This window comes from Abramis brama (assembly GCF_963993115.1).
Source record: "Abramis brama genome assembly, chromosome: 20".
NCBI classification, from domain to species: domain Eukaryota; kingdom Metazoa; phylum Chordata; class Actinopteri; order Cypriniformes; family Leuciscidae; genus Abramis; species Abramis brama.
Genome location: NC_139982.1, coordinates 31,556,289 through 31,628,377, shown reverse-complemented (window position 1 = coordinate 31,628,377; position 72,089 = coordinate 31,556,289). Strand labels below are relative to the sequence as shown.

The 72,089-nt window shown below is 38.4% G+C and overlaps 4 protein-coding genes across 10 annotated transcripts; 2 read left to right on the top strand and 2 right to left on the bottom strand.

Moving 5' to 3' along the window:
- Positions 1-42,803: 42,803 nt before the first annotated feature.
- Positions 42,804-46,298, top strand: rxfp3.3b (relaxin family peptide receptor 3.3b). Its single transcript, XM_084095127.1, has 2 exons — positions 42,804-44,123; positions 46,159-46,298. The coding sequence occupies exons 1-2, from the start codon at positions 42,964-42,966 to the stop codon at positions 46,166-46,168; spliced, it is 1,170 nt and encodes a 389-aa protein (XP_083951253.1). The 5' UTR covers positions 42,804-42,963; the 3' UTR covers positions 46,169-46,298.
- calml4b (calmodulin-like 4b) lies at positions 46,158-53,628 on the bottom strand. 2 transcript variants are annotated; one of them, XM_084095128.1, is made up of 5 exons: positions 53,578-53,628; positions 53,450-53,480; positions 51,903-52,043; positions 50,017-50,205; positions 46,158-46,295 (listed from the first exon to the last, which is right to left on the bottom strand). In XM_084095128.1, exons 1-5 carry the CDS (start codon positions 53,578-53,580, stop codon positions 46,177-46,179), a joined length of 483 nt encoding a protein of 160 aa, XP_083951254.1. In that variant the 5' UTR covers positions 53,581-53,628; the 3' UTR covers positions 46,158-46,176. The 2 variants fall into 2 exon arrangements, with proteins under 2 accessions (XP_083951254.1, XP_083951255.1); XM_084095129.1 differs by lacking the exons at positions 53,450-53,480; positions 53,578-53,628 and adding an exon at positions 52,268-52,361.
- Positions 53,629-54,226: 598 nt separating this feature from the next.
- Positions 54,227-63,936, bottom strand: cln6b (CLN6 transmembrane ER protein b). 6 transcript variants are annotated; one of them, XM_084095126.1, is made up of 8 exons: positions 63,545-63,936; positions 63,063-63,287; positions 61,261-61,375; positions 60,821-60,919; positions 57,963-58,151; positions 56,354-56,409; positions 55,661-55,783; positions 54,227-55,101 (listed from the first exon to the last, which is right to left on the bottom strand). In XM_084095126.1, the coding sequence occupies exons 3-8, from the start codon at positions 61,324-61,326 to the stop codon at positions 54,816-54,818; spliced, it is 819 nt and encodes a 272-aa protein (XP_083951252.1). In that variant the 5' UTR covers positions 61,327-61,375; positions 63,063-63,287; positions 63,545-63,936; the 3' UTR covers positions 54,227-54,815. The 6 variants fall into 6 exon arrangements, with proteins under 6 accessions (XP_083951252.1, XP_083951247.1, XP_083951248.1 ...); XM_084095121.1 differs by having other exon boundaries at positions 57,907-58,151; positions 60,821-60,934; positions 63,545-63,929; XM_084095122.1 differs by having other exon boundaries at positions 57,907-58,151; positions 63,545-63,929.
- A 714-nt stretch (positions 63,937-64,650) lies between these two features.
- On the top strand, positions 64,651-71,601 carry fem1b (fem-1 homolog b). The gene is made up of 2 exons (XM_084095807.1): positions 64,651-65,524; positions 69,012-71,601. Exons 1-2 carry the CDS (start codon positions 65,250-65,252, stop codon positions 70,645-70,647), a joined length of 1,911 nt encoding a protein of 636 aa, XP_083951933.1. The 5' UTR covers positions 64,651-65,249; the 3' UTR covers positions 70,648-71,601.
- Positions 71,602-72,089: the final 488 nt, after the last annotated feature.

Below are 72,089 nucleotides of genomic sequence, written 5' to 3'. Positions count from 1 at the left end.
CACAGATACGAGATACGTGGCGAAAGTGGTTGCGTGAATGTTTGGTTTGCTTGAAGCCGGTGGTGGATGCGTGTGCGTGCAGGCATGTGTGTGTGTGTGAAAGTGCGTTGGCCGATAATGGCAGGAAGGAAAGTTTTCGAAGTGAGGGTAAAACAGGGAATAACCTGGAGAACTTGCTCACTCGCCAGCCTTAAAGACAAGCTTCGCTGTGCAGCCGGTGTACAGAGGTGCAGCGCACTCTCAGTGCCAATCGCTAGGCAACTCCCGCTCACTCTAGATCCACGCACAGCCCAAACACAGCGTCTCGCGTCTCACTGACTGTGGATTCGTCTCAGGTAACCCGTTCCTTTTTTCTCTCTTTTTTTAACTCCACCTTATATACTCATTTCCTCACTTCCGGATAATTGATTTCCCTCCTCCTTCCAGTCACGCACCTTACGTTTTTCCTTATCGCCACAAGTACAGTAGTGCGCAGTAGAGGTAGAGTACAGTAGTGTACAGTAGAGGTAGAGTACAGTAGTGCACAGTAGAGGTAGAGTACAGTAGTGTACAGTAGAGGTAGAGTACAGTAGCATAGAGTACAGTAGTATACCGTAGATGTAGAGTACAGTAGAGGTAGAGTACAGTAGTGTACAGTAGAGGTAGAGTACAGTAGCATAGAGTACAGTAGTATACCGTAGATGTAGAGTACAGTAGAGGTAGAGTACAGTAGTGCATAGTAGAGGCAGAGTACAGTAGAGGTAGAGTACAGTAGTGCACAGTAGAGTACAGTGGAGGTAGAGTACAGTAGTGTACAGTAGAGGTAGAGTACAGTATTGTACAGTAGAGGTAGAGTACAGTAGTGTACAGTAGAGGTAGAGTACAGTAGAGGTGGAGTACAGTAGAGTAGCTGCTCAGACAAACCTTTCAGCCATTCTGGATTAAAGAATCAGATACAGGAGAAGGAAGTTTAACACTTATTTCTAAATCTAATCTAAAGTAATTTTTGCTTATTAGTATGGTTGAATTAGATCATCGAAGGTCAGCAGCAAAGACATTGGTTAATAAAGTGAGATTAAACACAAAGTATACTTGTGTAATTTAATATAGTTAATTATAAAAGTTTTGCGTAAAATTCTGAGATTGCATTTTACTGTTTTTATTCATTTTGAGGAATACTGAATGTTTTCTTGCAAGTGAGATGAGTAAATGCATGTTTAGTCTAGAACTAAAATACCCATCATGTTCACACACACACACACACACACACACACACACACACACACACACACACACACACACACACACACACACACACACACACACACACACACACACACCCCACATCCCCCCACTTTATTTCTCTAAACATGAGGACAGGAGAGCTGTCAGTTAATAAATGTGAAAAAGTAACTAGTGTTACTTATTTGAAAAAGTAACTTATTTTGAAACTTATTTGATATTTTTTGTTGATACTTTACTAGTTACTTGAAAAAGTAATCTGATTACGTAACTCAAGTTACTTGTAATGAGTTACCCCTAACCAGGGGCATAGCACAAGATCCTGGGCCCTATGCATAGGCAGTCCTGATGGGCCCCCATGTTCCTCAAAAAAATAAATAATAATAATAATATGGCCTCTGCACACATGAATCTATAGACCTAGATATTTATAGCGTAATAACTATTAACTGTAAATGCTTAGAGTAGCCTGATAATTTGTCATGTGTGCACACACATTTCAAACCTCCTTTCAACATTCTCTAGCCTACTTTACTGTGGTTACTAAGTTTAAGCTAAATGATATTACAATTTTTTTGTATATAACACTCAACGTAGGCTATATAATTGCTAATTATTGCTAATTTTAGATATTATAGCCTATTAATTTAATTTAATTTAATTTAAACAGGTTTCAATTTAGGCTATTATAATGGTGTGTTGTGCAAACAGCATTGTTAGTGTACAGTTTATTTATTTAGCCTTTACCTCAGATTACATGTATAACCAAATTATCATCGGAAAGTGTATGTTCTGCTCTTTCAATGGGTCGTCTCAGTTGATTTTTAGCACTAGCGATCGCGGAGATATTCAAGCAGTTTAGCACTACAGATTTCGTGTTCTAGATTGTGCTCACCTTTCTTTGAAAATAAGTCAGTTACCAATTGTTCCCCTCATTTTGTTTTCTTTCCTTCTAATGTCGTTCCTTTCATTTTGGGGGGCCTGATTTGCCTTGCTTTAAGAAAGACATTTCTACAGCAGAAGTTTGCGCTCCACCAGATGCTGAACTAACTAACATAAACAAAATGCGTGCAGATGGACTAAACCATTTGGCGCATTAGCAAGGGGTGGGACCAGTCAATCAATCAACAAAGTTATTCAGCCAATACACTCATTTTACATTTCATCTGACATTCATTATGAAATTTAATTAGGAAATGAAAATATCCAGGTAACATAAAACATATTCCAGACTTTTCAAGGGCCCTCTCTCCCTTTAGGGCCCTGGTAATCAGTACTGGTTTTACCCCCAGTCCGACGCCCCTGCCCCTAACACTGTATACACCAAGTTTTTATTGAGACTGATTGAGCAAGGCAGCCAAGACCTGTCAGAGCGATGATGGCCACTTCTGAGTAAAATGCCCATCTCATCTTTAAAAGCTCCATCGTGTGGAATAAGGGGCAATTTTCTGACTATCTGGGGCCGATGGGTCCCTTTCTGGCCTGATCGTTCCTCCTGAATAACCGTAATCCATCAAATCTATTCAGTCTGTCAGCGCCGAAGCCCGACTCCCGTTCCAAACCGTTTCCTCTGAACAATGTTTTTTCTTAACATTCCCACGTCTGCACCTCAGATCTCCGATGGGAACAGTGTGATTGACAGAGATTTTCTTTTAGTGCCGTGTGCCACAGGGCAGAGAAAAAGGCAATTTTTTTTGCTCATTCCTTTCAAAAGGTCATTTGATTGTGTCATGTCAAGTCACCTTTATTTATATAGCGCTTCTAACAATACAGATTGTTTTAAAGCAGCTTTACAGAGATAACAGGCAAATAATGCAACAAAGTATGTTACTAGAAGAAAATAGCATCATAGTCACAGCTTAAGTTCAGTGATGTTTAATTTTTTGTTGTAAAAAAGTTATTAATTTAGTTCATTTACACTGAATAGATCTGTGTTATTGCACAGGTGTGCCTTAGGCTGGCCACAATAAAAGGCCACTCTAAAAGGTGCAGTTTTACTGTTTTGGGAAAAAAAAGAAAAAAAAAGGTTGTTGATTGTGGCCTGTGGAATGTTCCCAAATCCCAAACACTGTCATGATTCCTGTCCTGTGTTTCCCTTGTCTGGTGTGCATTTTTGTTATTTCCTGTTCTGTGCCATGTTTTGTAGTCCTTTGTAGTCTTTCTTGTTTATTAGTCTCCCCAGGTGTTTCAGATTAACCACGCCCCCTTGTTATCGTGTTTAGCTTGTTAGTCTCTGTATTTAAACCCTGTATCTTGTTTCAGTGTTTGTGGGTTCTTGTTTGTGTATGTTGGCTGTTTGGTTCCTGTGTCCTGTTTCCCGAGTCTGAGTTTGTCTAGTTTTTGGTTTATTAAATAAAGTTTGCTGCATGTGGATCCTGCTTCCTCCTATCATTCAGCCAGCAGCGTTACAGAAGAACCCACCACTTAATGGATCCAGCAGCAGCTTTGGGGAGTCTCCAGCCAAGATGGCAGCCACGTCTGATTCTGGTTCCCAGGATGGCCACCACCACGTTGTCTGAGAATCTCCAGCCAAGAAGGCGGCCACGCCTGATTCTGGTTCCAAGGATGGCCGCCGCCACGCTTCCTGAGCCTCTGTCTGTTCCTGAGACCGCATCTGTTCCTGAGTCTGAGCCTGTTCCTGAACCTGAGCTTCTTCACGTCGCTTCTGCTGATCCAGAGACTGTTCACGTCGCTTCTGCTGATCCAGAGACTGTTCACGTCGCTTCTGCTGATCCAGAGACTGTTCACGTCGCTTCTGCTGATCCAGAGACTGTTCACGTCGCTTCTGCTGATCCAGAGACTGTTCACGTCACTTCTGCTGATCTAGAGACTGTTCACGTCACTTCTGCTGATCCAGAGACTGTTCACGTCACTTCTGCCGATCAAGAGCTTCACGCCAGCTCAGTGCCCTCTTCGCCGCTGGTCCTGCCCAGCTCAGTGCCCTCTTCGCCGCTGGTCCTGCCCAGCTCAAAGCCCTCTTCGCCGCTGGTCCTGCCCAGTTCAGAGCCCTCTTCGCCGCTGGTCCTGCCCAGTTCAGAGCCCTCTTCGCCGCTGGTCCTGCCCAGCTCAGTGCCCTCTTCGCCGCTGGTCCTGCCCAGCTCAAAGCCCTCTTCATCGCTGGTCCAGGACTCTTTACCGGGGAGCCTCCCCAAGAAAATTTTGGGGGGGGGCAATACACCTCCGGACCAGCCCGATCCGCCAGGACCGCCAGAGGGGTGGTCTCCTGTTCCGCCCTGGCCGCCTGAAGGGTCGTCTCCGCCGTGGCCGCCTGAAGGGTCGTCTCCGCCGTGGCCGCCTGAAGGGTCGTCTCCGCCGTGGCCGCCTGAAGGGTCGTCTCCGCCGTGGCCGCCTGAAGGGTCGTCTCCGCCCTGGCCACCTGAAGGGTCGTCTCCACCGTGGCCGCCTGAAGGGTCGTCTCCGCCCTGGCCGCCTGAAGGGTCGTCTCCGCCGTGGCCGCCCGAAGGGTCGTCTCCGCCCTGGCCGCCCGAAGGGTCGTCTCCGCCGTGGCCGCCCGAAGGGTCGTCTCCGCCGTGGCCGCCCGAAGGGTCGTCTCCGCCGTGGCCGCCCGAAGGGTCGTCTCCGCCGTGGCCGTCTCCTCAGCCAGCACCGCCCTGGCCGCCTGCACAGCCTGGTCCGCCCTGGTCGCCTGCACAGCCTGATCCGCCCTGGTCTCCCGTTCTGCCACAGTCTCCAGGCCCTCTGCCGTTCCATGGGCCTGGCACTCAATCCCGCCCCCGGGTCCGCCTCCGCTCCACCACCCTCCTGAACTATTTCCTGAGGAGCATCTGGAATCTGCTCCTTAAGTGGGGGGCTATGTCATGATTCCTGTCCTGTGTTTCCCTTGTCTGGTGTGCATTTTTGTTATTTCCTGTTCTGTGCCATGTTTTGTAGTCCTTTGTAGTCTTTCTTGTTTATTAGTCTCCCCAGGTGTTTCAGATTAACCACGCCCCCTTGTTATCTTGTTTAGCTTGTTAGTCTCTGTATTTAAACCCTGTATCTTGTTTCAGTGTTTGTGGGTTCTTGTTTGTGTATGTTGGCTGTTTGGTTCCTGTGTCCTGTTTCCCGAGTCTGAGTTTGTCTAGTTTTTGGTTTATTAAATAAAGTTTGCTGCATGTGGATCCTGCTTCCTCCTATCATTCAGCCAGCAGCGTTACAAACACATTCATTCATGCTGACTGCAGGAATGTCCACCAGAGCTGTTGCCCGTGAATTGAATGTTCATTTCTCTACCATAAGCCGTCTCAAAGGTGTTTCAGAGAATTTGGCAGTACATCCAACCGGCCTTACAACCACATACCGCATGTAACCACACCAGCCCACGTTCAGCTCATGAAACATGGGGGCAAAAACAAAAGTGTTGCGTTTATAATTTTGTTCAGTGTATGTATATAGCCGGGCTGGAGAAAACCGTGATGTCATCGTCCAGCTCAGTTCAGTTCTCATATAATGGTCTCAATGGTCTCTCCAGGAATTATAGATGTCCTTCATTAGTAGTGAAAATCATTAATGCATTAAAAAGCACTCAGAGCTTTTTACAAGAATGTAAACCAAGAAATATACTTTTATATCTTATACATAATCTTTACCAAGAAATGTAATGAAAACCTCGTCTAGCTGTTAGGTTAAACAGTGCATAAAAACTGCATCATGCGCAGCAAAAAACACCACTTCAGATTGCAAAAACACACCTGCTGGCTAACTTTCCATGAAGAGTGTAATGTAAATAGTTACTTTTGACAGGTTTACTTATATAAAAATGGTTTACGTTCGACATAAGCTGCTGTAATGCTGACCGCTAAAGCATTTGTCTGGGAATCTCTTTGGCCTGAATAATTGTGTTAAAGTCAAAAAGGGTTAAAAGTCTACAAGTTCAACGAGATGGGAGTGTGTGAATGAGGGAGAGACAGTTGTTTCATGATGGTTTTGGGCTGTTGGTTTGAGCAATCACGGTCACTACACATGACATGAGAAAATATAAGACTTCAGGGTAACACTTTACAATACGATTCATTAGGTAACATTATTTAATGTATTAACTAACATGAACTAACTATGAGCAATACATTTGTTACAATATTTATTAATCTTTGGTAATGTTAGTTAATAAAAAATACAGCTGTTCAGTGATTGTGCATGTTAGTTCACAGTGCATTAACTAATGTTAACAAATACAACCTTTGATTTTAAAAATGTATTAGTAAATGTTGAAATTAATATTAGTAATAAGTGCCCCATTATGCTTTTTTGGATAATACCTTTCATGTAGCGTGTAATATAGCAGTTTCTGAATATAAAGGTCTGCAAAGTTTCAACGATTGAAGTGCAGGATACAGTGAGGAAAATAAGTTTTTGAACACCCTGCTATTTTGCAAGTTCTCCCACTTGGAAATCATGGAGGGGTCTGAAATTGTCATCGTAGGTGCATGTCCACTGTGAGAGACATAATCGAAAAAAAAAAATCCAGAAATCACAATATATGATTTTTTAACTATTTATTTGTATGATACAGCTGCAAATAAGTATTTGAACACCTGTCTATCAGCTAGAATTCTGACCCTCAAAGACCTGTTAGTCTGCCTTTAAAATGTCCACCTCCACTCCATTTATTATCCTAAATTGGATGCACCTGTTTGAGGTCGTTAGCTGCATAAAGACACCTGTCCACCCCATACAATCAGTAAGAATCCAACTACTAACATGGCCAAGACCAAAGAGCTGTCCAAAGACACTAGAGACAAAATTGTACACCTCCACAAGGCTGGAAAGGGCTACGGGGAAATTGCCAAGCAGCTTGGTGAAAAAAGGTCCACTGTTGGAGCAATCATTAGAAAATGGAAGAAGCTAAACATGACTGTCAATCTCCCTCGGACTGGGGCTCCATGCAAGATCTCACCTCGTGGGGTCTCAATGATCCTAAGAAAGGTGAGAAATCAGCCCAGAACTACACGGGAGGAGCTGGTCAATGACCTGAAAAGAGCTGGGACCACCGTTTCCAAGGTTACTGTTGGTAATACACTAAGACGTCATGGTTTGAAATCATGCATGGCACGTAAGGTTCCCCTGCTTAAACAAGCACATGTCAAGGCCCGTCTTAAGTTTGCCAATGACCATTTGGATGATCCAGAGGAGTCATGGGAGAAAGTCATGTGGTCAGATGAGACCAAAATAGAACTTTTTGGTCATAATTTCACTAAACGTGTTTGGAGGAAGAAGAATGATGAGTACCATCCCAAGAACACCATCCCTACTGTGAAGCATGGGGGTGGTAGCATCATGCTTTGGGGGTGTTTTTCTGCACATGGGACAGGGCGACTGCACTGTATTAAGGAGAGGATGACCGGGGCCATGTATTGCGAGATTTTGGGGAACAACCTCCTTCCCTCAGTTAGAGCATTGAAGATGGGTCGAGGCTGGGTCTTCCAACATGACAATGACCCGAAGCACACAGCCAGGATAACCAAGGAGTGGCTCTGTAAGAAGCATATCAAGGTTCTGGCGTGGCCTAGCCAGTCTCCAGACCTAAACCCAATAGAGAATCTTTGGAGGGAGCTCAAACTCTGTGTTTCTCAGCGACAGCCCAGAAACCTGACTGATCTAGAGAAGATCTGTGTGGAGGAGTGGGCCAAAATCCCTCCTGCAGTGTGTGCAAACCTGGTGAAAAACTACAGGAAACGTTTGACCTCTGTAATTGCAAACAAAGGCTACTGTACCAAATATTAACATTGATTTTCTCAGGTGTTCAAATACTTATTTGCAGCTGTATCATACAAATAAATAGTTAAAAAATCATACATTGTGATTTCTGGATTTTTTTATTTAGATTATGTCTCTCACAGTGGACATGCACCTACGATGACAATTTCAGACCCCTCCATGATTTCCAAGTGGGAGAACTTGCAGAATAGCAGGGTGTTCAAATACTTATTTTCCTCACTGTAAATGGAGTAACACATTTGCATAATTCCCGCCAATGATCTTCATTGGCTGCCTGCGAACAATGACATCAGATATGGTAATGGCCATTTGGTTTCCGACACGTAGTGCAAGCGATCGACCAATCACAACACACTGGGACATCTGACCAATCAGAGCATGCTCTTTTAGAAAGGCGGGGTTTAGAGAAACCGAATCTTCAAACTAACCGTTTTAGACACAGTGAGAAAAGAGCTGATAGAAAAGAAAAAAGAGAAAAGAGCTGAAAAGAGAAAAGACCTGAAAATTAAAGTGTTTTTTGACCTTGGATGCATGTAAACCTATTAAAACTCATCAAATGTGTACCTTGAATGTAATAAAAGTGGCTTTTATGCTAAATGCATGAATGTAAACAAAATAATTTGTCTATTTGGCTGGTTAGCATTCGCAGTTAGCCCTATGTTTAACTATATATTTATATTTTTCCTGTTACAGGTTTGAGACTGTGTGTGTTTTTGTGCCATCGGTGAATCGAAAGCAATTGATGGTTGACCTTGGATACATGTAAACCTGTTGTAAGAGACACCAAAACTAAATTAGGAACCTTTAAGATGTTGGACATGGACATGAGCAAACATGAACCAAGAATTGTTTGTTAATGTTAGTTAATGCATTAACCATCCTATTTAATGAGACCTTATTATAAAGTGTTAACAATATATTAACCCATATATTAACCAGAGTCTGTTCTGTTTTACTGCGAATATGCCTCGAGATCGAAGGTTCATATCGCTTCAGTTCATCTCTGATCAAACGTCTTTGGCAAATGAGACAAAGTTTTCGTGGCTCCCATCTAAAGACGTGGGAGTTTAACAGAGGCCGAGGCCAAGCTGATAAAACGTTCTGGCTTGAACTGTAAAAAGCAGCTCTCATATCATTCATGAGCTCCTGCCAAACGTCTCCACTGCTTTAAAGTCGCTCTAGTTAAGATTTCAAAGAAACTAAGCACCCTTGAGAGTGACAGAAGTAGAAGTGAGGAGCAAAAATCAGCTAAAAACAATATATCCACACCAGCTTGCGTAATGCAAGAGTATTTATGCCACAACGCAGATGTGTTTTTAGCCTAAATAAATAAGAAATGCCACAATGAGTGTTTCTTAAAGTCTGTTTCCTGACAAGCACTCGAATCCCGAGTGAAAGATGAAAGCGGCGCATTCGTATTAAACTGAAGGAGAAACTCTAAATCTCCTGTTGTGACTGAGTCCTCGTGAATGGAAGAGGAGTTTTTACATAATTACTGAAACACCGAGTCAGAGATTAACTCCAGGAACATGTGATTTAGGATAGGCCATCAGCTCCTCTCGGTGTTGAAGAATCCCGTCGGGTCATTACCGGCGACTCTTTCTCAGAGCCGACTGAGGCATCATCGCATTTAAAACGCTTAGCCGTAGAAAAGGCTCGGGCAAACCCTGCGAAACTGGCACTGAACAGATCAAAGACGTCAGGAACAGCACGCAGGGTTTGGTTTACGTCTGCGAATGAGGATCAAAGACAGAATTCATTCGAGTCCATCTGTCGAGCCGAGGTGCTCAGAAGAGCTGAACGCCATCCAGAGCCGAAGGCTGGGTTTTATAATCACTGAGGTCACAGATTTGATCTGGTTTGGGGGGAATGCTAGCCTAAAGGCCAGAAAATGGAGAAGAAATAGCTTTAAAACCATGTCAGTTGGCAATAGATTACTGTTCAATTCCTGCTTTCTTCTCATCTCCATCACTCGTTCTTTTTTTCTCTCAGTCTCCGTATCTTGCCCTCTCTCTCTTCCCCTCCTAAAGCTGAGCTTTGACTGAAAGTCTTTTCATTTTCATCTGTGTCAGTGAAGAAAATAAATATCGGGTCAGTTTCTTCTATTTTATGGCGGATTACAGACTAGCGTAAAAGGTGCATGCTATATTGGAGTGTGCAAAATCATGGCTTCATTGATCCTTTCTTAAATTCTTCTACTAAGACCAGTTTCCAGCAAAAACCTCAACAACTTCTATCTGAGAATTATCTTTACTTAACACACCATTACTATTCTATTTCCTTCCTAGTTCAATAATGTTTTCTTTAAGATTCTTCCTTTCTTCCATAAATTTCTTACAGTTTATTGAAACATGTTCTACATTTTCTTTGCATTTGCACATCTGACATCTATCTACTTTATTCATTAAATAAAATGTATTATTAAGTCTTGTATAAAAGGATTTCTTCTCTTCTAGTTATACTTTTATATGCTCTAACTTTAATTGTTTTTAGTATCTGTAATATTCTCTTCCTTTATTATCTGAATCCCATATCTTTGCCAGTGTTTATTAATGTTGCTTGTAATTAATGATGTACCTTCATTCTTTCCAAGGGGAAATCTCTGTGGTGTCATCATGATTTAATGCTTTAATTTTTCTAATTTTAGCCGTGTTGTGTATATTTCAATTAAAATGTCTTCTCTAGATGTTTTAACTTGTCACATTGTCCGTTTGTTTTGATTTCTGTTCTTGTCTGTGTTTGGTTAATCTGTTAATTAGTCCAGGGCTGCGTTCAGCCCCGACAAAACGTTGCACAACGTTTTTTAAACAGAAACGGTGATGCGTTGAACACACTGTTCTGATGACGCAAGAGTTGCAACTATGGCAGCTGAGAAGGCCATTCTTTGTGTTCTTTGTGAAGAATTTTCGGAGCCTGATGAAGTCGGTATAAATATGTGTTTAATACTACAAAATATGCCCGATGTTACAGTTACTGCACTTGCCGCCCAGAACAAAAGAGAACATCCCAATCGAGTGATGGGATTGCTGAAACTGAAACTGAAGCACACATCTTACCTAATTCAGACTAAAACACATCTATTTAGCCTCACATACTGACTTTATTTGTAGTTCATACTGTTTTAATACCCTGTATTTTCTTTCTCCTTTTTAGGAAAAGCACTTAATTACCATTGATTATTTCTATACCAAATGTCATACACTTGCAATGAAGCTAAAAATATAAGCAACTACATCATGTTGATAACCTATATTTTTACAATAAAACAAACATGTCTTCTAATATCCTCAGTTGTTGCGTATACCGAGCTGCACCGAAGACATTTGTAAATTACTTTCCTTGAACCCATTGTGCGAGTTCACTTTAATACCGTGTGCTTTACGTTGCTGCTGATTGGACTGCAGTTCTGACACACCCACCAAACAAGAGAAAACGTATCTCAAACCCCGTTGCACACCGGTGCACGCCGTTTCCAGGAAACATGACGTTCAACCCGGAAACCGTAGCAAAACGTTGCGCACCGTTTTGAACTTGAACGCGCCCCAGTTCTGTTATTCTCTGCCTCTTTGTTTCCATGGTTACTGATTTGATTTGAGTTTCATGTTCAGGTGTGTCTCATTAGTCTCAGTGGTTCCTCTGTTTGCTGTTTATGTGTTTGTGTTTCATTCAGTTCTTGGTCAGATCTACGTTACATTTAGTTGGTTGTTCTGTTCATATTCCCAAGATTCTGCTTTGCGAAGTTTTGAGTTTGTTTTTGAATAATGCGGCTGCAATTAGATCCTGTTTAATCTCTGCTGCAACCACCTTGTAACACAATTGATATCTAGCTGAAACGTTTAATTAATCATTTCATCATTAATCATTAATCCAATTCATAAGTTGACAGCATTGCTGAGTATTTTCTCTTTAAAACTGCAGTGAACCAAAGACAGTCTCAAAAACACGCTTTGAAATCGCTGGTGTTTCTGACGTCACAAACTACCTTGTAACCAATCAGATCAACGTGTGATCGTCAACCAGTGGATCTCTGAGCTGAGTGAGTGAGTGGAGGTGGGGCTCATTTGCATATTCATAGAACCGCACATACTAAATGAGGCAAGGGTGTCGAGTTACATTCAAGATATTTTAAGGCACGAAGACATTTTTTTTTCAAGGAAAAAACTTTTACATATGTCATTTTGGTGATTAAAGATGAGTTTTAAAGATACAATTATTGACTACAGGGGGACTTTAAGTATTTTTGTCTTGTTTTCCAGTACAAAAAACATTCTTAATGTCTGTTTCTCAACAAAAACTAAGTTCACATAACTTGGAATATATTGCACAAGTCAAAACATGAACTACTGTCATGCTGTGTTTTTGCTCTTAACAGTATAAATCACCATTATCTTTCCTAATGTGCGCAATATCATGTTCTGCTTGACATCTAATTTCCTGTTTCGCAGAAGAGAGAAAAATAATATGGGTTTGGTTTGACATGAGGGTGAATAAATTATGACAGCTTGTTCATTTCTTTGGTGAACTGTTTTCATAAGAGCACAGAATTGAATATCGTCAAAGTTCAAAAATCCAGCTGTCTTAAACTCTTCACCTCAAGTAACATCACGATTCCAGCAGAAACTCTCACCAGGGACATTTGCTTTTCAGCTTTTTATCTAAAACACACATTCTGAAACTCAATGCATTTCAGGGCTGTATTTTAACCAATTCGTTGATCTTTTTACTGAAGCTTCACTGATATAGAAAACCAACACGCTGCTCGGAATCAGATGAATATCTTGACAATAGAAATCTGTTTAAAGGGGTGGTATAATGCCCTTTTCACATGACGTAAAATAAGTCTCTGATGTCCCCAGAGTGTGTATGTGAAATTTTAACTCAAAATACCCCACAGATATTTTTTATAGCATGTTAAAATGGTCACTTTTTAAGGGTGAGCAAAAACACACCGTTTTGTGTGTGTCCTTTTAAATGCAAATGAGCTGCTGCTCCCGGCACAGGGGGCGGAGCTACAAGAGCTTGTGTGTGTGTGATCTATAAATCGTGTTCCCGGGGGTGGGGTTTATGTAAATTTTAGGGTTGGTGATGTCACTAACCCATGAAGAAGCTCACTGTAGTCTCTGCCAGCCGTTTGTTGTAGTCCTTAAAAAACGATTTCTTTAAAAGCAAATATCTCCCTTTGCTTTGAACTTTGAGCGTTGTAACTTTGCAGATGTTGTTTATGCTTAAACAGCAACATTACACACTAACTAAAGTTAGAAAAGTGAAATCATAATCAACCACCTCTTTAATGAAGAGATATGATATGAAACATCTTGTCATTTATATTCAGATTAACCCAAGGTGTCAACATAAATTCAATGTTAATGCCGTTTACCAGATGATGTCCAGTTGGGCATTAAAAAGAGTGTTTATACCCCACAGTTTGGTTTTTATCAAACACATCGTACAATCAGTTTTAAAGGACTTCTGCATGTTAGGCTTTACTATATAGATGTGTGCGGCTCACGTTTCTCTGTGAACGAACATGCGTTTCTTCTTCTTTAGCTTTATAAATATTCCCAGGCATTACTCGTGATCAAATGCTAACAGCGGACGCCCACTTCAGGCTCTGAATCTAAATAATGTGTTTCTGTGTGTTTTGGCCGGGACGTAAATACACCTGAGAGTCTGATGAGAAAACAGCGGCCCCAAGGTGAGATTAAGGCTCCCTGTGAACATGCAATTTGTGGATTGACGTCATTTCTTTCATGGCCTGCTATCAGACACGTGGATGTTGAAATCAAAGCGTTTGACCTCGAACAACTCGCTGGAGGATCGTATACAGAAACCACCAGAGTCCTAAACCATACAGGTGCTTGTTTATAGTGAATAGCTTTTTGATGCATATTTGTGCTCAGAAATATGTCAGACTGGATGTTGCATTCTCAGTGCGATCACAAGGGGTGCTCTAGCAGGAATTAGCATTAGCTGTCTTCTACCGTTCATTTTCTCTTCCAGATCAACAGTTTGAAGAGAATGTTGCATTGCAAGTTAGTTAACATTAGCCAGTGTTTATGTCTAGCAACATGAATATTAATGCGTGTTTAATGACAGACGTTTGAAAGAACCACATCTGCATTTGCATACTTTTTTGGGGGATAAATGTATTGTTGTTTTAATCAATTATTATGATGGCTTGATAAAGCTAACAGCTAATGGCAGGATGAAAGTGTGATTTTAATCCTGAATTTTGTTTTTCAGGTAAAAAAAAAAAAAAAAATCTCTGAATGTCTGTGATATTATTTATCAAATATCACTTCACTCATTTTGCGTCTCCATCTTGATTTGAGAATGTTTCGATTTTTGTGCTGGAAAACAAGACGGAAACACTGAGGAAAAACATATTTTTTTATTTTTTTTTTATTTTTTTTGGCAGTGTATAAACATGCAAACAAGCTTCCTTCATATTTCATTAAGGCTGGACGAGGGAATTACGCAAGACATGGAGGAGTTTTTTGTAAAGAGAAAATCAGCCTTGTAAAAGTGCAAAACATGCAAAAACAGATCATTATTTAATGTCGACAGGTTCACATATTTTCTTGAGGAGAGCAGTAAATGTTACATTCATGTGCATGTAAATTCATTAACTAAGCACATTTTTTTTAAACTATTAAAAAAAGGGTTTAAACTTTTACGCAGAAATGCATTTGCTGCCATTTAAAAAGCTATTTGGACGTCTTGAGCAACGCAAATGTCTGACTGGAAACAAAACGTCAAATACTGAAAGCAGCTGTCAGCGTTTTGATGAAGCGTCTGGGCCGTGGGGGAGAAAAGACTGAGATTTAACAAACCGAGAAAAGGAAAGATTCAACTTTAAAGACACTTCAGCTTCATTTCTCCACAGGACTTCCTCTGGGGAAGTTGGTAATTATGAAGTGAAGTGCGCTCAAGTGAATCTTGTCGGAAATAAATGGATGCTGTTTTCACTTAGGCCCGTTTCACGTGTTAAAGCGCATGTTTATTTAACAGCACTTGAAATTCTGACTTTACAAGTTGGATGCAACCTCATTAGTGCTCTAATGCTGCCGGAGAGAATTAGGCCGTGCGTCCACCAGAGTGTTTTTAGCCAGATGAGAACGCCTAGCTATGGGCGCTTGAGAGCGTTTTGGCAGCGCTGCATTTTTTCAGTTGAGACACTTTGCTTGATATAATACGGACTATCCGTACTAGTATCTCATTTCACACATATTTTGTTTGTTTGTTGATTCTATATTAAAATGTCAATACAATGTAACGTATTTTCTCTGGCTCTTGTTTTAAATGATTTTGTTCCGTTATTATGCTTGTATCTGTTGACGTTGTACAAGCAGAATGTGGCGGTTGGTCGGTGTGGTATTAGCCCCGCCCCTCCTCCACTGTGATTGGACGGCTGGATAAAAAGTGACAGTAGCCGTGTTTCCATTACCCTTCAAATTGCGCAAATTGAAATTGCGAATTGAAAATACGCTCAATGGAAACACGTCAATTTAGCAAAAACTCCCATTTATCGCTAAAAAGTTTTTCCGCTCGCATGAGGTAGTTTTTCAGGCAATTCGAAAAAGAAATATTTGGCAAAACTGCAATGGAAACAGTTTTTGCGCATTTACAGGTCAGCTGACGTAGATGACGCGGTGTGCTTGGACAGAATACGAGACAGAGTTCTTTATTAAATTCATATAAGACAAAATAATTACAGGAATAATGGATTCTAATTGGATCCATTGCCATGTTTTTGGAATGATTTTACTTACACTCTCAGAAAAAAAGGTACAAAAGCTGTCACTGTGGCGGTACCTTTTCAAAAGGTACACCTTTGTACCTAAAGAGTGGATATAAGTCCCTCAAAGGTTCATATTGGTACCAAACGTGTACATATTAGTTCCAAAATGGTACATATTAGAACCCTTTTGAAGGGTCCTGTCCCAGTGACAGCTTTTGTACCTTTTTTTCTGAGAGTGTATCGCGAGAGGAAAAAATTTAGTTTTAGTCGCATGACATCGGTTAATGGAAACGCCATAATTTCGCAATAGTTTTTTGTCGACATTTAGAAAAAAATCGCAAAAGTTTTGTGCAAATCTGTAATGGAAACACGCCTAATGATGAGCGCTGCGTTTTACCCAAAGTTGAACATTCTTCAACTCTCGGCCAAATGCTCAAAAAAACGCTCAGCGCCTCGTTACGCTCATGGGCATGCTGTTTAAAAAACGCAGCGCTCCCATTGAAAACAATAGGCCTATGTCACGAAAAAATTGAAGACCGGAAGTACGTCTTTTAGTAGGGATAAGACTCTTCCGGTTAGCTCTTTACAATGGCGGAGTCCGATAGATACCGCTGGACCAAATCTCTCCGCAACCTGCCTGAAGTCACATATGACGATGTGGTTCGGATGGTAAATGAAAACTCTCAAGTGGAAAAGCGTGAAAGCTGAGTTATAGCTGTCTACGTCCTGACTACAGGACGTACGTGTTGCACTACAACAACAGCGGCGGGCGTTCGCCATTAAGGTAAACGTTTCTATGGCAACAGCGATTTGGACCAATCAGCAGACGTTGCTGCTACGTTTAGGATTGTGGGTAGTGTAGTTTTTTTTCATAAGATCGCGGATAAAACATGTTTATCTTAAAACAAGGTTGATTTCATACAAACTTATTGCTTCTACAGGAGCAAAAACCTTCGTTTCACAACCTCATAGCTCGTGGTCAGTCTACCTCGGATGGTTTAGACATTATGGCTGATAATCTAAATCCTTATGGAGAAATACTGTTGACCGGAAAGTTCTGAATCCCTACTCCACGTTCCGGAAGCAGGAAGTGTGACATAGGCCTATTGGAAAAAAAACGCTTTGGTGGACACAGAGCCTTATGGGAAATGTAGTTTTGTTGCTTGCCAGCTCATTTCTTACACTGCAAAAGTTGATTTTCTTTCTTCAGTATTTCTGTCTTGTTTTTCTGTAAAAAATATCTTAACATTTTTAATTGATGATAAATCTACTGGAGACTTACTGGTGATAAAATGAAAAATTTATAAAAATGATAAAATTAATAATAAAAAAATATTTTTCTGACTCCAATGGCAGATATTTTTTCTTGATTTCAACACACTCATTTTTATTAATTTTTCATTTTATCTTAAATCATTTTGTGTCTCAAGTAAATGTTATATTACTCCAGAAAAAAATATTAATTCAAAAGGAAAACTAGTTTTATTTTTCTGAGTTCATAAACTCACAAAGTTTTGATACATTTTTCAGAAAACAAGACTTAATATTGTATGTAATTGTTCTTCGCAGATAAATAAGAATGTTTTGATATTTGCCCTCGAAAAAAGTAGTGTGAGCTACTGTTACTAGCAGCTCACAAAATGAATTCAAAGTAAATTGCAATGAAAACTTAATAATAAATGAAAGAAACGAGAATGAGAACTAAAAAACAAACAAAAAACAGCTCATTTCTGATGTGAAAACTTTCTTCCCAGTGAAAAAAATCACATTTTTGACACCAGGGATCATATCTGAAGTGAAAATAGAGGCGATTGTGACTTTAGCATTGTGTCAGCAAGTCCTAACTCGTGTTTTCGCAACTCGGTCAAATCTGTTCATACCTTCATGTGGCGAGTAAAAACTGCACCCATAAGCTATTCTGATAATATAAAAACTGCAGTGCATCAAATGTAATTCATGCATTCTGCTGAAAAACACACAGACAATACAACACTGCACTTTCTAAAAGCTTGTCAAAATGTATTGTGTAATTAAACAGCGCATTAATCAGACTAATGTGATGTTTGATGCTGTTGACGTGATTATGGGACCTTAGAGAGACCAGACAAACATCTCAAACACGCCAGAGTTCAACAAGGGCGACGATACTGAAACACAAAAACAAATTAGAAACATTTCAAAGGCACTTAAAATCTGCTGGGTTGTGTGTGTCAAAATCAATCAAATGAATGCACATTCAAAACAAACCTTTCTGAGCCGGGAGACAGGCGTCAGAAATTATTTTAGTTATTATATTTAGTTATGATTCAGAATGCAGATATAGGCAAGGGAGAGAGCTATGCAGTATTGCAATGACTTAATGAATATTCGGACAGTGTAAGAAGGTCTGTTGTTTGTTGCATGCACTTGTTTTGAAATGAAATGAATGTCCAGAATCCAGAAAACGACTGGTTTAACGAAGCATAAACCTTCATTACAAGACATTTCTCATTATAAATGTCATGATAGCTGACTTTATGAATGTCTATCAGCTTCTCTTGCTAAGAACAAATGTTCTAAAAACATTTTGCTAATGTATTACGTACATAAGTCCTTAAAACTCTGAACATTCTAAACACCCAGTTTTCTAAAAAAAAAAATGTCTTATTCTTTTACATTCCATTGTATCATTCTTCCATTCTTCAAACGTTCCTGGAATGTTACTTTTGTTACATTCTCTGAATGTTCTAAAACAAGTCGTAACATTCAAAAATTTCAGACTAATGTCCAACTGAAATATTCCAGAATAAAACCTTCCAAGAATTATGTTTTTGTGCAAAAGTTTTGAGAGCATTAAAGCCCAGGACCCGTATTTAGCCTGGAAATCCAGACCTAAATCATAAAGATTAATGGTCTGGCATCGACTAATGAAACTCGGCCAGCTCGAGGGGCGGCACCAAGCGTGCATTTGAAAATCTCACTGCACGCAATTGGATAACACTACGACCAATCACAACAAGCCCCATACGCTTAGCTACCAGCGGAGCTAACTGGTAGATTAGACTCTTACCGTATCCGGTCGGCAAAACAGCAAAAGCGTCCTTCTTGCAAAGGAAGGATTCGAGCGCCGTCTTCTGTTCCTCTTTTAGATAAAAAGCCAAGTCTAACTCGTTCATTGTAGCGGCCAAAGCCGTTTCAAACAACTGGTGTTCATCCATAGCCATCTTGCAATGTTTACTAATGACTTCGACGTCGCAGCGTTGTCGTCATCTCGCCTCTGGCCCGCCTATATCAGATAACCCGATGTGATTGGTGCAGCTCGGATCGAGGGGCATATTTAATGAGCATCATTACTCGACGCCAGAGTAAACTCGCTGAGCAAATTCAACTTGTGCTCTCGCGAGAACTCTGGATTACCAGGGTACGTGTTCTTAAAGCTTCTAAGAATCCTCTCAGAAAACTCCTAATTTAGCTTAAAAACTTCTACGTAGGAGTCTTAGCTAAAGAGCAATTCGGGACCGATCTGAGAGCAACTCTGAGCAAGGAAAAGACAAAAACTTTCATCTTAGTGAGGAGGCGGGGCTGACCCCGTTGCTACGGATGACACAATCTTTTGAAGACTGTGATTGGTTGGTTGTCCAAGAAGGAAAAAAAAGAGCGATTTTAAGTATAGGGTCTACTCTCACACACACACATACATTTTATATATATATATGTATACAAATCCTTTTTTTATTTACCATAATTTCCTATAAGTTTGGCTTATAATGATAAAAATTGTTCTCTCTCTTTCCAATTACACTGATTGCTGGCATGTCTGTTTAAGTGGTGGTTTGAATGTTGGTTTTAATGAAGCAAACATGGAATCAAAAACAAGAAGGACGAGAAAGCCCGACTGGACAGAGGAACAGTGTTTACTGTTAGCCCAGTTAGTGGATGAACACAAGGCCATCCGTAAAGGAGAATTCGGGCCGGGTGTCACAGCACGGGGCAAGAAGCAGACGTGGGAGCTTATAGCGCGAATTATTAACGGTTCATTCCCCCTGATTGTGCGCACCAGGAAAGCTATTCATAAATGCAGTTTTTTGAGCCTGTGTCTATAGTGGAAACGAAATGAACTGCGACACAATAAGAGGTTCTGGAAGTATTATCTGACCTGAGTCTCATCTGATTCCTGCAGAGATCAGGAAAGATCAGGATTAGACTCGGACGCTGGAGGAATCAGACCAGGACATGCTGACGTACTGCAATATTTCACACAGCTCATGTTATCATAACAGCCGAATCCTGCAGAACCGTCTCAGATCCGTCACACTCATTCAGCGCTGCTCGCGTGACTGCTTTGAGCTATACTCACATTTAATGAATGTTAAATCTGTTTTTCTGTGTTTGTATAATCCAGTGAATGGAATACTTTCAAATGACAATTCAGCTGATTAGATTTTTCTAAACACACTGCTCTGAGAAAGAGAGTTGATCAGTTGCACTAAACTCGGATGTTTAAAGGGGTGGTTGATTATGATTTGACTTTTCTAACTTTAGTTAGTGTGTAATGTTGCTGTTTGAGCATAAACAACATCTGCAAAGTTACGACGCTCAAAGTTCAAAGCAAAGGGAGATATTCGCTTTTACAGAAATCACTTTTTAAGGACTACAACAAACGGCTGGTAGAGACTACACCACATTCCTCCCGGGTTAGTGACATCACCAACCCTAGAATTTGCATAAACCCCGCCCCCTGAACACGCTTTATAGATTATCAAGACAGAATATGCTAATCAATGACTAGAAGATAACTACACATCAGCTTCATAACTTCATCATCTAACCATTCAGAAATGTCCTGTTGCTTCTACATGTTGTCGCTTCTTCTAGAGTCTCTCCATCTTTGTCTGACTCCGGTTTGAACATAAAAGGCTAAAAGTTTTTGACATTTTCAGTGCATGTGTGTGTGAGGTTATCAGAGCTGCTAACACACACACACACACACACACACACACACACACACACACACACACACACACACACACACACACACACACACACACACACACACACACACACACAATCTCTATCTATCTATCTATCTATCTATCTATCTATCTATCTATCTATCTATCTATCTATCTCTCTCTCTCTCTCTCTCTCTCTATAAATACATTTAGAGCACTTAAGTTAGTGATTACTTTCAACCAGCATAACAAAAAATGTTTCTGGAACAAATCCCCCATCCTGCCTTTAAATTATCATTTTGAACATCTACTTTTTACTATTTTTGTTGTAATTATTTTGTTTTTATTATGTTCAGTTCAAATCTATTTTGTACTCTGCTGTAAACCCTGAACAGCTGGTGTTTTTTGAAGGTGTGTGTGTGTGTATGTGTGTGTGGTTTGTGAAGGCGTGTGTGTGTGTGATTGTGTTTTGTGAGGGGTGTGTGTGTTTTGTGAAGGTGTGTGTGGTTTGTGAAGGCGTGTGTGTGTGTGAGTGTGTTTTGTGAGGGGTGTGTGTGTTTTGTGAAGGTGTGTGTGTATGTGTGTGAGTGTGTGTGTGTGTGTGTGTTTTGTGAAGGTGTGTGTGTGTGAGTGTGGTTTGTGAAGGCATGTGTGTGTGTGATTGTGTTTTGTGAAGGCGTGTGTGTGTGTGTTTGTGTGAGTGTGTTTTGTGAAGGCGTGTGTGTGTGTGTATGTGTGTGTTTTGTGAAGGTCGTGTGTGTGTGTATGTGTGTGTTTTGTGAAGGTGTGTGTGTGTGTGTGTGTGTGTGTTTTATGAAGGTGTGTGTGTGGATTATCTTGGGTTAATAGTATATATTCATCTCGGACACGTCACTGATGTATTTCTGTTTGCCACGAGCTTTGGATTGGTTTGGTTCAGGTGTGTTATTTATTTGTTTGTTGTCCTGTATTGTGGTGATTGGCACGACGTGATCGAGATGGATATCTTTAAATAAGCTTTGCGCTTCGTGGAAAGAGCCGGTTTTGAATGCAGGCCCGATAAGAGTTTGAAAGAGCAACTGCAACATGACGAGACGCGAGACTGAGAACAAACACAAAGCTGCAGCGCTGCAAATACAACAACACAAGATAACTATAATTTAGCTTTATGCAATTATTGTCTTTGTCTGATTAGGGTGTGTGTGGCCATCTGGAAGCTCACAACTGTAGATTAATTTTAATGTTGCTCAGGTGGGAAACACACACACACACACACACACACACAGAGAAAGAGGTTGTTAGCAGATGGGAAGAAGTTGCACAACATGTTATTTTCAGACAAATTGATTGGTTGTGAAGGTGTGTGTGTGTGTGTGTGTGTGTGACAGAGCGAGAGTGTTTTTGTGTGTGTGTGTGTGCGCGCAGGTGTGTACGAGTGTGTGTGTGACAGAGGGAGAGTGTGTGTGCAAGTGTGTGTGTGTGATAGAGAGAGTTAGTGTGTGAGTCTGATTGTGTGTGAGTGTGTGTGTGTGTGAGTGTGTGTGACAGAGAGAGAGTGCGAGTGTCTGTATGTGTGAGTGTGTGTGACAGAGGGAGAGTGTGTGTGTGTAAGTGTGTGAGTCTGATTGTGTGCGAGTTTGTGTGTATGTGTGTGTGTGTGTGAGTGTCTGTGTGAGTGTGTGTGATAGAGAGAGATAGTGTGTGAGTCTGATTGTGTGCGAATGTGTGTGTGTGTGTGTGTGTGTGACAGAGGGAGAGAGTGTGTGTGTGTGTGTGTGTGTGTGACAGAGGGAGAGAGAGTGTGTGTGTGTGTGTGTGTGAGTGTGTGTGACAGAGGGAGAGTGTGTGTGTGTGTGGTCCTGGTAAACATTACGGTGAAAAAATGTCCCCACAAAGTTGCCAATATCTGAAATGCTTGTGTTTGTGGGACATTTGAAAATGATGGCCATGATGAAAACCCACAGCCGATCACGGTTTATATAATAGCATTTATCAAATATACCTTCATAAATATCAAAGCTTTTCTCTGATACTTCTAATGTTGACGAAACGTGTTTAATCTTTAATCTGAAACTCAGCAGGACACCTTTAATCTTCACAAAACATTGATTAAAGGATAATATACATGAACAAGACCTTTATTAAATCATAAAAAAAGATGTAAACAAGGCCTAATTAATCGTGTGCACTAATGAGTGTGTGTTAAATCACAGCCATGGGCGGAGACACATCACAGAGGAAACCAAAGAGATTGTTTAATTTATGATTCAGTAATTTAATGAGGTTTGTGGTTGTGTTTCTGTGTCTGTGCGCACTAGCATTCATGCATATCACTCGTGTGGGAGTTTATTGAAGTGTGTGTCCTGTGAGAATGCATTCATGCATCTGTGTGTGAGCGGGACTTTGTGTTCGCACAACTTCAAATGATCATGATTCGGTTACTGCAGCAAAAGACGCGAATCAACACAAGATTTCTCTTGATTTTCACAAGATGTTTCTCAGCAATTTGATTGAAATCAGCAGGACTGAACGGTGTTTGTGAACGTGTTGATGGTCAGATGCAAGAAAACAGAAAGAAATGGGGTAAAAAAGAAACTGCGTGGCTGAATGATGATCTGATGTGAGCAGATCATGTTTGATTATCAGTGATTGTTACATCACAACTAAGTGCCTAACCCGACCCCTGACCCTAAACCGACCCTTGACCTCATTATCTTGACCCTCAAACAGGCCTTTAAAGGCTCTCAGAAACTGAGGACCGGCCAAAATGTCTCACTTTACTCTCTTTGTCCTCACTCCAATGGTCTAAAACTCAAACTGGTCCTCACAAAGATAGTTGTACAAGTATACACACACACACACACACACACGTCAGGAATCATGACGTTACACAAATAATGCATCTATGACGTTGGGCCTCATTTATGAAAAGATAACAACCAATCTGTGTCAATTTAAGATTAATATTGATTAGTTTAAAATAGTGATGCACCGATATGAAAATTTTGCCCAATACCGATAAACCGATAATTCTTTATATTTGCAAGCCGATAACTGATATATCAGCCAATAAATCTAAAACCAAATTTTATACAATTTATGAGAGCCTGATTACAAAAACAAAAAAAAGTTTTAAAATTAAAATTATAAAAAAAGTCTCACCATTAATAGCCTTGTCCCAAGCACACAATTATGATGTTCTCATTATAATTTTATGTAGCCGATATGACAGACTCGCGCTGCACATGTTGAACTGAACTGTGTTTTCCTTTTTTGAAGTGATTCCAATCATATTTCAAGCAATTCAAAACCATCATGTTGATCAGTGCGCATCTGAAGTTTCTCAGCTGAAGGAAATAATACAATATTTATCGGCTTTAATATATCAGGCTGATAATGATAACATAAAAAATGATCATATATCACAGATACCGATATGGTGGCCGATATATCGTGCATCTCTACTCTAGCACTTGTCACACTGAGTCAATCTTACATGTCAGTTGTTTATAAACATTCTAAAAGAAATTGACACATTAAATTGAATTCTAATTGTTGCAATAAATTGATTTTCACGCTGAATTGAGACATCACATTTAAAAAAAAAAAACCATTTTATTTTAATAATCTTTATGTATGTTTTGAATATTAATGTATTTAATTATCATCATTACATATTGATAGCAAATATATTTTTGATGTCAAGTTCTGTAGATAAAAACATTTTAATAAACAGTTTTGCAATCTTTATTAAAATTAAATTATATAATCTTTTACTAATAAGGCTGCTATACATGGTGAACAAAAATAAAAAGGCAGCGGCTATTTACAGTACACTAAGTGCAAGCAATAAATTCCATTTACACTTTGTGAAAATTGTTTTTTCTTTGCAATAAGTGTAAATAGTGGATGCTAGTGATGCTCAGTGTTGTTGTACATTAAACGGTATGCAATAATAACAGTGTAAATTATTATGAAATTATTAAATGGATGCCGCCTTATTGGGACAATAAAGCCCTCACTCCACCAACCCCTAACCTAACCGATAAACATTATTATTAAACACATGTTAGACACTTCATTTCCACTTTTTGAATATTTGCTTTTTTTTTTTTTTAAATAAATGCCTTTCCGATCTGATATGGGAAAAGCGAGTTAAGCAAAAGGCGGTTTCGAACTCAGATTGATTTGCGTCAAAATGTTCTGCCACTTGTCTTACTATTCAACTATGATAACCCAGCATCTTTGGTCATTTTGTCTGGTCCAATCAGACATCAGTGGGCGGAGTTAGTGTAAATAGCCTCTGCAAACATTTCATATTAGCACTTAGTGTGTAAATAGACACTCCAAAAAAGATATGAGATGGTAGGAAAAAAAAAATATTGCAATGTCTTTGTGTTCACACAAAAGTTTTGTGGTCGCCTGAGAAATTTTGCATTCACATGATAATGACAACATGGCGGATGTAGAATATCAAGATTACATTCATAAAACACATATTCATAGCCTACTACTAACCCCAGCTGCTCCCGACGAGCTGGATGGCGCCTTGCATGGCTGACACCGCCGTCGGTGTATGAATGAGTGAGTGAATGGGTGAATGTGAGGCAATGTAAAGCGCTTTGGTGGCCATAGGTCTGTGAAAGCGCTATATAAATGCAGTCCAATTACCAACTATTGAACATATTTTTTGACTGTCATATCCCCCCCCCCCCCCCCCCCCCCCCCCCCATGCTGTATTGTGTACAGGTTTGACTCGTGTACGATAATTTTCTTCCAAATACGATAATTTTGAGCTTCTTTGACATTTCCAATCTGGCAACACTGACACACTCTCTCACACACACACTCTCTCACTCACTCTATCACTCACACACACACACACACACACACACAGAGGCTAATTTCCCACATCTGGTTGTTGTAACTGCATTAACCAGCCTTCACGGTCTCAGCACCACCAAACTAATTCACTTTAGCAGAGGAATAAAAAAAGCAGCGATCTTTAAAAACCCAATATCAGATTAAGCCTGAATCCGAGTCGCCCATAAACAGGAAGCCGAAACGAGGTAAACGCATTTGGCACGAAGCTTCAAAACATTTAAACGAACAATCTCAGGGAAATTAATCAAGCTTAGCAACAAAGCACAGCTTCATTATTTTGCGCTATCACACATCTGATAACCGCTTGCCAAAATATTTGAGTTTCGCGCTCTTTTGCGAGCCGCTTTGTTTAGTACGAAATGTGTTATCGACGCAATATTGACGAGCGGTTTGTGCGAACCAGATGCGTCTGAACAGAGATAAGAGAGCACAGGTCAAACACACACTTTATCGCAAAAAAAAAACACGGTCAGGAGCGCAATCTATCGCCATGACATTTAGACACCGAATGGGAAAATATCCCGGTCTGCACGAGAGCTGTATCTGATCCGGCCATCGATGAGAGTGAGCTATGAAATGGACAAAGTGTTTTTGAACCATGAGGTAAAAAATACTTAAAAACAAAATTTGAGTGCCAGAAATGCAAGAGTATAACTCAGTATTCTCTGTAGGCTATATCTCCGTCCATCCGCAGGCTATATTCCCTCAGAGCTCAAAACAGTGCAGTTCAGCAGAAACTAGACCATAAAGAAACACTCAACAAGAAAGAGAATAATTCACCTTCCTGTTGTTTTAGTCCAGAAGAGGAAAAATGTAATATCTGATGGTTGTTTTTCATGAGTAGCCTAGTGTCATTGTGACCTGCATATGATACTGGATATAAAGTCAAAGGGAATATGTATTTTAGTAGTCAGGACACACTGGCTGGAGAAAAGTATTTTGCCATTTAAAGTCTATAAGAAATGGAAGCCACATGAGAAGAAGAAAAAACAGCAAATCTTAATTATTACATAAAAAGTCCAAATTATGACATAAAAAGTCAAAGTTATGACATAGGCCTACATACTAAGTCATAATTATGGCATTAAATGTCAAAATTATGACAAAGTTATAATTGTGACTCATGTCATTGTGTAACTTCTTATGTCATGTTGACAAAAATCAAAATTGACATTAGTCATAAAAAGTCATAGTTATGACATATTAAGTCATGTTGACATTAAATGTCAAAATTATGACATACTATTATGGCAAGTCAAAATTATGACAAAGACTTAAGTATGTCATAATAATTTCAAATTTTATCACATACCAAGTCAGAATTATGACTGGTTGAAATTATGACATATTAAGTTGGTGGCATTAAATGTCAAAATTGATTAAATGTCAAAGTTGAAATTATGATATAATTGTGACCTTACAGTATGTCAATTATGACAAGTCAAAATGATGATAGACTTAGTACTATGTCATCATTTTGACTTTATCACATACCAAGTCCAATACCAATAATTGAGATTTAAAAAGTCTAAATAATGACATAAAACTCAAACTTTTAAAGTTATAATTTCGACTTAGCATGTCATAATTTTTACTTTTCATCTCATAATTATGATTTACAAAAGCATGATTATTTTCTTATGTGGTGGAAATGGGCTTCCAGAAATCTACTGTATATTAATTTTATTAATATTATTAACAAATTTCAGGCTTTATTGTGAATGATGCATCATGCATGTTGGCCGATGCTGCATGTTTGAGGAATAATTCATGTCTGTAGCACAAAATAAGCACTGAAGTATGAGCAATAGTGGCACCACTAATAAGCCTAATAAACATTGTTTTACTCAATTGAGTGTTTATTCTCACTGATAAAGCAAAAAAGCAGCGTTTAAAGTGACATCTAATCCTCTTAAAAATGGAGTGAAAATTTGTGTCTGTCCCTGCAGGGACTCGAGTGTCAGGAACACGACTGCATCCAGACCTGAGATTAGCTGGAGGAATTACGAGTTTCTCTTGGAGACAGCGAGAGTGTTTACCGGCGGGGGTTCAGCGTGATGATGAGATCTGTTTGGCAACGGTCACACACCCTCAGCGTCCTCCAACACACCACACGTGACGTGAGCTCCATACATGAGTGTGAGACACTGTGAATCGAACTCTAATCTCACAGGAAAATGTAGCTATTCTAGTGAGAGATAAAGTGCTGATTTCTTATGACTGTAAAAAATTATTGCAATTTTAACTGTGAAAAACGGTAAAAATGTGACAGTAAAAACCTATTAATTGGTAAACAGTAAGCTCCTGTACTATATGTGACCCTGGACCTCAAAACCAGTCACATGGGTCAATTTCTTTAAATTGAGACTTATACATCATCTGAAAGCTGAATAAATGTTTGTTTACATTATTACTGTATTTTATTACAGAATTATTTTGGCAGTTATTCTCATTCTGCCAATCATCAGCTGCCAGTAAATGATGGTGTTGTTGTAAATGATGGTGTTAATGCTGTAAATGACAGTTTTAATGTTGTAAATGATGGTGTTAATGCTGTAAATGATGGTGTTAATGCTGTAAATGATGGTGTTAAATGATGGTGTTAATGCTGTAAATGATGGTGTTACTGTTGTAAATGATGGTGTTAATGCTGTAAATGATGGTGGTAATGTTGTAAATGATGGTGTTAATGTTGTAAATGATGGTGTTAATGCTGTAAATGATGGTGTTAATGCTGTAAATGATGGTGTTACTGTTGTAAATGATGGTGTTAATGTTGTAAATGATGGTGTTAATGCTGTAAATGATGGTGTTAATGCTGTAAATGATGGTGTTAATGTTGTAAATGATGGTGTTAATGCTGTAAATGATGATGTAAATGCTGTAAATGATGGTGTTAATGCTGTAAATGATGGTGGTAATGTTGTAAATGATGGTGTTAATGCTGTAAAATGGTGTTAATGCTGTAAATGATGGTGTTAATGTTGTAAATGATGGTGTCAATGCTGTAAATGATGATGTAAATGCTATAGGCCTAAATGATGATGTTAATGATGTAAAGGTCTTGTGTGTTGTTTCTTTCCTATACAGGCTATCAGCACTCAAGTCAACTAGTATTATACTTCAACTTGGCACTGCTGGCTTGTTTGACATCGCCTGTAAGGTCATCATGGAGAGCCCCGCTTGTTCTCTTATCTAATGGAGCAGTTCAATTAGATTAAAAACGTGTTTGTCTATGCTAAGCACATGTAAACAGGAGACACAGCAAGGACTATTAGCGCAGATTGTTGCCATATTAGTGCATTAATTCGCTTTGCGTGGGAAATCTGTGAGCTATAACGAGACGCAGTGATGAGGGAAGAAACATTGACTGACGACTGCTGTCTGACAGAGAGAGACAAAAAACCTTTCAATGGAATATTGGCTCTGATTTGACGGTTTCTTGATTTGGAACGGGAGCGCAATGCAGTAATCCCAATTTTGATATATACTTTCAATTGATTTTGCATTTCAGCTGAGGCATGGATTTCATATTTCCTTGATTACATTGGTTAACTGAGACCGTATGAATATAAAAACGCTTCATCTTCAAAAATTAGATTTCATATCCGTCATTTAAGGCAAGAGACGGCAAACTAGATTTTCACATTTCCTGAAGAAAATTCAGGAAATATCATTAGCTATTAATCAAAGCCTGGCATGCGGTGATGGACAGCACTGAGAAATTAATATTATATAATAAGAGGATTGTGTGCATGTAAGAAAGAGAATGATGGCCACTGGACAAAGGGAATGAAGCTGACCGCATAAGACCTACAAAAAACACATCTTCTGTGAGGCCAAAATACATATTCAACCATCTGCTTGCATCCCAGTCCACTCAAAAACAGCATAGTGCTTTATTTTCTTTCTTTAACATGCAGTTTCATTTAGAACTTGTATACTTGTTTTTCACAATGTCTGATGTCAACTGAAACAGAGTAATGACAATGAGCCTGCAATGCTGACTCTTGCTCTCAATGCTTGACAGTCTTTATGAGTTATTGATATGTTCATTTATTCAACGATTAATTTAAAAACGCTGTACTTTGATTGTTTTAATAATAATTAAATAATAATCGTTTTATAATCATTAAAATGCTTTGAAATCATTTGAAATGTTTAATAATCATTTGAAACTTGGCAAACTGGCTGTTCTGGTCAGACGTGGGAATTCATTCGACACGACTCTCACAGAGCATTATGGGTATTATCTAGCCGTTGAGTGTACATCGGTTGTAGTGGAATAAAGTCGTTATTTTTGGGGGGTTTTGCACACAAAAAGTATTCTCATCGCTTGATACACTTAAGGTTGAGCCACTGTAGTCACTTGGACTATTTTAACGATGTCTTTACTAACTTTCTGGGCCGGCAAGTTTCAATAACAGAGAAGCCTATGAAGGAGTGAGACTCCCAGATTTAATCAAAAATATCTTAATTTGTGTTCTGAAGATGAACGAAAGTCTTACAGGGTTGAAACAACATGAGGGAGAGTGATTACTGACAGAATTTTTACATTTTTGGGTGAACTAACCCTTTAATTTCACATTGACCATTAAAGAAACATTTTTCACTGGGTTATTTTTGTTAACCCAGCATATTTTTGCCATTTGGCAAAAATATGCTGGGTTAACAAAAATAACCCAGCATATTTTAGAGTGTAGTGATCCTAAAACATGGTGACTTAAAAAGAACAGCTGATTAACAGTTAACAAATGTTCAAAACTGTAGAAATTGAACTTTAATATGCAAAAACAAAAAAACACGTTCTAGATTGCAGAACACATCCTACTACCCCATGTTTCAATGCAGAGAAACCTTCTGAAACCGAAACCCACATTGTTTTTTTCCTACAGTAGGATGATGTTTAATAAAGAAAAGCCCTTGAACACTACGCAGGGTCGAGTGCTTTCATCTGAGTCCTCTTAATCCAACTCCTCGAGCTCTTTACTTTCATTCACGCAGTTCAGAGCGAGCGCTCGAGCTTCACAGCCAATCACAGCAAACTCTCCATCTGATGTGCTCCTGTATTCTGTGTGCCGGGAAAGGTCAGTGTGGCGGCAGTAATCTAAGATCATTCCTGACTTTCGCCTGTTTAGCAATGCTAATAACGCTGGTCTGATCGCCTCATGCAGCAGCGACTATCAAACCACATTAAAAACATGCACATCAATCTGAGGTTTCAACACTGCCTGTATTGCAGTTTTGTAATTAGCTTTAAGTCCACTTGCATTGTCATTCAAGGCAAAAAGAGACCCTGTCATTTCCCTGTTCTCCAATATGTTTCCTTGCTTTTCACTGTTTCCACTTTCTTGATTTATAGCAGCTTGTAAAATTGATTTCTGTGATGCAAGGCTTTTCATGTGAATCATGTGAAAGACACTGAAGATGTAAGGCTTCTTCATGTATACGATCTCACTGCATTAACATTTGACATTTATTTCAATGCAGCTTGTGGTGAAAATCAAACTTTTAATGTTGTTTATGTGTCTATGTGGTGTTTTTAATATGCTATAAGACAAACCATGTGTAAATTCATAAGTCGACAGCATTGCTGAGTATTTTCTCTTTAAAACTGCAGTGAACCAAAGACAGTCTCAAAAACACGCTTTGAAATCGCTGGTGTTTCTGACGTCACAAACTACCTTGTAACCAATCAGATCAACGTGTGATCGTCAACCAGTGGATCTCTGAGCTGAGTGAGTGAGTGGAGGCGGGGCTCATTTGCATATTCATAGAACCGCGCATACTAAATGAGGCAAGGGTGTCGAGTTACATTCAAGATATTTTAAGGCATGAAGAATTTTTTTCAAGGACAAAACATTTAAATATGTAATTTTGGTGACCAAAGATGAGTTTAAAGGGATAAAATAATTGACTACAGGGGGACTTAAGTTATTTGCTTATCAGTTCATGCACAGATATTCATCAGGATGAGCAAAGGTTCTGGACACTGAATACATCCATCTTATATATAACCGATTAATTCTATAGGCTCATGTGATTTAATAAGTCTTGATTGAGATTTCTGAATGGTTAAGAAATGGTGAAGTGCCTTGCTAAACAAGTATTCATTACTTCAATGAGCTCATTGTTTCTGCCTTAAATTATTACATTGTTTAAATTAATACTTTTTTTGCTAACTGTGATTTTGTATATGTACATTTCTCCTACATAACTTAAACAGTCCCCTCTGATAAAAACTCTAAATTTTAATGTGGACTCATGCATGTTCTGTAAAGTTGCTTTGAAACGATGTGTATTGTGAACAGCGCTATACAAATAATTGTAAACTGAATTGAAATGTTTCAGGTCTTTGAGTGCATAAAACGCAAAAGAGCAACAGACTCTCCATGTGCTTCATCATAAGAGACACATCATCACTCATCTGCTCTTCACACTAACACTGAGGGAATATATCAGAGTCTTAAGAGCTCTATAGGCGGACCGAGAGCGCACCGGGAGCCAGACCACAAACCGACGGGAAGAAAAACGCCACAAGCTCATTTCACGCTTGTCATTCATCCCCTGTAACCTGAATGGCTCTTGCGTTCGAGAGGTGTGTGTTCAGGCGCCTGCAGGGGGAGATAACACACACACAGCGTTCGCAGGTATGAAGGAGGGGTCAGGCAGGGTTTGGAGGAAGAGCTCAATGAGATTCACACTGTTTGTTTTGCATTGATACTGCGGTTATTTTGGTGAGTTTATGTAACGCAGACAGTCATGATAGGAAGTTTAATGAACTGTCAGATGAAGAGGTTTACAAGGAATGATTTGAATATCAATTTCGGTCCACTTTTCTTTAAACAAACGTACAGGCCATTTGTAACTTAAATATACGAGACAAATTATGACAAACATATCTAAATTATGACCTGCTAGGTCATTGTTATGACAAAGACTCAGAACTATGGCATACTAAGGCAAAATTATGACAAAAGAGTCAATATGATCCACCTTATTTTGAACGTACAGGCCATTTGTAACTTCAATAGTTATTTTTAGCTCTTAAATATGGAAGGCCATTTCTTTGGTAAATCATAATTATGACGTATAAGCAGTTACTCTAAAAGTTGCATCTTCAACAGTGTGATTTGATGACTGTGGAATTTACTTTCTCTAAAAAGTATTGCATTACTTATTAATAATTATTTTCTAAATCCCACATCAACCTCGGCAAGGAAAGACATTAAACTGCTCTTTTAATTCTTTCAAATGAATAATGTAAAATTGCATAAATTATTCTTGGAGTGACCAAAGTATTTAAAGGGAGAAGGTTACATTAAACACGTACATTTTAACATTAGACGTTAAATTTTGATGTTAATTGTGGATTATAGAATTGTTCTGTAGTCTATACAGTATTTAATGCAATTACGTCAGAATTAATGAACTCTGATTAAATTACAGAACAATTAAGCGTAATCTCTTTACTTTTTCAAGTGAAAAGTAATTATGTTATAGTAATTAATAAGTTACACCCAACACTGCATATAAATCATAATTAGGCCTATGATATGCTAAGTTATTATTATGACATAAAAAGTCAAAACGAAGTCATACTAAGTCATAATTTTGACTTTTATGGTATAATTGACAAAGTCAAAATGATGACATGATGATTATTATAACAAAAAAAGTCAAAATTTTGACATAAAAAGACAAAATTATGGCATGCTAAGCAATTATCATGACAAAAAGTCAAAACTATGGCATACTAAGTTGAAATGATGACATAAAAAGTATTTTATGACATTCAAACTCGAAATTATGACATTCAAAGTTGAAATTATGACATCATTCGAAACTGACAGTCATACCAAGTCATAATTTTGACTGTCATAATATACAGAGAATGTAACATGCCAAGTCATTATTATGAAATAGTCATAATTATGAGATAAAAAGTCAAAATTATGAGATAAAAAATTAAAATTATCACATGCTAAGTCATTATGACATACTAAGTCATTTATTCTAGACCTAATTATGAGATTAAAAAGTCAAATTATGAGATAAAACAGAACTTTTCATGTCACAATTTTAAGTTTTTAATGTTATAATTTTGGTTTAGTATTGTCATAATTATGCCTTAATATGACATAATTTACCAAAACATGATATTTTTTCTTATGTCACAGAATTGGGCTTCTATAATCGAAAATATTTCCAGTGCGTTGCAGAATAAGGTGATGGGTACACGCAGAAACACACTCGCAGTGGTTGTACAGGCATCAAGGAGATTAAACAGAGACTTTTGCTAAATCTATTCTAGTGTGAAACTTTTATGAAAGTGGATGTTGAAGGAAACCTCCAGAGACGTGAGGAGACGCTGAGGACATCGCAGACTCGAGGTAATAATATCCAGGGTTCCCACACCTTGGTAAACTTTAAATTCAAGGACCTTTCAAGGACTTTCCAGGTCCAATACCCTCAAATTCAAGGACTTGGGGACACATTTCAAGAGAGAGTAAGGTTACATCGGTGTGTCTGTGAAACGTTGAGGTGGGCTATCATCGTAGTAGTTTCGTGCACATGCGAACGTCATGGCAACGTACAACACAAAGTACCTCACGCGGGAAACACTTGACGTAACGTGCAAATGCGCGTCACTAACGTAAATCAAGCGAGCTATCCATAGACCACGAAGTGTTGGTGAAATAACACATTAGCGGACAGGAGGAAATAATATGGAATTTTTCCCAGAAAACTTCTTGCACAAAATAAATTAAAGCACTTTCAAGGACCTGTATCTATGTGTGTTTATTTTCGAAAACTTTCCAGGGTCTTCATATTCACAAACTTTCAAGGATTTCGAGGACCCGCGGGAACCATCAAATCGGACTCTCAGATGCACAAAAGAGGTGTCACTCACTGGAGCAGATTCAGCCGTCCACGAGGACTCTGTGACACTCGCCGCTGCCAAGCAATTACACTGGAGAACTGGAGAACAAGAGAACAAGAGCTTCAGGACACGCAGAATCACTGAGGGAACATCCACAACTGGAGGAGAAGAGGCAGAAGAGCAAACACGGCCTGGAATCAGACAGTCAAAGTCACAATATGAGGATGATCCTGCCAAACGATCTTGGGCTAGAATGTTTGTGTGTGTGTGTGTGTGAGTGAGTACATTATATGTATATATGCATCTATGCATATGCATATTTCCACACTGTTTATACTATGAAAACAAGGAAATATTATTATTTTATATGCACCAATATAATATGCAGCAATTTTTTTTTGCCTTAATATGTTTTACTAAAACATTTAATTACTTTAAAAAAAAATGGCCGAGTGATGATGCAAACAAAACATTCCTTCACAGTTTTGAATCGATTCACCAGTTTCAAACTTGCATGCGGCTTTATTGGAACGTTTTAGAGCGTTTTGTTAGTCAATGCAACAAGAAGCAAAGGTTACATCATGCTGCCAGAAAACAAAAAAAATTACATAAATATCAGTGCTTTTAAAATATAACACGTTTCAACATCTGACTTACATGAGCAGCAGAACACACAGCATTTCTCTAATTGATTTGAAATGCTTTGTATGTTCTGAAGCTCGCTGCCTTTGAAATGCTAATTGTAATGAAATAGAAGCGTTTAATCTTTTTTGCTCTGTTTGGTTTCAGCTTTATTCATTTCTCCGACATTCATGTCAGTGATGAAACGTTCAGTGTAGAGATTTCCCATCAGGCTAGTTCAACAGTTAGCCTGTCGGTTTCACAGTCGGACTGACATAATAACATCACTTATCAGTCTGAGAGAGGTTATGCAGGGAAAGCTGTTAGATTATTTCTCCTTATGTCAAATAATAGTCTAATCTGTTTTATGGTGGCAGTAATGACTTATGCGCTATTTAAGTCTGCACCACAGGCTAATCATTACAAACATAATGTTCTCTAACTTACTTTCAAACCGATTGACACGTGTCTAAAATCATTTAACATTAGTCTTAAGCTGTCTATAGACTGCATACCACAGATGCTTTTTAAGTTGTTTTGAAGGGTGAGATACCAAGGATTTGCTGTTTTAAAAAAAAACTTTTGGCAAGAATATGTTATATTTATATAATGTTAAAGTCTATAAGACCTGCGCCCTTGTTTCTACACAAGGGCGCAGCCATCTTTAGAATAATGTCTTTTAACTTCCGGTTTTGCGGTCGCTCTGTATATCTCTATGGCATCGCTGTCGCTTTTGAAGTGGATTTACTTAATGTTAAGTTAACGAAAGTTACCATGAGGATTGTAATGTTTAAAGCAGATGTCTTAACAAATTTCAGTAGACCGGGAAGTTTTTAAAACGAGCCGTTCATTGAAAAGATCGCTGTGAAAATACAGACCGGAAGACAAAAGACAACGAGCGCAGCGCTGAAAAGGGGCGGAGCTACATAGCGTTCCAATGTATTCCAGTCCTTGATTCTGATTGGTGAATCAGAATCAGCTGGGTTTTATTCATGGTAAAACACGGCTAACCACTTCATCCAATGGTTCTATGTATCACTATACAACCCCTAGCAACCACTCTTACAAACGTAAACATATGTTTGTTCTCATTGATATTGTTCATTGAAACTTAAAGAGTAGAGTATTAAGAGATCGAGTAAGCGAGTGTATCTGCATTTACAGTAGACATAGCATTTTCCTTCAGGTCAGTCCTATATTCGTAATAAAACAATCCGTTTGAAAAATATCCGCTGCGATATCTCGTCATTTTAACATTTACGTTTTTTTAACACGGGTTTTCCGTGCCCTAGTCATTTTTGCGTCTTGTTTCTCCTTGTTCACACAAGTTTCAGTCCTTTCAATATAAAAGTCTTCACTATTGACTGACTCACTCATAAAGACAGTATTTGCTGCCATCTAATGGAGAAATAATGTAACGTAACTTCTGATGCTGTTCACAGCCAGGGACTATTTTTCCAGCGAAAGGAATGCTTTTAGTGATTTTACTTCATGAAAAATCCATAGATACATATTTTTAATATGCTTTAATATTTGTATTGTGTGGTAACCGTTTTATAAAGACTTTGCGTCGTGCCAAACAATGCCCTTCAGCCCTGACTTATTCACGATAAAGCACAACCTCGAGTACCTTATTGCTTACTTAGTTTAGATGCTCCCTATAGTAGACTAGAGAAGCTCACTGGGGTCACAGTGATGTGATAATGATGTGATATTTTAATAGCTGCTACTGCTTTGAAAGCTTGTTGAATATCTTTTGTCCTGCTCACTGAAAACCTTTGGGAGGCAAATAATGAAATGTCTTTTTCAATGACAGCATTATAGGGAGATATTATTCCCCTTCGCTTTTAATGAATCATGAACTTTCAGATCCTTTTGTTGGATTTTCATCTTGTGGGAAAAACACATTAAATTGGCCTCTCCTGATTTTCATGGCCCAAAATGAAAAGTTATTATAAAACAAGTCGTAACATAAAGAGAACTGGAGCAATCATTGCTGCTTATCTATCTATCTATCTATCTATCTATCTATCTATCTATCTATAGTTACATTGATACGTGACTGTGTTTAATAATTAATCAACACTGGTGGTTCATTCAGGAATGTGAAATGAATCATTGAATCATGAATGAATCATTCATAACTGATTCGTTCAAAAACACAGATTCAGAAACGAAACACAACTAGTGTTGTTCATAGTGGTTAATTCTTCTATGGCTCACTTTGGAATTATTATTATTTTTTTAAAGTCCAATTTTGTAAAGTCTTCACTTTTCACAGTCTGACGGATTTAATTGGTTCGATTGAGTCTGATGTGTGAGTCAGTTCAATCGATTCATTTGAAAGGTGTCTCAAAGAAAGCTTAGTGAACATAACAGAGTTCCCGTGAACTCTTACAAACTAATTTCCAGTTGACATTGACACATCTGTAATGAAAGTTTACTTTCTTATCTAAACTGAAAAAAAAAAAAAAACAAAAAAAACTCTATACCTGCAGGGATTTAGGATTATAGGCTATAGGCTACACAAACACAACAGCTAATTAGTCAGAGCAGCTACATTTCCTGTTTTGACTGCAAATGTCACATCCATAACACTGGAAATTCCCAGCAGGTCATCCTTGTATTCCATACACGCATGAAACAAACTGAACGCAGTACTGAAAACATAGTGCAAGTAGCCTAATTAGTAGCTTTCTTTTATGATGCATATCCATTATCTTCTCAATTGTCACGTATAAGTACAAGAACACAGATGCACATCTCAGCATCCAGTAAAACTGGTTTAAAATAGCTCTAAATATGAATGAATAGCATAGTCCACACCACAACTGTGGGAAAGATAGCGATAGAACTTTCACAATGAAGGACAGCCAATCAGAATCCATCCTGCTCTAAAGAGCGCGCGCATTTAAAGCGACAGACGAGCGTATAATAAACAACGATATTGTGTGTGTGTGGACGTTAATATAGTTTTTATATATTGTTATTTTATATATCGTTATTAGTTATGTCTTGGTGTGAATGGGTTAATAATAATAATAAAAGTTTTAAACTTGCTGGAACATGAAAAAAGAGGCACTGAATACGGTCAGGGTTAAAGTTTGTGATTTTCTGGAAGGGTTTTCAAAGACGTGTTTAGATGTAGGAGAGCAGATCTGAGACACACACGACACAGGTCTGGCACACAAACAGCTCCGCTTACTCAATATTATTGAGGGATATTAAAGAAAACCTCATTTAATTTTTCTGCTTTATTGCTATTTTTTTGGATTTTAGCTCATTAGACACACTTGATGATCGACCAGATGTTCAGGAGTTCAAGCCAAAAGCCAAAGGAGACCACAAGGATGATAAGGTGTGTGTGTGTGTGTGTGAGGGACTGAGTGTGTGTGAGTGTGTGTGTGTGTGTATGACAGACGGATCATTATTAGGGCTCAAATTCAAGAATCCAATTAAGAAGCCCAGCTGAGCAGAACTGACAGCACAAGATCACTGTAAAAGCTGCACATGTTCTTGTTAAAGCTTATCTTCTAAAAAATGTTATTTCAGGTTTTTTTTGAACAGGAACGATATTTTAATAACCAACACATCAACAAAGCACAGCCAAACCCAAACACAGCAAATCACCAAATCTGTCAGCAATGTTTCTGCTTTCATATATACGTGTTTATTTCCTACCAGAGGAACCGCAGACAGATAACACTAATTCTTTTATTTCTATAAACAGTCACTTATCAATGAGCTGCTGGAAAAGTAAAAATACTCTCCGTGTTCTCGCTGCAGAGCGTCGTTTATCTGTTAAAACACTGATAATACAGACCCGGAAGATTAAAACATTAAAAATAAAGTTTAACTTTATTAATAAAGTAACTTTCTCCATCTGCTTTATCATGAAGGAACACTAAAGCTCTGCTTCTGCTCATACAAATACACTTTGATTGCACTAAAAAAATAAAAATAAAAGTAAGCCTTTTTTTTTTTTAGATTTGCGCAATATAATTAATAGTAAAATTCCATAAAAATGTAATTGAATAATCCTTACGGAATTTAATTGAATAATTGATTAAGGATTGTTACGTTTATTCAATCAAATTATTCAATTAAATTATGCAAGGATTATTCAATTCAATTTTATGAAATTTTGAATATTAATTAAATTGCGTAAACCTTAAAAAAAGTCTTAAAATTGTTTTGACATTATTTTTGACATAAGTTTCTCTTTCTACTGTATTGTACTGTGTTGTTGATTGACAGCTGTGATGAGAAGGAAGAGTGTGTGTGTATGTGTGTGTTTTCCTCCATTCAGATGTTCTGGTTGAGTTGAGGACATGTAGTTTATTTAAAGCCGTTCCTTAAAACAATGGTCATGAACACACACACACACACACACACACACACACACACATACTGACATTTATGAGTTTGCAGAGTTTAATTAGAATGGCTAAAGTTAAATATTTAAAGGCACAGACGGTTTATGGCCCTTTATAGCGTCATCCGTCTGGATTCTTCTAAGGAATCTCACAAGTGACACATTTAAAACACAAAGCCTTCTAATGCAAAGTCATTCAGACATAATTCTGTGACTTAACATTTCTAATGTATACTGTAATAAACGTGTTCGACTGCAGACAGACAGGGTTCAAACCAGGAAAAGGAATGTAGTTTTAAGGATGAATTTTATAACGTTTCATCCTCAGTGTGTGTGTGTGTGTGTGTGTGTGTGTGAGAGAGAGAGAGAGAGAGAGAGAGAGAGAGTATGTGAGTGAGTGAGTGAGTGTGTGTGTGTGTGTGTGTGTGTGTGTATGTGTGTGTGTGTGAGACTCATGAGTGCTGTATAGATTAATGATTAGACAGCGGAGTGTGTGTGAGGTCTGCTGAGGTCAAAGTTGTTTTTCATGTGCACATTTGCACACAGATGTGAGAGTGAAACTTTAATGCATCTGAATAGTTAAAACAAACTTCTCTCTCTCTCTCTCTCTCTCTCTCTCTCTCTCTCTCTCTCTCTCTCTCTCTCTCTCTGTCTCTCTAATGCATTTGATTTCTCATTCGCTGTACTGCACATATGTAGCCTATACTTGTTGTTCTCTATCTATCTACAGTGAGGAAAATAAGTATTTGAACACCCTGCTATTTTGCAACTTCTCCCACTTAGAAATCATGGAGGGGTCTGAAATTGTCATCGTAGGTGCATGTCCACTGTGAGAGACATAATCTAATAAAAAAAAATCCAGAAATCACAATGTATGATTTTTTAACTATTTATTTGTATGATACAGCTGCAAATAAGTATTTGAACACCTGAGAAAATCAATGTTAATATTTGGTACAGTAGCCTTTGTTTGCAATTACAGAGGTCAAACGTTTCCTGTAGTTTTTCACCAGGTTTGCACACACTGCAGGAGGGATTTTGGCCCACTCCTCCACACAGATCTTCTCTAGATCAGTCAGGTTTCTGGGCTGTCGCTGAGAAACACAGAGTTTGAGCTCCCTCCAAAGATTCTCTATTGGGTTTAGGTCTGGAGACTGGCTAGGCCACGCCAGAACCTTGATATGCTTCTTACAGAGCCACTCCTTGGTTATCCTGGCTGTGTGCTTCGGGTCATTGTCATGTTGGAAGACCCAGCCTCGACCCATCTTCAATGCTCTAACTGAGGGAAGGAGGTTGTTCCCCAAAATCTCGCAATACATGGCCCCGGTCATCCTCTCCTTAATACAGTGCAGTCGCCCTGTCCCATGTGCAGAAAAACACCCCCAAAGCATGATGCTACCACCCCCATGCTTCACAGTAGGGATGGTGTTCTTGGGATGGTACTCATCATTCTTCTTCCTCCAAACACGTTTAGTGAAATTATGACCAAAAAGTTCTATTTTGGTCTCATCTGACCACATGACTTTCTCCCATGACTCCTCTGGATCATCCAAATGGTCATTGGCAAACTTAAGACGGGCCTTGACATGTGCTTGTTTAAGCAGGGGAACCTTACGTGCCATGCATGATTTCAAACCATGACGTCTTAGTGTATTACCAACAGTAACCTTGGAAACGGTGGTCCCAGCTCTTTTCAGGTCATTGACCAGCTCCTCCCGTGTAGTTCTGGGCTGATTTCTCACCTTTCTTAGGATCATTGAGACCCCACGAGGTGAGATCTTGCATGGAGCCCCAGTCCGAGGGAGATTGACAGTCATGTTTAGCTTCTTCCATTTTCTAATGATTGCTCCAACAGTGGACCTTTTTTCACCAAGCTGCTTGGCAATTTCCCCGTAGCCCTTTCCAGCCTTGTGGAGGTGTACAATTTTGTCTCTAGTGTCTTTGGACAGCTCTTTGGTCTTGGCCATGTTAGTAGTTGGATTCTTACTGATTGTATGGGGTGGACAGGTGTCTTTATGCAGCTAACGACCTCAAACAGGTGCATCTAATTTAGGATAATAAATGGAGTGGAGGTGGACATTTTAAAGGCAGACTAACAGGTCTTTGAGGGTCAGAATTCTAGCTGATAGACAGGTGTTCAAATACTTATTTGCAGCTGTATCATACAAATAAATAGTTAAAAAATCATATATTGTGATTTCTGGATTTTTTTATTAGATTATGTCTCTCACAGTGGACATGCACCTACGATGACAATTTCAGACCCCTCCATGATTTCCAAGTGGGAGAACTTGCAAAATAGCAGGGTGTTCAAATACTTATTTTCCTCACTGTATCTATCTATCTATCTATCTATCTATCTATCTATCTATCTATCTATCTATCTGTCCGTCCGTCCGTCCGTCCGTCCGTCCGTCTGTCTGTCTGTCTATCTATCTATCTATCCATCCATTAGGATTAGGATTTGGTTGAGGGTTAATTGCATGTAATTATGCATAATTTACTGTTAATACTATGGTAAGTACATGGAACATGGAACAAGAACACTGTAAAATAAAGTGTTACCCACCTTTGTATGTTTCTTTGGCACCCAAACAATCCAAACTTGTTTCCTGAGTCTGTTCCACAACTGTGTTTATTCTTTTGTTTATGTCCGAGTTTTGGTTATATTGATGTTTGATCAGTTCTGCTGTAACTTGTGTGAATGATTTCATATACACCTGTGTATTGTGTTTCTGAGTCACACTATACAGTCAAACCAAAAATTATTCAGACACCAGATATAATTTTTAATATTTTTTTACTAGTGAGTGCAGGACACTATAGTCCATTTATGTAAGTGAGGAGAGCAAAATAAAGTAAACTGTGACATATTATACCCAAAAATTCTTCATACAGTGACTACCAGTGACATTTATACAAAATTTGGGTCCAAAAATTCTTCAGACACTTTGAGCTGATCATGTTTTGCTGAAGTGTGTTTTCTTTAATTGCTAATGCTCTTTTTACACACAGACTGAACACAATGAAGCATTGCTTGGTCACTGGTTGAGCTAAACTGGTATTATCTAATTGTGTAGTTAAATTTAACAGCTGACAGATATTCAACATAATTCATGTGTGAGACAGTCTAACAGAAGGACGGACATTGGACAAAACCAAAATATGAGTTCTTGTCATATTTTATTACCAATTTTGAAAAAAATAGCGAATAATGTGAGAAATGTGTCTGAATAAATTTTGGTTTGACTGTATTTTAGCACATAGCGGTGAATTCAGGTTGATTGGAACACTTTTTGCCATTGAGATGACGGGGAAAAGTGTCCAAAATCAAACTGAGTTCACCTTATTTAAAGTAAAATAAGTCAAACCTGGTCTTTAGGGGGAGTGGCTCATCTAGACTCCGCCCATGGCGGGGCTTCAGGTGGCGCAGGTTTCATAAAGCCGCGCGCGCGCATCTGCACCAGCAGCGGCACCGCGCACCGTGAGAGCTCCGTCATGGCGCGGGAGTCTCCGGTGTGTCTGGACGTTGCGCGCACTCCTCCCCCGTTACAGTGTTCCCTCCCGTGATGCAAGCCCTTCACATCACCGGGCACCTGACGCCGAGCAGGACATGATGGCGGAATACCTGAACCAGAGCTCCTTTAACGGCTCCGGTTCCGAGCCTAACCGAATCAACAACCTGGAGGACATCGATGTGGCCGCGGACGGGACCCTCGGGCTCCGCGTCATGATCTCCATCGTGTACTCGGTGGTGTGCGCGGTGGGTCTAGTGGGAAACCTGCTAGTTTTCTTCCTTATGAGAGTCCGTCAGGGGAGGAAGAAATCCACAATTAACTACTTCATCATGAACCTCGCGGTCACGGACTTCCAGTTCGTCCTCACGCTGCCCTTCTGGGCGGTGGACACGGCGATGGACTTCACCTGGCCCTTCGGACACGCAATGTGTAAAGTAGTGGTCACGGTGACCGTGATGAACGTGTATGCGAGCGCGTTTTTTCTCACTGCCATGAGCGTTACGCGGTACTGGTCCGTTGCGTCCGCACTTAAGGACCGAACGCGCAACACGCGCTGCTCGGTTAAACTTGTAAGCGCGCTCCTGTGGCTCCTGGCTACGGTGGCCTCGGTGCCCACGGGGATATTCACCGGGGTGAACACAATCAACGGTGTTAAACTATGCCTAACTCGTTTTCCTAACGGCCAGCGTGGGCACGCTCTCTATCACCTCCAGAAAATCTTAGTTGCGTTCGTGATCCCGATGCTCATCACCATCATTTGTTACATTCTCCTTCTGCGCCTCATCCGCCAACGCAGCATGAACAACAACTTCCCCAAACGCAGGTCTAAAGTCACCAAATCCGTCACGATCGTCGTCCTGTCGTTCTTCATCTGCTGGCTTCCCAACCACGCCATCACTTTCTGGGGAGTCCTGGTGAAGTTTAACTTAATCCAATGGGATAAGATCTACTACGCGCTCCACACGTACGTGTTCCCGGTCACCATCTGCCTGGCGCACTCGAACAGCTGCCTGAACCCGGTGTTGTACTGCCTCATGCGCAGGGAGTTCAGGAAGATGTTGAAGGACTTCTTCTGGAGGATCTCGTCTCCCGCGATCGCCAACAGTTGTCAGATCCGCCCGTTCTCCGGAACCGCGAAGTCGCGCGACAGTCAGGCCGGGATTCCGCTGAACGTGATGGAGACCGAGGAATACCGGTTATCGGTGGTGAACGGGCAAACAGACGTGCTCCCGTCCACAGACTGCGCTGTTATGAGGTAGACTGGAGGAAATCTATTTATTATATCATTGTTGTGTCAAGAACTAAAACATTTGTCCGCTTTTTTAATGCTTATGCTTTTATTCCGCGTAAAGGCGCGCGTGAAGCACACCTGGATGTACAGAGTCTTATGCTGCACTGCATTTCTTTTTTTATGCATATATAATTTCCACTTTTGCTAATGTTTGGAGCAATATATTGTTGCATTGCATTGAAAAAATAATCAATTGCTCAATATAATTATATAAAATAATGGTAACGCTTTATTTTACAGTGTCATTGTTACATATGTTACATGTAGTTGCTATTTAAATAACTATAAATTATGCATTATTACATGCAATTCACCAAACAAATCCTAATCCTAACCCTATAGTAAGTAGACTACATGTAGTTAATTATTATTACTGAGTGCTTAAATGTATAATTACACTGTAACACAGACACCTAAAATAAAGTGTAACCAAAATAATTATTAATTATATTAAGATACAACAACAATCCTTATATATCTTGAAAAATGCGCGCGCACACACACACACACACACACACATATAAACTAGAGCTTAATAAAACATTTTGTATAATTCTTAAACTTAAACATATTTTCATATTTTGAAATTAAATTTATGAATCACATCAAATATTCAATTCCCTCGTTCCATTAAGATTTATACAAAATGTTTTATTAAGCTTTAGAATTGGTTTTGTCGTGTAAAATTCTTATGAATAATATAAGAAATATTGGAATTTTACTATTAATCGAAATGCGTCACGGACGCGTAACTCTTGAAAAAAGGCTTATATATATATAATATATACACACACGTTGTTGTTATTATATTTAAAAATTATGTATTATTTGAGCAACCTCATATTTTTCTTTTTACTCATGTTTGAGGTCAAATGTTATTGCACAAATATGCCTACTTAAAAAATAAAATGCACTAAAAAGTTGCAAATTTAATTACTATAATTGCTTATACATTTTAAAAATTGTATTGATACAACTATATATATATATATGCTTTATTATATTTATTATAAATACTTGACAAACCCCTTTTTTCCCCACTTTTTCTCATGTTTGGAGTAAAACTGTTGCTTTTAAAAAACAATCTCTGCCCTGAGATTGACACAACTGCTATGATTTCATGAGTGATCACACTGTACATGAAGCAGACTTTAAAGCAGCAACTTGAAATACATTACTCCTTTCTTGTTTTCCAACCTCCTTTTTTTCTGTTTGCATTTATTGCCTGGAAATTCAGAAATAATTAAATGTATTGCTCATCTGAAGTGTAATAAAGCTGTGTCAGTGACCTCAGCCATGTGAAGGTGAGGGTCCGAACGGAAATGAATGTAAACAGTGTTACTATGTTGTCCATTTGAAGGACATAATAAAGTCCTGTCTTATCATAGCAATGTTTGTTTTCCTCAAACACAATTACAAAGTTAACTTTTACTGTTATTCCATCTAATTAACATTTGACAGCAGATCTACTGCGCTGGACTGAAGCTTTAGTTTATGATCTCGACACAGACACATTTACACCACAACGGGGGAATTTATGAGCTTTACCATGCAAGGATGGTTCGGTTCAACAGAGTCTGCTTTCAGTTCTTGCTTTTTATAGGTTATAATAAACTATTTAAAGATGTTTTTACAGAGAGAGAGAGACATTTATTGTTTTTCAACCAGAAGCTTGAGACAAATATAAAAAATGATTTCTGTTGTGTGAAATGTGATGCATCACAGCTAGTGATGTTATAAATAGTCTCTATAAACACAAGAGGGCACTATGATCACAATTTCAAACACAATACTCTAATAATCACTAATAATCTGAAATCTTATCCTGTACTGAAGTTTCTGGAAAGTCAGAAAACAACTTAAAAAGTCACATAGACAGACACATCTGCTCACTTTCACAACAATCCCACCGTTAGTTAATGATTGAATGGGTTTGGCAGGGGTTTATCAGTTAAATATGGTCAGGGTCGTGAAGTCATTTCATTTTTTGCTGTTTTAGGAAGATTTAGAGGCTGATTTATTGCTGGTCTGAAGTGTGTTCGGCGTCGACCGTCAGAAACGTCACCATCTTGGCGAAGTCCTCGTAGTGGATCTGTCCATCAAACGCCACGCCGGCTTCACTCAGCAGCTCTTCAACTGGGACATAAACATCTTGATTATATTTCACAGAGTTAACATGATGAGTAATTAGCTAAGCTGAATGAAAGAAGTCATTTCTATGCTGATATGTTCTGGATTGTTTCTGGACTGAAGATGTTTTCAGTATGCAGCGTTGCATTTGACATAAAAAGTCAGAATTTGCAACATGTTCCCTACTTGTTTTGTTTTTCATTTTAGAGATTTTGTGCTATTGCTTCCAAAATAGTTTTGTTTTCACATTAGTGGGGAAAAAAACATCTAAAATACACATTTTGTTATGAGGATGCAAGGAGATGAACCCAAATGCAGACCGTATGCGATTGAACAATGTTTATTGTAGACAAAAAGGGAAAACAAAACCCACAAGGGGGCAAAACATCAACGAGAGACTAAACTAGACTAGGACTTGACAGCTAACTAGACGATAAACAAACAGCAAAAACAGAACTTTCTCTAGACAATACTCTTGACAGGATACTCACAAGGTTTCACAATGAACCGGCACAGGACAGCAAACACAAGGGGATTAAATAGGGAGACTAATGATAACACAACAGGTGACACAGGTAAAGCAATAATGACAAAACGAGGATAACAAGGGGCGGGACGAGGAACGAGACAACACAAGCACATGGCCCAAACAAAAGGCCATGTGCTTGCACACAAAACATGGGTCTGTCATGATCCTGCCACAAGAATTAAAGAATGACAAGGACTAGATGGCAGAATCATGACACATTTATTTATTTCCATTACACATACATATCTTTAAAAGCCATATTCTCAAAAATGTATTTCTGTTTATTTATCATTCTCTTAATTTAAAGAACATGTTCTTCCCAAAAACATGTTGAATTTTTTATTTTATTCCCTGATTTTTGGAGTGAAAAAAGAGAAATACAAAATCTCCTCTAAAAAAAACTTTAACTCTAATAACTTAGACAAAATTAAAACCTGCCTTTATCAAATGTTCAAATTTCTCTTCCGGAATTGTATGCAAATGAGTTCATATTTAATTTGATAATGCCTTAAGTGACTTAACCCTCATCCTTCCCTTGCATTTTGTAACACATCTTTCCCTCACGGGTCAAAATGACCCGAAGCCCTAAAATTATACTTAATTTATTTATTTATTTTGTCCAGAAAGCTTATTTTATTTCATTTTGATGATATGTTTTCTATTTTTGAATGCAATTTTTTTGTTATTTTTTATTTTATTTACCTTTAAAGGCACAGTATGGCATTTTTCGCCACTAGGGGTCGCTAACCTATTTACAATAACAAAGGCGTAGTTTGATGATGCAACATTTGCTAAGAATTATGGATCTTGTCGTCAACGTCAAGCCGACCGATCTAATAATGTTTATGGATGACTGAATACATCGATGCTTTTATCATGACTGTGATATGAAGCAGTTCGGGATTGCTAAGAGACAGCTATCAGCTCCACACGCGACGCGAGTCCCGCGGATATAAAAGGAATATGGACATTTCATTCTACCGAACTACACGCAGAATTACTACTCACAGGTCAGTTTATTAGACAAATTAAACTTGTGAGGTAACGCAGCGCTGTTTCACTTGGTCTAACATTACACTAGCACACTAAACTGCATTTAAATGTGTTGAAATGTATGTGTTAGTTTGTCTGTATGAGACTAGCAGTAAACTAGATCAACATTAGAATAACATACAGATCATATTCTGACATTTTATCATTGTTTATCATTAATTGTAAATGTGCTCACCTGTTTAATAAAGTACATGTAGGAGCGGTCGAAGTCTCGGACGTGGAGCTCTCGTTTATATACTGTCTATGGGAGCTCTCGGCATCTCGAAAACACCGCGCTGATATTGATTCTCGTTTTAGTTCTCCTTTTTTTATCCAAAGTCTGCTTGCCATGGTCCGTAATGTTTGAACGAAACAACAACAGCGTGCAAATAGACATTGCGAACTACAAAGTTGTCTGCGTCAGTTGCTTTGGTTACTATCAGACGGCTCTGGTCATAGACAGTATATAAACTGGACACAGCGACCTCATTGGATTCAACAGAGACAAGTGAAGTCAAATAGAAGCTCTTACTTCCTGGGGGTCGAGCGTACTGCGCAGACTCAAACTGAGCTTGACGCCGTAGATGTGACGTGAGCAACCCGTCTGTCTTCTAGTAGCTGTGCCAAGAGAAATCTGAATCATTCCCTTCCGAAACTTGCAGAGACGGAGAGTGTGAGGAGGAGGTGTTCATGAGCTAGGAGCAGGAGAAACTTTTGCTATGTATTCTGATTAATTATTTTGTCACTTTGCCTCCACGTCCCCACGATTGCCCGCGAGCTTCTCCTCCTGTCCATACGGTAATCTCTCTACTGTGCGACAGAGAGTCGCTTGGTTATGACGCAATCGTTAGCCTAATTTTACAAAAATTGCTTCTACGTGGCCATAACGGAAGCTACAAGGTAATGAAGCCTTTTATACATTTTCGTGTTTCTTTAGAAATAAATAATGGACAAATGGAGTCTTTAAACGCCTCAGATGTAAAGTTATTCGCTGTCAAAAGTGACGCCAAAATGAATGGGAGTCAATGGGATGCTAACAGCAGGTGGGGTCCGCTAGCCAATGGCGGCGCCCGGGGGTACCTTCAAAATAATAGAAAACCATGCCCCCCTGGCTCTGGTTCATAGCTCTGGTTGCCATGGCAGCACGAGCGGAAACCAGGGACAACGCGGTTATGACGGCATTGGCGGCGACAAAACGGAAATAAAGAAACGGGACGTTTCTCAAATTAAATTACAAATTTCTCCTGGTTTGAAAGTTGTTGGAAACAGTCGGGATAATGTAAGTACACAACTATAAAAAATATATAACATAGATATAGTGATTTTTGCTATTTTTAAAGCAAAAAAGTTACATATTGTGCCTTTAAATTACTAAATTACTTTGATCAATAAATAGTAATTTAAGCACATTCCTCACATTCTTTCAGCTTAAATTCAAAATAACTCACAATTTCATGCATAAACCTTTTAATTCAGCTCAAAATATCTTACATTGGGTGTCTTTCCAGACCTCTTGTGGAAAAATAATAATATAACATGATATTTCATGACTCTAGATGGCCTTATAGCTCTATATGGAGTAAATGAGCTGTTCCTCTGGGTCCTAAAGTCAGTTCTCTTCAGTATGCATTCAGATACACATGTAGACGTTATACAATAATTTTTTTGGGAAAGTTTTAACATTTTTAGTTTGAATTTTGAGCATTTTTTTTTTCTATGTGTCCTGAAGCATTCCTCACATTCCATTCATTCCTAAGGGGGTCAAATGGACCCGTGAGGGAAGGATTTGTTACTTTTTAAAATTTCAACCACAAAACTCCTTGAATCCATTCATTGTGTGTGTGTATTCGTGGTTCAAGTGCGACAAAAGGACACACACGACTTACCAAATTGTAAATACGACCTTCCCACAAAAAAAAAAAAAAAGTGATCAGTTGACTTAAAAAAAGTGAACTTAATTTTGCAAAAATAAACTTCATGCGTAACTGAAAATATTAAGTTATGTGGACTTGACATAATTAGTTAAGTCAAGCTGACAAGTCCACATAACTTAATATTTTCAATTACGCGTGAAGTTTATTTTTGCAAAATTAAGTTGAAGTTCACTTTTTTTTAAGTTAAGTCAACTGATCACAGTTTACAGTGTGGGACTTGAACGTATCATACCTTCTTGATCTGTGAGTTGTTCTCCAAAGCCCGTCAGTCTGACTCTGAGCTCCGACGCCGTGATGAAGCCTCGCTTCTCCGTGTCCATCAGCCTCACGGCCCGCAGGATCTCATCCCGAGGGTTTTCCCGGCGGATCTGCGCGTGCATCACGCTGAGAAACGTGGAGAAGTCCAACTCGCCGCTCTTATCTAGGACAGACAGAGTCAAACACTTTGCCAGAAAGCTTCGGATGCGGAAGCCGCTTGATCACGTCTGACAGGCTTTGAGAGTCAAATTCATTCCGCCAGGTTTATATTTAGTACATTTCAACACATTTGTCAAGCATTTCATCATGTGATGTCAGTTCATATGTCTCTCCTTTCCAATAAAAATCACTCTGGATGTGCTGTTTTTCGTCTGTGTGACTCTATAAACCATCTTTCCCTGTTCACTGTCCTTATCTGGATGTACTGAGCCCTGAAGTCTGAGACTGTTATTGTTGAGTTTCCCACACGTACTCCTACTGATTTCCAGTTTATTTTACTTAGTAAGCAAAGCTTACACTGTTGACTTTACCTGGGGATTGGACGTTTAGGAGGACATCTATCTGATAACCTAACACTGGTGCGAGTCATTTGTTTGGACGTTCAAATACTTCCAGTCTCTCGGTTTAATGTTCAGAGTCGTCAGTGATCATTTTCAATGAGCTACCTTGACTCAAACAATAAAATCTCATTCATTTTCTCCACTGATTTTTAACTTAAAGTCCTCCTGTGGTGAAAATCCAGCTTTTAATGTTGTTTATATGTGGTGTTTTTAATATGCTTGAAGACAAACCATGTGTAAATTCATAAGTCGACTCCATTGCTGAGTATTTTCTCCTTAAAACTGCAGTGAACCAAAGACAGTCTCAAAAACACGCTTTCAGTTTTAAATAATCGTGTTTAGCAGAGGAAAACTACATTACCCATGATTCCACAAAACAATTTCCAGCAATTAGCATCCAAACTTTAGCATCCATCCACTCCACTGTGAATGTTACAAACATAGGTAAATGTATGCATATTGTATACATAAAATATATTGTTTATATATACATAATAAAAATCTTTAAATCAATAGTTTATATTTATCCATCAGTCTTATTTTGATTATGTGGTTCACAATGCTTCATGGGATTGTAGTTCTTTCCCTCATGCTTGTTTAGTTTATCGATTGTAACTCTTTCACGAGGACTATTTTAAACTGAAAAAGTTGCACTCTCTAGAGCGAGTTTGGGGCGGGACTATCTGTTTGATTGACAGGTAAGGAGCAGAAGGGGAGGAGTTTTAGGAACCCCATTTGGAAACAATCATTATTTTGTAGCTTGCAACCCAACAGACCAGCGGATACACAGTCAAACCAAAAACTATTCAGACACCAGACATAATTTTGTATATTGTTTCACTAGTGTGATCAGGACACTATAGTTAATTTCTGTAAGTGAGGAGAGCAAAATAAAGTAAACTGTGACATATTATACCCAAATAATTCTTCATACAGTGACTACCAGTGACATTTGGGGCCATAAATGATCCAGACACTTTGAGCTGATCATGTTTTGCTGAAGTGTGTTTTCTTTAATTGCTAATGCTCTTTTTACACACAGACTGAACACAATGAAGCATTGCTTGGTCACTGGTTGAGCTAAACTGGTATTATCTAATTGTGTAGTTAAATTTAACAGCTGACAGATATTCAACATAATTCATGTGTGAGACAGTCTAACAGAAGGACGGACAAAACCAGTCAAATATCAACTGAGTTCTGCTCATATTTTATCACCAACTTTAGCGAATAAACTGTGATGATGTGAGAAATGTTGAAGGCGTCTGAATAAATGTGTGTTTGACTGTAGATACTATACCGATGTTATGTGTCAGTAAGTGTCTGTCGAGCTCTGGCAGGGTCGGACATCGGCCCAGAGATCTCATGACCGTCAGCAGATCCTGTGTCTTCATTTTACCAATGCGCTTCTGGTCGTACAGCGAAAAACACTCTTTGTACTCTGAATGAAGACAAAAACACATTAATCTACACAGAAGTGTATGCAGACATTTAAAACACAACCTCAGAGAACAAAACATCCCTTAACCAAGTTAACTTAGAAGATTTAAAATGTATCCAAAAGACAGATATGAACGTTTATGTTTTATAAGGATTGGACACAGTTTGGCAAATTATCTCTTTAATCCCAAATGAAGGATTTGTTCTGGCATGAACTGAGACAACCTGTTTAAGAGGGAATCAAGATTACAGCATTATCAACAACCGCAGGTGGACGAATGAATCAAAGCCAGACAGGAGCCCTGAAGATTTCTTTGCAGTTCATATCTTCGTGTTTACGGTGTAAATCATGCATTATCAGTCGGTTATGTTCTTGCTTTTATCCTCGTATTTTGTTGAGTCGCATGTTCAGTTGTCTCTCTCAGTTTACGCATCAGAGGATCTACACTGTGCTTGTGCCGCAGTAATCGGTGCGCTGAAGTGAAATGAACACAACAAATGCCACTTTGTCTCCAGTGAAAGAGTAAAATCTGTTGAATAGCTTCTGTTGAATAGATTTCTCATCAAAGCAATGCTTTATAATAAAATTCCCATTATAACTGCAATAAACATTTAGCAGATGTTATATATACAGTACCAGTCAAAAGTTTGGAAACATTACTATTTTTAATGTTTTGAAAGTCTTTTCTGCTCATTAAGCCTGCATTTATTTGATAAAAAATACTGAAATATTATTACAATGTAAAATAATGGCTTTCTATTTGACTATATGTTAAAATATAATTTATTCCTGTGATCAAAGCTGAATTTTCAGCATCATTACTCCAGTCTTCAGTGTCACATGATCCTTCAGAAATCACTCGTCTAAATGCTGATTTGTTATCATTGTTGGAAAGTTGTGCTTCTTTAATATTTCTTTATAACCTGTGATACTTATTTAAGGATTTTTTTTTTCCTTTTTTTTTTTTTTTTTGATGAATAAAAAGTTTAACAAAAAAGAACAAGCATTAATTTAAAATAGATATATTTCTGTAATATTATACACTCCCGTTTAAAAGTTTGGGGTGAGTCATTTCTTTCTTTCTTTTAAAAATAAATTAATGAATACTTTTATTCAACAAGGATGTGTTAAATTGATAAAAAGTCATGGTAAAGATTTATGTTGTTGTTATATACAGTACTGTACAGTATCAAAAGCACTTTATAATGTGTGTTAATGAAAGCTGTTATAAAGTGTTAGTGTAAAAGTGGCTAAATTTCTATATTAACATGTATTTTTAGCTTGTGTTAAAAATATAATACCGAATTGATCTGACTAATCAGATTAGTAATCAAACAGTGCCTGTAAGAAAGGATTTGTAGCCTAGTAGTCTTGAGAGAGACAATCTTTAGCCTCGGTCTACTTACCGTTGATTTGATCTTGACTGAGGAATTTCGCCTGGAATTAATGATTGACGTTTTAAAGTCAATTATACTTTAAAACGTAAACTTTTTTTACATGGAAATAATACGAAAAGAATAGATGATAAACTAACCATGTCGACGTGCAGCTCTACTGGTGTGAGGAACTTTTATTCCTGTAGGCGGCGCTGTATCGCATAAAGACGAGCCGCATTCACATCTCATCAGTTATGATGATGTTACTATGTTTATCGAAAACATATGTTTGCCAAAACATAGAATCGTTTACAAATTTCAAATCCAATGTATATTATCCCCTTCAGTCACGTTAGGATAGGATTCCAACAACAATAATAAGACTAACCAGCGCTGAGGAAATAAACGGGTATCACGTGACAGTCGCAGCTGTGATTTTAACAACACTGAATATGTAATATTTAAAATATACAGTGAAAATTTGCAACGTTTAATTATTAATATAGACGTTCTGTCCCTGTTTAAGTAGAGGATACGTCCACATCGTAGGCTATATAAAAAAATCTCTCTTAATTTAAATACGTTAGGCATATTCATTATTTACCAAAATAATATTTAAGGCAGGACAACACATAGGAGGGAAAATGAACCAATGTCACTTACCAAATTGATTATTTTGTATTAAAAGTCTTCTGAAATGTCATGCATATATGCAAATGAGGCATTGCAGGCCTGTAATTAAATATGCGCTAATTTGCATACATTTTCAGAACAGAAATCAGAACACATGGATAAAGCCTTTTTTTTATTTTGTAGACATTTATTTTGGACCTCTCTCGCTCTATAAATCAGAAAATACTGTCAACAGACAGAAAATGCTTTCATAATGTTTTCAGGAATACAATGTTTATAAATCAGGCGAATGACATGAACAAACCCCTCTGTAAAAACAGCTGGTCTGATTTTATTTCCTTCCAAGATTCTTTGATGAATAGAAAGTTCAAAAGAACAGCATTTATCTGAAATAGAAATCTTCTGTATAACATTATAAAAGTCTTTACTGTCACTTCTGATCGGTTTAATGCGTCCTCGCTGAATTAAAGTATTTTATTTAAAAAAAAAACATACTAACTTTTGAAAAATAGTGTATCTTGACAATTTAGAATAGAATAGAATAGAATAGAATAGAATAGAATAGAATAGAATAGAATAGAATAGATATTGCATGACTTTGACTGGTGGAAATGGACTCTGTGCACAGCCAAAACGTTGGCATAAATTCATAGGATGCATGTGCATAAAGTCCATTTTTGAAGGTGCAACTGCAACATGACATTAATGAAGAGTTTATGGTTGCAATGCCAGTCATGATCTGCCCTGACAGTGATCTGTGTGTTCAGTCTGCGAGCGTTGTGTGTTTGTCTCTCAGGTGAAGTGTGTAAAGGGCCCACGGCTCAGGTATATACATGACTCCTGGGTACTTCTTCCGTAACACCACGTCCTTCCACAGACAGGCGACCCAGACAGTCACTAACACGAGTGATATTGAGAAACTGTAGAGCAGGAACAGTCCGTTACTGTCGGGCAGAAAACCTTTACGCTTCTGGTGCATCACTGTCGCCGTCATGGCAAAAAAGGTGAAGATGAAGGGGATGAAAATTTGTCCTTCCGTCACAAGATACCTGAGGAGTAAACAGCAATTCATTTTAGTCCTAAGTCAACAAAAAGCATGCATAAATAAACTCTTACTTGGGGGAAGAAGTGTTAGTAAGACTTTACATACTTCTAAAGCATTTATTAATCTCACTCTCTAAAAAATGCTGGGTTCTTTTAACCCAAATTTGGGTCAAATATGGACAAAGCCAAACGCTGAATTAAAAAAATTCAATTAAAAAAACCCAAAAGACCCAAAATTGGGTTAAAACAACCCAGCACTTTTTAGAGTGGCAGCTGATCAAAATGAACTTTTACCAACACATTAATTCAAATGAGGTTTATTGGCATGACAAGTTATGCATTAATTATATGCTAAGAATGTTGGTAACCAGACAGTTGACGGCACCCATTGACTTCCCTATAGTTTTTGTTTATCCTATGGAAGTCAGTGGGTGCCGTCAACTGTCTGGTCCTTTAAAAAATCGTATATTTTGTTCAACAGAAGAAACTCATACAGGTTTGGAACAACATGAGGGCAAGTAAATGATGACATTTTTGGGTGAACTACACTAGTGTTAAACGGACCAGTAATAAAGGCCACTAGGACCCAGCAGAAGCCAAGCGGAGACGGGCATCTTCTTCTCTGATTTGACAATAGTGAAACAGCCAGTGAAATACAGGAACAGGATGAGAAATAGAGGAACACTCCTGTAAAAATTAAAGATAAAAGTGTAAAAGTGATTTTTAGACAACAGGGAACGTTGTAGCAAGGTTCTCTCAACGTTATGAACAAACATTCTTCCAGTAACTGGTCTTTAATAATGCTCTCAAAACATTAGCACAAAAACATTATTTATACATTGTTCATGGAATGTTTTTTTTTAAATGTTACTTGTTTCGGAATGTTCAGAGAACAATCAAAAGTAACATTCCAATAATGTTTGCAGAATGATACAATGTTCCCTTAACGTTTCGTGTGACAGAGAAAACCTGGATGTTGTTGAAATGTTCAGAGAACATTCAGAAATAACGTTTTCATAACTTAATGGGAACGTTAGCTAAAAGTTCTTAGAACATTTTGTTATCTTGGTTATAGATAAAATAAAACATTTTGTAGAAAATCACAGCACTTTCATAAAATTATACATGGCGCATTTCTGCATTTAACCCCTCATGAGGGAAAGGATGTTTCTACTGAATAATGATTTTTTGATTAATTAGGTTAATTAGTATGAAGTGAATCATGGCTGAATGTGTGCAGAATATTTTCTAGCTTACCACATGCAGTGACCCAGACTTTCATCATAATACTGTAGCAACTCAAACGAGTCAATCTGTCAGAAAACAGAGAAAAAAAGTAGATGCAAACCTGTTGTTGTTTGACCAGCAGTAAACTCAGCAACACAATGGTTAGAATAAATCTATTGTAATTTTCTATTAAGCTATTAAAATCATAATTGTATCCCTTAAAACTCATCTTTAATCACCAAAATGACATATTTAAATGTTTTTTCCTTGAAATATCTTGAATGTAACTCGACACCCTTGCCTCATTTAGTATACGCGGTTCTATGAATATGCAAATGAGCCCCGCCTCCACTCACTCACTCAGCTCAGAGATCCACTGGTTGATGATCACACGTTGATCTGATTGGTTACAAGGTAGTTTGTGACATCAGAAACACCAGCGATTTCAAAGCGTGTTTTTGAGACTGTCTTTGGTTCACTGCTAGCGTAGAAATCTAGCGGCATGAAATGTAATTAGCAGCCAGGGTCGTCTAGCAACTCTCCGTTGGCTTGCGAGCTGGAAAAAACAAACTCTAGTCAGGCCAATCACATCGTGTATAGAGTCGGTGGGCGGGGCTTAACATAATGACGGCAGAGCTGCGATGGTTCCGCGTGAATTCCCTTTCTTTCGAATCGGCTTTGGCCGTGACTGGACTTGGAGTTAAGCTTTTCTTTGAGAAAATAACAAAGAACGGCACTGAAGTCATTCTTAAAAAAGGAAGATGTGTTCGGAGTTTTGCCGACCGGATACGGCAAAAGTTTAATCTGTCAACGTAGGCTGCGGTCATGCCCTTCACTCGCTAACTTCCCTCCGTCTCGTTCACTCGGATGTACGTCATTGCTTACGTTAAATTCCCTTTAAGAATTTGTTTAATGCAGCATCCAAATGTATATAGGTGTGTTTGGGTTGTTTTAAATAAAACAAATATATAATTAATATATCATAGAGTTGTTTGTTGTGGTGGTGATTAGACGAGATCTGTGGTGACGTCACAATCGTACTGCATTGTGGGACATATAGGTGCCTGAAGTCCTATATTGAGGGAGTCCTATCCCTCGGTCAAAATCGAGGGAACGAGGGTCTGTCCATATAAACTTCCCTCGTCCACTTCACAAAGTGGAACGCGCTTCAAAATGGCGGCAGGGATTCCCCGAGGGGAAGTGCTTAGGGAAGCTCGCAAGTGCGTGTCTGAAAGTGGACTGGAACGCAGCCTAGCTCCGCTGGCGGGAAAACGCTCTGGTTGGTTGTAGCGCTGTATCCTATTGCGTGCAGAGGGAATTTGAAAGACAACCGCCTATCCCGCCCCTCGGATTGAGCCGTGCCAATGGTGTGTTCCCAGACCCGACATCTTGATGTGCGTCTGGCTTGATAGGCTAGTTCACTGCAGTTTCAAGGAGAAAATACTCAGCAATGGTGTCGACTTATGAATTTACACATGGTTTGTATTAAAGCATATTAAAAACACCACATAGACATATAAACAACTTTAATCACTAAATCTAACTATAGGCATAATGAGATGCTGAACAACTGCCATACAAACTGTTAGAGTCTTGAAAGCTCTTGAAACTGATTCTGAGTTTTCCTGGGCCGTTCTACCAGGGTTTGTGGTCTGAGGTTCTTCATGATGGGGTTTTCTCTGACGCTCAGGTGTAGCTGGTATCCGCTGAGCAGAAGCCGATGGGTAATGGAGTCTCCCACCAGGTGTGCGCTCGAGCCCATCACAAACGTGATGATACACAGGTAAACGGCGGAGCGAGGCAAAGTCTTCGGGCTTCGCTCTATGAGCTGGAACAGAACGTCGCATGAGATATTATATACCAAAATGCAGTGCACTAAATTATATTTAACAAGTCAAACATGCATTTTCACTCAAATAGTTTTAGTAAAAAAAAGTATGAATATATATATTAATGGATGTAGGACGTTAATGCCACTTCAGACTGAAATATCAACAAGAAGGCAAAACTAATATTGAAGATCAGTTCATTGCAATAATATAAACAAGATCCCACTTGACTTCTCAGTGCTAGAGTGATGAAGTACAGCTGTGATATGACAAAAATTATAACATTTAACACACAAAAGTGAACTGAAAAAAATACAAAATAGCTAAATATGTTGTATGCAACTTGCTGAACTAAACAAGTGAGGTCATGTGACAAAGCTATTGCATTCTATTTCACTTAAAAATAGCAGACGATCATGAACACAAACTCAAAACTGCCCGGCAACAGCATCACTGCAAACATTATGCTCTTTCTCGAGTGTTTCTGTCTTGTTTTCTAGTACAAACATCTAAACATACTTAAATCAAGATACATCTATACTGGAGAAGCAAAATGACTGAAGATATTAAAGTCCCTCTGTGGTGAAAATCAAGCTTTTAATGTTGTTTATATGTGTATGTGGTGTTTTTAATATGCTTTAAGACAAACCATGTGTAAATTCATAAGTCGACACCATTGCTGAGTATTTTCTCCTTAAAACTGCAGCGAACCAAAGACAGTCTCAAAAACACGCTTTGAAATCGCTGGTGTTTCTGACGTCACAAACTACCTTGTAACCAATCAGATCAACGTGTGATCGTCAACCAGTGGATCTCTGAGCTGAGTGAGTGAGTGGAGGCGGGGCTCATTTGCATATTCATAGAACCACGCATACTAAATGAGGCAAGGGTGTCGAGTTACATTCAAGATATTTTAAGCCATGAATATTTTTTTTTAGGAAAAAACATTTAAATATTTAATTTTGATGATCAAGATGAGTTTTAAGGGATACAATTATTGACTACAGGGGGACTTTAAATCTGAAAATGGATAAAAATGAAGCTGAAAACAAGAACAAATATCTGCCAATAGGGTTGGAAAAATACCCTTTGAAATAAGTTTATTTTTCTACCCCCAAAGCTAGATATCTGTTCTTGTTTTAAGCAAAAACTCACTTCATTTTGATAAAAAAAACCAAAAAACTTAGTTTTGCTTCTCAAGTAAATGCATTTTGATTTAAGATTGTTTCGATATTTTGTACTGGAAAACAAAAATGAGGAAGGAAACAGTGATCTCTTCAACGCTGACCTGAGAACAGTTTAATCATATTATTACAGATTTCTTGATGCATGCAATGCGTGTCATCAATCATATGGACTGGACACAGAGAGATCACTCCACACAAGAAGACGGCAGAAGTGTCAGACAGATTGTAAAGGTCAGCGTTGTTTATTCTCAACAGGTTTGGGATGATGCATCATAAGTCATGTAGCTTTCTCAGGTCATAAACATCACCTACTTCTGAGCCCCTTTTTCTCTGTGAGCTGTAATAAAATGTTTGTGCTTTGTGCAAGCGTCTCATCGAGATATGCGACACTGACAAAGTGCCAAAAACAAGAGCCATCCATCCTGGAAGTGCAACCAGAGAATGTCTAATAAGGGGAGAAGTTTCACTCTCAGTAATCTTCCGGCTTCTGAACTGGTTGCAGTTCCACTCTGGCTCCATATGAGGGCGCTCACAGGACGAGTGCAGTTCCACTCTGGCTCCACATGAGGGCGCTCACAGGACGAGTGCAGTTCCACTCTGGCTCCACATGAGGGCGCTCACAGGACGAGTGCAGAATGAATGGAGGTCTATGGCGCTATACCCCTCAAAATCCACTTTTCTCAGGATATAATTTTTTCTCTAGTAATTTGAATGTTGTATTCGAAAGGAGATGCAAAGAAATTACACATTGCTGGGTGCTAGATTTTTTAGAGTCACTTATTTGCTTGAAAAAGTCTTTTAAAATGTCAATGCCGTCATACACATCGTACGACCAGAGATACTGCTTTACGGCAATCCTTCAGTCGCTTTGGTGCTTTCGCGCTCTGCACTTTCTTTTCACTCAAGGCATCGACAACACAGCTGACACAGGTAAATACACGTGCTAGAAGAGTTTTTGTTTTGTTGTTTTAAAAGACCACGCCGAAAATACACACACACACACACACACGATGCCATCAAGCGGTATCTCTGGTCGCAATCAGTCCTTCACTGACCAATCAGCGTTCATTAGCAGAATGCTAGCGTGTTATGGGCAACAACTCCTCAACCTGTAAGAAATCGAAACGACTTAAGTACTCGTTCATTCAACTTTCGACCTATAACCCATGTTGAACTTGCAAAACCTACAATCAAATCTGAGATTTCTCAACGGCAATCGGGTGAAAGAGACGAATTTAGCCGACTAGCCCCATAGACTCCCATTCATTCTGCACTCATGGGCGATCGCCCCCAGTGGAGCTCTGGTGGAACTACAACCAAAATTCAGTACAATAGGACTTAATAGGGAGTGGCCAGGCTCTCCGTAGACAGGCTCTGGTGCAATGCATCTCAGGCCAGTCTTCGAAGGGGCGGGGCTTACAGAATGGGTGGGGCTTAGCAAAGAGGTGTCAATCAATTAGCGACCTGCTCAATAAACTCACCTTGAGCAGCAGGAATGGTGAAGTGATGTTGTACAGCATGTGGAAATAGTCCCCAGCACTGGGTCTGTTTAAAGGGAACCACTCCAAAGGACAAAAGATCTAGAGGAAAAAAGCCTTACAAGAATACAGGTGCAATTGCACTGCAAAAATCATAATCGTGCTTACAAAAAGTATGAAAAATAAACATTATATTATATACTATTCTGTACAATGTTTGAGACTTTGTATGGCTAGCACTTCTCCTGTTATTGCCTCTCTAAAAATAAAAAATAAAAAATAAATTAAAAGTGCCAGCTAAATGTTTAAGCATAACATGTGAGATTTTGTCTATACTTGTGATTTTCGTGCCGAGACGTTTTTTTTTTTTTTTTTAATGTATTTTTCTGAATGTAAAAGCTCTGAACATGATGCGATGCCTTATTCTTGTGTTGTTTTGTTACCATGACTACAGGTCTCCCAAAGTCCAGGAGCCAGTTCTGGATGGTGAAGCAGCACCAGAGGTCCATGTGAAACTGAGCTTTCCTCAGGCAGGCGTCCGTCTCCCTCGACCCATGTCTAAGCAAACATACGGCATCAAAAGACAAATATAAATTGATATACAGTCAAACCAATTATTCAGACACCTGCAACATTTCTCACATTATCACAGTTTATTCGCTATAGTTTAGAAAACGGTAATAAAATATGAGCAGAACTCAGTTGATATTTGACTGGTTTTGTCCGTCCTTCTGTTAGACTGTCTCACACATGAATTATGTTGAATATCTGTCAGCTGTTAAATTTAACTACACAATTAGATAATACCAGTTTAGCTCAACCAGTGACCAAGCAATGCTTCATTGTGTTCAGTCTGTGTGTAAAAAGAGCATTAGCAATTAAAGAAAACACACTTCAGCAAAACATGATCAGCTCAAAGTGTCTGGATCATTTATGGCCCCAAATTTGTATAAATGTCACTGGTAGTCACTGTATGATGAGTTTTTGGGTATAATATGTCACAGTTTACTTTATTTTGCTCTCCTCACTTACATAAATGAACTATAGTGTCCTGATAAAAAAAATATACAAAATTACATTTGGTGTCTGAATAGTTTTTGGTGTGACTGTGCCTGAGATCATTAAAGTCTTCTGGATGGCGATGCGTTTAGGAATATCTCTCTGATAAAGGATGTCAGGTCCTGCTGTGTGTTTCCCGGAGCATCTGGCATATACGTTTCATTTATTTAAGTCCATCTGGCTCACTCTGGTTATGTCACTTATGTCACTTTTTTGTTATGTAATTTTTGTTGTCGCGTTGTTTGACTTTCACGCTGACTTTGCACCACGGGCCAGATGCTGGAGCACAAATCAGTTTCATTGCAATGATTGACATTAGGATGCTAATGCAACCGTAATATTAACAAAAAGACAAAACTAACACTGAAGATCACATTCAAAGTGTGCATTGCAATAAATATACTCTAGATTTGTACATTTTCAGAAGAAAACGTGAGTGCAAAACTTGGAAATGGAAGTGAGACGGTTACATTTAACAAAACAATACGTGCAATTGTACAATAAAATACTGTGAAAATGTCTTTTCTTTGCAAATAAAAAAACTTTCTAATTCATAGAGAAAAAACTTAATTATATTTAACAAGTCAAACATGCATTTTCATTAAAAATTGTTTTAGTAAATAAAGTATAGAGTAAAAAGTATGAATATATGTATGTACTGTATATATATATATATATATATATATATAGCCTATATATATATACACACACATACAGCCTATATAGCAGTGTAAAAAAAGTGAATTATGTTAAAGGAAAAATTAATAGTGCAGTAAAAAACTGTTAAATGGTTAACTTTTAACTCACCTTATAAAAAAGTGTGGAAAAACTGAATATTACACTTAACAAGACAATATAAGCAATTGTACAGTAAAATACTGTAAAAATGTCTTTTCTTTGCAAACAAAATGTGAATTACTGGTATGCTTATTTACGGTGAAAATCTAAATTATATTTAAATATTGTCAAAACATGAACTTTTTCGATATTTTTAGTAGATAAAGTATGAAAGTAGTATGAAAAAAATATTAATATCATAAAAAAATCAATGCAATATATACAAAAATGCACAACAAACACTGACGATTACATTCAAAGTGTGCAATGCAGTAATATAAACCAGATTTGTACATTTTGAAAATATTTATCATTGAGGTTTGTTCAAATCACTAATTCCTGACCTTACCATCATTAAACGTGCAAGTGTAGTGTCAGGATGATGGTTTGGGACAGACTTTTTCAGATCAAGAAGAGGATGGAGTCGCCGTGGGAAACACATTTTAATCTCATCCGATTTGTTTCCCTCAAATCCCAACCCAGTATCTCCGGCTGCAGGGGGTTTGGGAGGCATCAAAGAGCTTTTGGCTTCTGAATGAGAATCTAAGGTGGATTCAACCCAATCCAAGCACATCTTTTAAATAAAAAAAAAAATACTTTTTTTTTTTTTTTTTTAATATATATAAAATTATTAAATATTTGTAATAAATATTAATATTAAACTATTAGATATATATTTTAGAATCAGAATTGTCTGCAAACGTCACATACTCATAGTCACTTTTCAATGCATTATAATACCACTGAACTGTTTACAAGTGTCAGAAATAAAACTTTGCTTGTACTTTATACATATGTAGTATAAAAAAAGGCAAAATAAAAGTCTCAAACCTGGTCAGGAAGGCAGCTTGCATCGCACAGTTCTGCCTCCTGCGCATGATGGCTGGCTTTCACCATGAAGATTTCTTGCTTCTCACCAACACTGGAGCCAGATGATCCATTTGAATGACCTTTGACCTCATCGGGCAGGGGTAGAACAAAAGAAAGCAGTCATTCTGGTTGAGCTCTGATCTGTCCTCGCTTGTAAAGACACTCATCACAGGTGTCGCTGTAACTCGAGAAGATTCAGTTCAATCCCTCTGTGCTGAAGATGTACAGTGTGACTTCTGACCATTTATTCAAATAAATGCTAATTCATACGGTAAAATAAAACATTAATAACAACTAGTTTGGCTCATGAATATGTGGAGCTTGTCTGCTCAAAACAAAATCCCGTAAAGATTAGGTTTTCAGTGCATTTTGGTGTGGTTGAGATAAACCTTTAATCCAAAACCCCTCCCTTTGTGAAACGCATGAAATGGTTCAGGATTTAATATTTTTGTTCAATATACAGCACCATGTGTCCCTGGAAAAGCATTTTAATGCCTCCCAAAGAAAAACAATTTTTTATTTATAAATTAAACATGAAATCTAGTTATGGATTGTTTTAGTCTATAAATTAATTGTATATCTACACAATAAAACAATTAAAAATTCAGATTATTTTATTAGTGATATTATCTTTTGTACAGTGATGTATAAATATTTCAGATTACTCAAATAAATTAAATGTATATAATATTTATATAAATATAAAATAAATAAAAATAATAGAAACAGTTTAATTTATATAGTTTAAAAAATATAGTTACAAATGGTTTTAAAAGTGTTCCATCTGAGAAATAATACAATAAGGTAGATATAATATGTGTTTTATATAAATATAAAATATATAAAAAATAATAGAAACAGTTAAATTATATAGTTTAAAAAATATAGTTACAAATGGTTTAAAAAGTGTTCCACCTGAGAAATATAATACAATAAGGTAGATATAATATATATATATTAATTTTACCCGTGGTATTTAAAAAAAAAAAAAAATCACATGGGACTTTTATTTCGAAATAGGCATCGCATGAATCCCAGTGTCGCACTTCCTGTTATTGCTGACTTCATTTCCGTGCGTCGTATCTAGCAGAGGTGAAAGACACAATCACATTGAGCGCAGATTTGAGCTTTATTTCGGATTCAGTGTCGGATTCATTAGCGAAATCTGGATTCATTCCGGCGAATTGATCAGCGGACATTATCGCGGAGGGACACAGAACTGAAATAAGAACAAACCGAAGCACAAAAGTGGAGGAATGCGGCGAGTAACCCCGTTTCTCACAGAAGTGAAAGAGAATTCCTACCGAAACTAATTTGAATTACGATATTAATAGTCTATGAATAATGTATTATAACATATAGGATTATTATAATAATAACAACTTATGTTACAAAATCTATTACCACGAGAGCCCTATCCCCTTTAGACTACATTCATATAATCAAAAAATGCAACGTGACGTCACCAGGTCAGACTAAAAGTCTCCGTTTGTTTTTATATAAGGTCCATATTAGCAGATCGTGTTATATTAATAACCAGTATAATGGCAGTTTGTCAGGTTGAAACTCTACACTGGTGTCATATATGAGCTGTAGAGCTCAGGCAGGTGGTTTTAATGGGAGGCGGATTGATCTGCTCTGAGATCAGTGGGCGAATCTTGCACAGATGGCGGAGGTACCGGCTCTGGCCCGGTTGGAGTCCTTGGCCCGGTACGTTCACAAAGCAGCCAGTGAGGGGAGAGTCCTGACCCTGGCAGCCCTGCTCCTGAACCACTCCACCGTCCAGACCCGATACCTGCTGGAGTATGTGACCCAGGTGGCCGGACAGAGATCCACTCCTCTCATTATCGCGGCTCGGAACGGACATGACAAGGTGGTCCGGCTACTTTTGGACCATTACAAGGTGGACACTGAGCAGACTGGGACTGTCAGGTTTGATGGGTGAGTTTGAACTGTTAAAGGGATAGTTCATTCAGAAATGAAATGAGATCTGGTATTATTTACTCGCACTCAAGTTGTTCCAAACCTGTATGAGTTTCTTTCTTCTGTTGAACACAAAAGATAACGTTACTTTTAAATGGGTCATCAGATGCCCATTTTCCACAAGTTGGTATGATTATTTTTGGACTGAAGTATAGTTACTTTTACTATATAGTAGGGGTGTAACGATACCCTCATGTCACGATTCGATACATATCACGATACTGAACTCACAATACCATATTATAGCGATACTCCAGGACATATGATAAAAGGTTAATAAAAAAAGTACTGTTGATTAAAGTACTAAATTTGGTTTTACATTGTGTGTGTAAATGAATAGTCTTGGACTTGGTGCTGGAAACCCAATGCACAGGACAATAGAGACACCAGAATAACAATATTCATGATTCTGAACCCGAAAATACTGAATTATTTTAGACAAATATACTTGCTCTCTGTCACTGACTAGATATATTTAATTATATATTAATGGAGGACACTTTTTACTGGTAACATCAGACATTCGGCATTATCAGGACCCACAAATATTCCCCCATTGCATTATTATACATTATATGCAACATTATATGTAGTAGTTTAATGTAGTACTGACACTAAAACTCTGAAAACTTTAATTTTTTATCACAAAGTAATTTTTATTTTGGGTTAAATATCCACGATACATATTGTTGTATTTTTGTATTGAGATATATTGTGACGTGATATATTATTACACCCCTACTATATAGATTATGTAAGGGATACATTTGCTGACTGTGTATTTTCTTTATTATTACACTGCTACTTGTAGGGCCTAAGAAAATGTGCTTTTCACTATTCCCATAGTGTATGATTACAGAATAAAAAAATAAATAAAATTATTGAACATTGATGGAACAACAGATTTGTTTAAAAATAAATCATAAAAGTGGTTTGTTTGTTTAAAAATCTTATAAATCTATGAGGTGGGCAAAGTTTGTACTATTTTCGGTTTATTTTGATTGATAAAATAATTAATTTTTGTTCAATAAATGAACAATGATTTTTTTTTTTTTTTTAAAGTAAAGATTCTGAAAGCATTGAATGAGATCCCATAATAGTTTAATAAAGATTTACAATAGTAACAAATACATTATATTTTATTATATGATAAGATTGATATAATAATTTTTAAATATTGTTTCATTATAAATATGGTGATTATCTCTAAGGTGGACACACAAACAAATATATGATATTTACCATCTGAATCTAACCATGTCATGTCAAAAAAAATAAAAGTCAGTCAGATATTTATTATCATGTAAAAAAATGTTATTAAAATTTTAATCTTTTACATATTCTTCCCTTATTGAAAAACTGTTGCTTTAATTACCTTGAACAAAACTGAAAATCATTAACAAGACCTTTGTCTCAAAATATAATCAATAATTATATAGATTCTCACTTGCTACATAAATCTACAACATTTAAAAAAAACAAAACATTAAATATTAGATCAAATTAGCGCATAATCAACTCTGCGTTGCTGCCGGTGATCGCGTCAAGGATCAGGCAAATTTCCACGTGCATCTTGAAAAGCAGTTGTTAAAGTCCTCCTGTAGTCAATAATTGTATCCCTTAAAACTCTAACTTTAAAAGTTTTTTTCCTTGAAAAAAAAACTCTTCATGGCCTAAAATATCTTAAATGTAACTCTACACCCTTGCCTCATTTAGTATACGCGGTGCTATGAATATGCAAATGAATGAATTTATGTGCCATCTAGTGGTTTAAAAGAGAATAGTCAAATGCACTTATTACCCCGGTGCGCGTTTAGCCCCGTTGTACTGAAATATTGATATGGATATGTATATGTATATGAAATATTGATTTGAGCTATTGAATCTTACCAGTATATTATCCTAAAGTTTCTGCTTAGAAAAAAAATTCAATTACAGTGTACAAAACAATCAAGCTGGCAACAAAATTACAGTAATATAATATTAATACTGAAGTCCTCTGAGGTTATTTTTACAACAATCAATAATGAGACGCAAAAAAATTACCAATGAAAGAAGAGTGTGAGTCCATTGAGTGATACAAGACACATGAAAGTAGTGCCGGTTTGATTCGGAAAATTAAATCCCGGAATTCCAAAATTGAACAGCCAGAATCGAGAATTCCAGAAAGCATGCTGTATATTTTAAAGTGTGCCCAATGAATTGTCATAATTTATTCACCTTCATGTTGTTCCAAACTTTTACTTTCTTCTGTGGAACATGAAACGAGCTGTTTAGCAGAATCGCTGAAACGGTGAAAGTGAATGACTAACTGACGCCTCCAGTTATTTAACTGTACAAAAACCCACTAGGATTTTCCCATAGGCTTCCCAAACAAGCTCTGTGATCAACAAAAGTATAACTATAAACGAAGTACACCACAGCCCCACAAATTCAGCGTCACCATCACTAGCTTCTGACAACACTTTCAGTTTTTATCTAAAAACATTTTCCCAGAATGTTCGAGTTAGAATAGTTTATAAAAGCACAATTATAAGCGTAACAATGCTGTAAAAGTGGGCGTGATGATTTTTAATCTCTTCGACAGCCTCTGTAATCCCACTTAGCCACTTGTTAGCAACCTCCTTTTTCAAGACACGTAACAGCTTAAAAAAATCACGAGTGGGGTAATATTAATGTATTTTCGTGGTGTGTGAGTTTGGTCCTACATATTTTACACATCACTTTGTCCTTACTCGTGATTTTTCCCTGTTTCTTTGGGAACCCAAAGTAGCGCCACACGTTGCTTTTCAAATTGTCAGGAGTGTAGATTTCGAAACCTCGTCAGGCGTGGTTGTTGTAGGCGTTGGCGCGGACATTGTTTTGGTATGCAAAATAGGCGCTAACCAGGACGCTAACGTCACCTACCGGAGTCAAGATGACCAATAATAGCCTTGCTAATGAGCTAACGCCACCTACAGGAGCCCAGATGACCAATAATAGCCTTGCTAATGAGCTAACGCCACCTACAGGAGTCCAGATGACCAATAATAGCCTTGCTAATGAGCTAACGCCACCTACAGGAGTCCAGATGACCAATAATAGCCTTGCTAATGAGCTAACGCCACCTACAGGAGTCCAGATGACCAATAATAGCCTTGCTAATGAGCTAACGCCACCTACAGGAGTCCAGATGACCAATAATAGCCTTGCTAATGAGCTCGCGATTCACAACTTCACTAGGCGTGAAAAAGCCTCGGAATCTGAATTTAAAACGTTTACAAGCAAACACATTTACAAAAAATAATGCCCATAACAGGTTCGAATATTAAAGGCTGCCTAATATTCGTTCGAATATCATTATTTTTTTAAATATTCGAATAACGAAGTTCTGAGTCAAAGCCCTACTACAAAGTGATGTCATACCTGCACAACTCTATTGCTGACGTGTCTTTCACTCTTACAGGTATATTATCGATGGCGCCACGGCTCTTTGGTGTGCAGCCGGCGCTGGTCATTTCGAGGTGGTGCGTTTGCTAGTTTCCCACGGCGCTAACGTGAACCACACCACCCTCACCAACTCCACCCCCCTCAGGGCTGCGTGCTTCGACGGCCGGCTGGACATCGTACGCTACCTTGTGGAGCACAAGGCCGACATCAGCATCGCTAACAAATATGACAACACTTGTTTGATGATCGCCGCCTATAAGGGCCATGGCGATGTTGTTTACTTCCTACTGGAGCGCGGTGCTAATCCCAATGCTAAAGCTCACTGTGGAGCCACCGCGTTGCATTTTGCCGCCGAAGCCGGGCATCTGGACATTGTTAAGGAGCTTGTGCGATGCAAAGCGGCTATGGTGGTTAACGGGCATGGCATGACGCCGCTAAAAGTGGCGGCGGAAAGCTGCAAAGCGGATGTGGTAGAGCTGCTACTTTCCCACGCGGATTGCGACGCGCACAACCGAATTGAAGCGTTAGAGCTTCTTGGAGCGTCTTTCGCTAACGACCGTGAGAATTACGACATTCTTAAGACTTACCACTACTTGTACCTTGCCATGCTGGAAAGGTTTCGTGATCCGCAGAACGTCATCGCTAAAGAGTGGCTGTCGCCTGTTGAGGCGTACGGAGGGAGGACCGAATGCCGGGCGTTGCAAGAGTTGGAGGCCATTCGGCACGATAGGGATGCGCTGCACATGGAAGGCCTGATGATTCGCGAGCGAATTCTGGGTTCAGATAACATTGACGTTTCGCATCCCATTATATACCGCGGCGCTGTCTACGCCGACAACATGGAGTTCGATCAGTGCATCAAGCTGTGGCTTCACGCGTTGTACCTACGCCAGCAAGGAAACCGCAACACCCACAAAGACCTTTTGAGGTTTGCGCAAGTGTTCTCGCAAATGGTGCACTTGAAAGAGCCGGTTCGCGCGTCAGACGTGGAGCACGTTTTGCGCGCGAGCGTCCTTGAGATCCGCCGCAGCATCTCGCGGATGCAAACCGCTACGGAAGCAGAGTTACCGGCGGCCAACGACAACTACGAATCTAACGTGTTCACCTTCCTCTACTTGGTTTGCATCTCCACCAAAACGCAGTGCGGCGAAGAGGAACGAGCGCGGATAAACAAACAGATCTACGACTTAATACGCCTGGATCCGCGTTCCCGCGAGGGCTCGTCGCTTTTGCACTTAGCGGCGAGCTCAGGTACGCCCGTAGACGACTTCCACACCAACGACGTCTGCAGTTTTCCTAACGCGCAAGTTACCAAGCTGCTCATAGACTGTGGCGCTCAAGTGAACGCCGTGGACAATGAAGGAAACAGTCCTCTGCATCTCATCGTACAATACAACCGCCCCATTAGCGACTTTCTGACCCTCCACGCCATCATCATTAGCCTCGTTGAAGCAGGCGCTCACACGGACATGACCAACAAGCAAAAGAAGACCCCTCTTGACAAGAGCACAACGGGCGTTTCTGAAATCCTTCTGAAGACGCAAATGAAGATGAGTCTGAAATGCCTGGCGGCTCGTGCCGTGCAGCAACATCACATCTTGTATCGGGACCAGATTCCCAAAAGCCTGGAGGAGTTTGTTGAATTTCACTGACCTGTACTTTTAGTTTGCCATCAAATCTGGTTTAATGCTTTCTGAGATTAATTTAACTTGTGAAACGACGCTGAAGACTCTTGATTTGACCTTGTTTACGTACTCGGCACGGATTATAAGTCTATGATATGTCCCTAATTTACATGTCGAACCATTTGGGAGATGTTAAATCCGACTGCTGCATTTTATCCCAAAGTAACTGGGGTCTCTGGTTTCATCCTGGTTCTTTTTTTTAACAAATCAAAGAGGGTGTTGATGCTGATGGATAAAGACTCTTATTTTGAAAATTTCTTCTTTTGATGAACAGCATTTTTATTGTGTTGAACTTTAGTCATCATGACAATGTGAACAGCTCTTTTTTTAATAAGCTGCTCTTTTGTCAACCTTTTCAGATTTGTTTGGTTTTCTTAACATATTTTATAAAAGGTTTATTTAAAACAGAGTCTAACATGTCTATTTTATAAGGAATCAATAGCCGAGTGTTGATATCCTAAAGCTGAACTTCGTGCCAGGCGATTTCTTTTATTTGAATATTAAAATGTGCCTGTAACCAGAAGTTGGACATTTATAATTATTATTTTTAATGTAACTCTTTTTATTATTATTATTATTATGGCTTCTTTTTTTCCCTTTTTTTTAACACAACGCCACTGTAAAGCCAATTAGCAAGTCTGTAATTCTGACTTGTGTTAATGAACATTTGCTGGAGCTCTTTTGGAGTAACGGGGCCTTATTCTGGAAGGTGCTGTTGTGTGAGTGTGTGAGAAGCATATCTTCCCTCTTTTATCTCGTGTGTGTGTGTTTGAGTGCTTGAATGTGGCCGAATCTGAATGTGGAGGTTTTTAACCCTCTGTGTTTGCACCATGTTTTATTCTTTAATTACTGGGGATTGTCCAACGTGTTTTTATTTCCAAACCAAGTTAAATAAGATTAAAAACATCAATTGAAGATGCATGTCAGGTTCTGTGCTTCTTTTGTATTTGAGTTTGTGATTTTTTTTTAAAGGGGTGGTAAAACACACTTTTTCGAAGGCTTGATTGTGTTTGTGGGGTGCACTGTAACATGTCCATGCTTCGTTTTTAAAAAAATGCATTATTTATCATATATTTTACCTTTATTCCTCACTGCTCTGTCCCTCCTTGTAAAAACCATAGATATCATATATAAAGGCTAGATGTCTCGTGCGCGCTGCTGGCCAATGCAGGTCGACGTCCGCACGTGGCGGCCATCTTGCCACAGTGGACTCGCTCACTCGTTTAATGGTGCATATACTTTTAAATAACCATAACTTGCTCAATTTTCTACCGATTTGGTAGAAACGGTTTGGTTTGGTTTGTTATAAACGTCAGAGATGTAGTTATGACACTACATACATACACTGCATACATATGAATAATTATAACATACATGTTCAAGCATTCGGAATTATAGCCACGTTAATA

Excerpts from the sequence above, each read along its gene's own strand:
- fem1b (XM_084095807.1), top strand. The coding sequence starts at position 65,250 with ATGGCGGAGGTACCGGCTCTGGCCCGGTTGGAGTCCTTGGCCCGGTAC. Across the intron at positions 65,525-69,011 it reads GGGACTGTCAGGTTTGATGG|GTATATTATCGATGGCGCCA; the intron begins GTGAGTTTGAAC and ends TCACTCTTACAG.
- cln6b (XM_084095121.1), bottom strand. The coding sequence starts at position 63,610 with ATGGTGAAAGCCAGCCATCATGCGCAGGAGGCAGAACTGTGCGATGCA. Across the intron at positions 63,288-63,544 it reads CAAGCTGCCTTCCTGACCAG|ATGTGCTTGGATTGGGTTGA; the intron begins GTTTGAGACTTT and ends TTTATTTAAAAG. Across the intron at positions 55,784-56,353 it reads AGTCTGGGTCACTGCATGTG|GAGTGTTCCTCTATTTCTCA; the intron begins GTAAGCTAGAAA and ends TAATTTTTACAG.
- rxfp3.3b (XM_084095127.1), top strand. The coding sequence starts at position 42,964 with ATGATGGCGGAATACCTGAACCAGAGCTCCTTTAACGGCTCCGGTTCC.
- calml4b (XM_084095128.1), bottom strand. Across the intron at positions 52,044-53,449 it reads CAGTCAAGATCAAATCAACG|AGTACAAAGAGTGTTTTTCG; the intron begins GTAAGTAGACCG and ends GTCTTCATTCAG. Across the intron at positions 46,296-50,016 it reads ACAACTCACAGATCAAGAAG|TTGAAGAGCTGCTGAGTGAA; the intron begins GTATGATACGTT and ends TTTATGTCCCAG.